General features: G+C 38.5%; 6 protein-coding genes across 6 annotated transcripts; 2 read left to right on the top strand and 4 right to left on the bottom strand.

Moving 5' to 3' along the window:
- The first annotated feature begins 324 nt into the window (after positions 1–324).
- LOC141609459 (putative F-box/LRR-repeat protein At4g15060) lies at positions 325–3,459 on the top strand. The gene is made up of 3 exons (XM_074428509.1): positions 325–1,816; positions 2,553–2,762; positions 3,048–3,459. The coding sequence occupies exons 1-3, from the start codon at positions 587–589 to the stop codon at positions 3,180–3,182; spliced, it is 1,575 nt and encodes a 524-aa protein (XP_074284610.1). The 5' UTR covers positions 325–586; the 3' UTR covers positions 3,183–3,459.
- A 347-nt stretch (positions 3,460–3,806) lies between these two features.
- On the top strand, positions 3,807–6,445 carry LOC141609458 (FBD-associated F-box protein At4g10400-like). The gene is made up of 3 exons (XM_074428508.1): positions 3,807–5,502; positions 5,601–5,798; positions 6,141–6,445. The coding sequence occupies exons 1-3, from the start codon at positions 4,324–4,326 to the stop codon at positions 6,285–6,287; spliced, it is 1,524 nt and encodes a 507-aa protein (XP_074284609.1). The 5' UTR covers positions 3,807–4,323; the 3' UTR covers positions 6,288–6,445.
- Positions 6,446–12,076: 5,631 nt separating this feature from the next.
- Positions 12,077–15,042, bottom strand: LOC141609457 (F-box protein At4g09920-like). Its single transcript, XM_074428507.1, has 3 exons — positions 13,427–15,042; positions 13,116–13,328; positions 12,077–12,506 (listed from the first exon to the last, which is right to left on the bottom strand). Exons 1-3 carry the CDS (start codon positions 14,609–14,611, stop codon positions 12,372–12,374), a joined length of 1,533 nt encoding a protein of 510 aa, XP_074284608.1. The 5' UTR covers positions 14,612–15,042; the 3' UTR covers positions 12,077–12,371.
- Positions 15,043–16,444: 1,402 nt separating this feature from the next.
- On the bottom strand, positions 16,445–20,502 carry LOC141608755 (F-box/FBD/LRR-repeat protein At5g22700-like). Its single transcript, XM_074428100.1, has 4 exons — positions 19,718–20,502; positions 18,276–18,418; positions 17,297–17,661; positions 16,445–16,567 (listed from the first exon to the last, which is right to left on the bottom strand). The coding sequence occupies exons 1-4, from the start codon at positions 20,500–20,502 to the stop codon at positions 16,445–16,447; spliced, it is 1,416 nt and encodes a 471-aa protein (XP_074284201.1).
- Positions 20,503–20,956: 454 nt separating this feature from the next.
- LOC141609456 (F-box/LRR-repeat protein At3g58900-like) lies at positions 20,957–23,029 on the bottom strand. Its single transcript, XM_074428506.1, has 2 exons — positions 21,315–23,029; positions 20,957–21,181 (listed from the first exon to the last, which is right to left on the bottom strand). The coding sequence occupies exon 1, from the start codon at positions 22,875–22,877 to the stop codon at positions 21,588–21,590; it is 1,290 nt and encodes a 429-aa protein (XP_074284607.1). The 5' UTR covers positions 22,878–23,029; the 3' UTR covers positions 20,957–21,181; positions 21,315–21,587.
- Positions 23,030–27,019: 3,990 nt separating this feature from the next.
- On the bottom strand, positions 27,020–31,248 carry LOC141609455 (FBD-associated F-box protein At5g60610-like). The gene is made up of 3 exons (XM_074428504.1): positions 29,731–31,248; positions 28,814–29,026; positions 27,020–27,428 (listed from the first exon to the last, which is right to left on the bottom strand). The coding sequence occupies exons 1-3, from the start codon at positions 30,940–30,942 to the stop codon at positions 27,282–27,284; spliced, it is 1,572 nt and encodes a 523-aa protein (XP_074284605.1). The 5' UTR covers positions 30,943–31,248; the 3' UTR covers positions 27,020–27,281.
- Between the last annotated feature and the right edge of the window lie 29,700 nt (positions 31,249–60,948).

Raw genomic sequence — 60,948 nt, 5'->3', positions numbered from 1 at the left:
TTTAAAAAGAAAAACGAAAAGAAGGGAATTCACATAATTTGATTTTCAATTTTTGATGGAAGTAAATCAATAATAAACGTACCCATAGTAATAACCTAACCAAAGTGTACAAATTACCTTTTGTTGTTGATTGTCACATAGTAATTTCGTACATATTTACTTAATAAACGTACCTATTTTTTCTTTAATCATGTTATGTACCTATTTTATTATCTTTAATACCATTTTTTCTTAAAATTGTAAAATAGTCTCTCAATAAATTTATTAAGAGACCGTCTCTCAAGAGAGCTACTTATATGTTATGAGACTTGTGACGGATATTCTGGTCGTAAAAAAATCATGTTTAGTGAGTTAGTGACACTGTGACCCAAATCCCACCTCTCTCTCAAAAAAATTCTCTCAATAATTGGCGGGTAATTTTCTCTGAAATTCTTCCAATATTTGGCGGGAACATCTCATAAGTCTTCTATAGGCAACATTTCAATCCACGTTTTTTCTTTTCAAAACCCCCATTTTCTTACTAGAGATATTACAATTAGGTTTTGGGGGTTGCACACCAACTGTTCGACGAAATTCCTCACTGAAAATGGTGGTCTATGAACAGAAAGCAACTGATGGGCAGTTAAATCCCTTGGATAGATTATCAGATTTGCCTGATTCTATCCTCCATCATATCATTTCGTTTCTGGGTACAGCAGAAGCGTGTCGAACGAGCATTTTAGCGAAAACATGGGCTCATATTTGGTCCACTGGCTTAATTCTTGATTTCAAGCCTCAATATTTAGTTCCTAAGATTGATGGAGATTTCGTTGAAAGTAGTACCGGTCCTTACAGTGACGAAACTATTGACAGACTTATGAGTTTCATTGAATCCACAATGCTGCAATATTCTGAAAAGAATCTTTCTATAAAGATTTTTAGACTTGAATATCCAATTATTGATCCAGATATGGCTGAGAGGATTGATAGATGGGTTGGAATCGCTTTGCGAAACCAAGTTGAGGAATTGTCGCTCTCTGTTATTCCGGATGATCCTCCCTCGTATAAATTGCCAGCAATTTTGTTTTTCTCAAAATCATTGATGAGTATGAAATTGTGTAGAGTTAGATTGCCATATCTTAAAAATGCAAAGCTTATTTCGCTTCAATCTTTGGATTTGACAAAGGTTGATGTTGACGAACAAATGCTGCAAGATATTATCATGTCATGTCCCTTGAAAAATTTGAAGCTTGACAGGTGCTCCGGCCTTCAAAATATTTCAATTCCTTGTTGCAGCAGACTGGAGTCCCTACATGTAGCTCGAAGTGTACCTATAGGTGGGACAATCTCGGTGGATACAATAAGCTTACAATGCCTTACCTACAATGGTTACGATGATTCTTGGCCGGTTATTCTTACGCCTGCCTCAAAGAAAAATTTGAAAGAATTATGCATTATTGATGTCGATATAGGCGATGATAGTTTTGGCAAATTAGTGTCTGAACTCCCGTCAATAGAGAACATAACACTTTTCGACTGTATAATGGAGAGTTGTACTAGAATTGCAAGTCAAACGCTTAAAGAATTACGCATACATGATTGTTATGAAGTTAATGTTATGCTTGATGCTCCAGAGCTGCACACTTTTTGCTATAATGGTGAGTGGCAGTACCTTTCGTCTGTGATCAACAGCCATAACAATTACAATGCCTATTTTCATCTAACCGTCATTAATATTGACGACGGAGGATTTTACTTCATCAAACAGCTCCTCAGCAAATCAAGTTGCTGCAAGGTTTTATCCATAACTGTCAGTGATGAACAAGAGACGCCTCAGGTATTGCTGCTTTTTTTGTAACTATTTTTTTTTTAGGAATGATCAAAGTCATACTGTTTTATTTGTCATGTATTGACATAATGTAACAATTCTAGCAAATCAATTAGAGGGAAATGCCAATAATTTTGACATACCGTTGAATTCCATGTAGGCATTCCTTGGCTGAATTTGAATTAAATTTGAACAAGAGGGAAATGGGGTACATTGATCGCAAACGTTTAGCTTCAGAAAACAGTAATAAAAGAAGGCAGGTTCTTCTGCAATAATAATATTTGCTTGGCTCATCTTGAGTACAGGGTAGCTACTTTCTTTGCTCGATTTAGGGTTATTAGGGTTAAGTAGTTTCTGGGGTGAGTCATTTGGGTTGGGGTTAAGTTTTTGGTTTCAAATAAATTATTTAGGTGCTTTCTGGTTAGGTCAATTTAGATAATTTCAGTTCGGATTGAGTTCGTCTGTTCTCTGTTGTACATTTTGGGTCTGAGATCGGTTTTGGTCGGGTTGAATCGGAAGAAAGTCAAATTAGCCACCTTGGGTTAAGAGCAAGTAGGAGACCAAAATATTAATTTTTTCACGAGTAATGGAAATGGGGTTTGAGGTTCGTAACTGTAAACATGAAGTTTGAGGCTTTAGTGTGGTGTTGTAGTGTAAACTCAATACTTTTGGCACTGTTCTACTTGCTATGCTGGACTATATGTAAACATGTTTTCGCTGATTGATCCTTCTGTTGAATGTAAAGATTGAATTAGACACAGACGAACTTCAGCTTTTGAATCGTTATTCACCTTCTGATCCAACTGATATCCCCGAGCTGAAGCTGTCTGTATCATGTCAATATTGCACCCTGGAAGAGTCTACATGTAGAGCTCTCATAGATGGCCTCCTATGGTGTTGCCGCCCTGATATTTTATCTGTATCGTTTACTTCATCTGATAACTCTATGATCAAGGTATGCTAATTTTCATTGGAACCTAATTGTTTTTTTTATTATTTTGTTGATTTTCTCCGGTTTCTGTATTCACTGATTTATGATTTTGTGATGAACATAGCTATTTGATATAGTTTTCGGGAAATATTTGTCTACTGTACTATGTTGGGATTAGGTGGCGATTTAAAAAGCTCTTACAATGGTATATCACCAGAAAAAAGCTTGAGCGGAAAAATAAATAAGGCATTTAGCTCGAGGCAGCACTATGCAATTTCCATATTTATTTGAATGGTGCTGGTTTTGCAGACTTTCCTGGAAATACTGCAGAAGAAGGTGAAATATTGGAATCATCCCTTGAAACGCATGGAACTTGAAGGCGCTAATTGCTCCTCCTTATTATTGTCATGGGACCTTGAAGTTCGACTCAGACTGTATTGGTAAACTATGCCTTCGATGGACCACAAAAGGGTCACGGATAGCTATATTGTGGATAACTATCTAAAACTTAATTTTGTTACCATACCTCTGAGTGCGCTGCACTGCTGTTTGGTCATTTTATTCCAATTATCTTTTGCCCTGTTTAATGCCGAGCACACTCGAGTCTCTGTTTGTAACGTGTAACATGATTTGATCTTCTTAACCTCCGACTGTGTATTGATTTGTAATAGCTTGACATTAAGCTTGCAATTATGGTGCGAGTAGCAGTTGTGCATCAAAATCGTGTAACTGTGTAAGATTGCAAAATGGTAAAGCACTGTTTCTGGCATTTGTTTTTTATCAATTAAGGTGTTCATATTGGGTCGAGTAAATTTGGGTTACGAGTCAAACTCGGGTTCTCAATTAGAATGGGGCCGGATTGTTCAGTTTTCGAAACATTCGATTCAGTCAATTTTGCCCGATCCAAAATACTCCGTACAATTTATCACTCAACATCCATTTTTCTTTGAACTCGAAGTTAAAATACCAATGACGCTAGTAAAAGGTCGTCTATGTTTAACAATATGGTAATTCATTAGGTATGTCCGTATGTATACTCAGTTAAACCTGGCAGACGGGTCCATCGAGTCTAGTGCGGGTCGGGTCTGATCAAGTTACTCCATAAGACCATAACGGATAGGCAAAAATTCAGGTCAAGTCGGGTTGGCCAGGTCAGTTCAAATTATTTTAAATATATTATTATCAAATTATTTAGAAATAATGGCTAATGTGCAACAATAATCATTTGGATCGTTCATTTTGCGTCCGGTGAATTATGTTACGAGTCAAGTTCGGGTTCTCATTATGAATTCAGTTTTTCGGGTCGGACAATTGATTACTCAATATCTACTTCAACTTTCACTACAATAAAACCCTATTTAATTTCTGGGAACTCCATTAAACAGTTTGCTCTCTCCTAATTACGAATGCAGTTATTCGGGTCGGTCAATCAACTGAAGTTTCAGTTTAATATCTCAATTGAGAATGTTGCATAGCAGTAGTGTACTTTAAATTTCTAGTAAAGATATGAACAACAATTGTGAAAATTAGGGTTTTAGATAGTGCATACCAACTGTTTGACGAAATTCCTGTGAAAAAAATCATAATGTTTGGGGAAAATGCAGCAAAGATGCAAAGAGGTACAGTTGATAGAATTTCGGAACTTCCGGAGTTTATCCTGCATACTATTCTCTCAATGCTTGACACTAGAGAGGCGTGTCGTGCTAGCGTATTGTCTAAGAGGTGGTATGGAGCTTGGTGTTCTGTTCCGGTTTTGGATTTTCGTCCTCGATACTTTGTGAAATATGGGAATTGTCCTTACAAGTATGATGACAATACGGTTGAATGTTTTGTGGAGTTCGTAAATAAGACCATGCGAAGATACTTTACGCGGAAGTATAGAATAACAAAAATGTACCTTGAGCTTCCTAAGGTTGATGAAAAGCTCGAACCTTTAGTTGACAAATGGATAATGATCGCCGTGCAAAACCAAATCCAGGAATTGGGAATTGATATTGTTAATGGAATCGACTACAAGCTGCCTGAGATTTTATTTAGTGCAAAATCGCTGAAAGTTTTGATATGTGGGAATGTTGGGCTGTCGTATTATGAGACTATGGACCTCATTTCTCTCGAATATTTGGCTGTAGCATTCGGAGATAATGTAGATGAGGATATGCTTCAAAGAATGATCTCTTCGTGCCCTTTGGTTGTATTTGATATCAAATATGAAACGTGCATTAAAAACATTTCAATTCCTTGGGTGAAAACCCGTGGTAATGGAACAATGCAATCCAACCTCCAGGAACTTTCGCTTAGAAAGTTGGTTTATTTTGATGTTGGTGACCAGTCGCCGTGGCCATGGAACATGAATGTGGTAGCATTGAAAAACTTGAGAGAGCTGGTGTTTGATTGCGTTTCTATTACAGATGATATTGTTTCAGAGCTGTCAAATGGGCTTGTGGCTTTAGAAAGTTTAGTACTGTCGCAATGCATTATGCTAGAACGCGTTAACATCTCTAGCAATTCACTTAAGCAACTTCAAATAACAAATTGCATGTGGTTAAAAAAGGCTAGAATTGACACCCCTAATTTGCTTGAGCTTTCTTGCTGCTGTGGAGTCGTGACCTCTCTGTCGTTGATTCGAGTGTTTGATCACTGTAATGCTAAATTCTTTATATTGGATTTGTATTCTGTGACGACTGCTTTGCTTAGTAAGTTAAAGAAAATTCTCGTACAAACCAACTTCAAATCTTTAGTGATTGAGTTTGATACTACTCCTGAGGTATGAAATTCTACCCATTTCATGATTAGTTTATGTTTCATGTTTAATATTTTCGACTATTAATGAAAATAATGAAGATTATGTTCACATTTATATAGATTGAGTTCGAGGAGGAACAACTGAAGAATGTTGGTACTGCTGCTGCACCTTACAAACTCAGGGAGTTAAAGCTGCGTGGAACAAATACCAGGACTCTCCCAAAATCTACATTTGTGACGTTTCTGAACGGACTGTTTTGGTGTTGCCGCCCTGATGTGCTCTCAGTGACAACCAATTTAGAGGATTCTCCGGCTAAGGTATGCTGTATTGCATAGGTAGTATGGTACTAGGGTATGGAGACCAAACTAAAGGTAAAATGTTACCTTAATGCATTATATAGGTAAAATGTGACCCGAGCTGAAATGGTTTTATTTCTTGCTTTGCCTATTTTCCGAGTAGTAAAAACCAGGAGATTGTTTGGGTGCATTTTTATTTTTTTGGACGTGCGTAAAATCTGAATCCTGAAAGTTGAATAGTGCATTATTTTGGTGAATGAATCATCTGCCTGAACTTTTATCCCTCTTTAGTTTGCCGATTGTATGAAACTTGAATCCGCTTAAAACCTTAATTTGCTTAACATAGTTTTTTTCTGGGTGCAGTTGATCTTGAGCATCCTCAAGGAAAAAGCACAGTACTGGAAGGATCCCTTGAAAAGCTTTGAAGTTGAAAGCATTGAATACCCTCGATTACTCTCAGATTCGTCTGAGCTCGAGATCAGGCTCAGGTTGTCTTGGCAGTCATATTAGTAACTTCAAGAGTGTCTCGGGAGCTCACAGCTGTAGACCGGTAATTTGTTTACCTTTGCTTTTATCTCCTGCTTGTTCTGATCACAGACTCAGTGTGACGTTTGAGTTTTACCGATCGCACATTTGAGTTTCGGAATAAGCTAAAACGTTTTCAGGGATATTATTGTGCGTCGTTAATGATCATGCTCATATCTTTAAAGGTTAACACTTCCAACATTTAATTTATGTGAACAATTTGTGTAACTCTATCAGAGCATAACTAACAAAAACGTTAACAATATTCAGTAATTTATACTCCGTAACAAAAACTTATAACATGAAAAAGTAATTATAAGGAAAATATCTATGTTACTTCCTCATTCTAGCAAATTATATACTACCTCCGTCTCAACAACTCCTAATCCGTACACATTAGCTCATCATTTGAAATAAAGAAGTAAAAAAAATGCCTTGAGAAGGAATGGAACACGGACAACTTGGAAGTTGGACAAAAACCCTTACCACTTGCACACCTACATATTTGTAGTAAATATTGTGATGTTAGTTTACTTTATTCATTTCTTAAAGTCAGTAGAATTGGGGTAGCAGGAAGTCGTCTTCTTCCTCACTATTTCTGGGTTTGGGGTAGCAGCGTGTGACGATCCGCACACTCGAACCCTTAGATTTATTTATGCTTATGTAATTTCATTTCCCTTGTACAATTGTAGTAAGTATTTTCTTAGTCTAACATAGTTTTTAGAATAGGTTTCCATAAATAGGTATATCGCTATTCTACACTAAACTTGTAAATTCAATGTTTCCTGCTACCAGGATGTAACTATCAAATTTCCCTCTTTAGGGAGTACTAGTGAATGAAAATCTGCTTCCTACCTTGTGCCTTCGTATTGCTTGTTGTTGCTTTGTTGTGAACGACTCTTAGCCTTCACTTTACTAACAAGCCGTGTTTGTGGGATCGACACTAGGATCCCGACTCACACCCCCGAGACCGATTACGAGTGCCTAGTGCTTGACAAACACTAGTGCCTAACGCTCTCGTTGCAATCTTGTCAAGTGTTGCCGAGACCCGAGTATTGTGCTAGTGAGCGATCCTTCACTAGTACGAAGATCCTTGTCGCTTGCATCTTGCCTTGAGACGGGCAAGGGTGCGCGCCACGATCCGGCAAAAGTATCGGACCGTGACACAGCGGCTACCCCTTGCTACCATCTAGCTTCGCCCCTGGACTCTACATCCAAAAGTTAGATGCAGTTTAGATGTTAAATTTTGTAAACATCAAAACTTAACAAATTTGAAGTGTAAATTGGGAATCTAAGGGAAAAATAGAGCAATTTTACCTTTTATCAATTTGGGGCAAAACAATTATTAAGAACCGAGTTTAACAAATTATTACAAATAATCCCTTTTTTTTTTTTTTGATATCAAAAGGCAATATGAGATTGATAGGAAATGATAAATGGTGCATTATGATATAGGCTTATTGGTGAATGTGAAAGACGGAAATGGATGACCGATTTGTGAAGGTTTCAAAGATAAACGGCACTGCATTTTGATGTTGTATAGGCAAAACTAGGGTAGAAACGCCGGTTTGCAGGACGACATGGGTCCTTAAAGCACCAACTAAAGCAGTCCGTAGCAAATCTAGTTGAAAGAAAGATGAAGTCTTTCATCATGATTCACTCAATCTTAGGCTCTGTTTGTCAAAACTACCTGAAAAGGTAGCTGAAACCTGAAAAGGTAGCTGAAAACTGAAAAGCTAACTGAAACCTGAAAAGGTAACTGATAAGGTAGATGAAAATTAGGAGCTGATAAGGTAACTGATTATATAAAAATGTGTTTGGGAAACTAGCTGAAAAGGTAGATGATTTTGGTAAAATGACGTAAAAGGATATGAAAATTATTTAATATTATAGAGTAAAGGGGTAAAAAATGGAAAATAAGTCATTTCAGGTACCTGATTTCTCAAATGCTACCTGAGGTAGCATTTCATTTCAGGTACCTTATTTGACCAAATAAGCTACTTACCAAACACTCGCAAAAAAATCAGGTAGCTGAAATTCTGGTCAAATAAGCTACTTTGGTCAAATAAGCTACCTGAAGTGTCGTGCCAAACGGAGCCTAACAATCCGACTGAATATGTCGCATTGAAATATACAATAATGGAGGTACCAATTTCTGGAAGTTAAACTAGACATATATATTCCACCAAAAAGGGTAACACATTCACCAACCAACAACCGCGGCAATCATAATTGAACTTATCGGAATTAAAGTTTATCAAACTAAATTATAAATATCAAACTAACGTAGACCCATTGACGACAATTAGTTTCAGACGAATGACAAAACGATAAATAATTTGACAAATAACCTTTAAAACAAAAAAAAGCTTTCCAAACTGTCTTGAATGGCAATATCCTGATCGAAACAACGTTTCGTCAGCATGTCAATGTCGTGCTACATGAAACTTGCTGCGCCATCAACTGGAGACTGTAATTCTTCACCAACACAGTCTCAATTGTACGTCGAGGTACCGAGAGTCAGTATTAGTCTCTTCAACTTCAATCCGTTTCAAAGGATGTCTCAAACATTTGACCATCTCCACCATGTTATTAAGCAAAGGCTGCAAAACAACAACAATGAGTTCAATAAAAGAGATAGATCGGAAAACACTACTCATCATAAAACCCGCTACCAAGTTAATCCATCTTTAATAAACTCAAGTTATAACTAAGTTAGTTTGTGACCCCATTTAGCCCCAAATTCGACTGAAAGAAACACAAAGAAGAAATATGACCATACCTCAACTGCCAATTTACGATAGCCAGACTCAACTCGGAAAGAAAATAATACAAAACAGAAACATGACCATACCTCAATTGCCAATTTACGATAGCCAGACTCAACTCGCAAAGAGATTATAGGAGGGTGGCAAGTCCAGAATAAACCATTTAAAAAAGCTGAAAGCGAGGAGCTTGAGAGTTTCCAATATGAGTACATGTTTATCTTCAGCTCTCCGATATCACAAGGGGATCCAAGTTCAGCATTTCCGCTTTCTTCTTCATCAAATATGATATCTTCTTCATCTTCATCTTCATCTTCATCACCATCACCATCACCATCACCATCACCATCACCATCACCATCACCATCACCATCACCATCACCATCACCATCATCATCAACACCACCATCACCATCATCACCGTCACCGTCACCACCACCGTCACCGTCACCGCCACCGTCACCGTCACCGCCACCGTCACCGTCACCGTCACCGTCACCACCATCACCACCATCATCATCATCATCATCATCATCATCATCATCATCATCATCATCATCATCATCATCATCATCATCATCATCATCATCATCATCATCAGACTTCAAGAACACAATCATAAGAGTTGTTAGCAAAGCTAAAAAAAAAACATAAACTCATAGTCTAAACAACTATATGCAACTATTTACGATACCTTAGATGATCCGTCGATCAACAAGATTTTCAAAACATCGCAACTGTTTAGTCCTTTCAAGAGCTTCTTCAATTTGATAAATCCGTCAGTTTTAAAATACCAAGCGTATGTGTAGATATGGATGTTACAATTGGCTTGACTACGAATGGTGATAGATGCGGACGGGTCTGTGTAGGCATAAAATTTAAACTTCTTCAAATTTGGAGCATCAATCACAACATTTAACAAATAGTAGCATTGATAAAAGCCAATTTGTTTTAGTTGGGTATGCGATATTCTGATATTAGTCAGCATCTGACAACCAGTAAACACCAATTTCTCTAGCGAGGTGAGTTCCGGTATTAGTTTAGCAAGATCCTCTCCTGTAATAGAAAGACTAGTTACGCTTAGATGTCTCATATTTCTCAATAAACCAGGATTTGAGATAATTGGCCAAGGGGCGTTCTTGCCATTGATATTGTACTGAAAAGACCTAAGACTAGAAGTCTCGAGAATGACTTTCCCGCCGTCTTCAGGTACATGTCCATCAATATAGAGATACTCCAATTTACTATGACGTGGAATCACCAAATTTTTGAAGCCAGGCCAAAATGAGAGAAGCAATTCTTTCAGGTTCAGACATGAACTAATAATATGAGATAACATACGCTCTTCTAAAACGACACGACAGCCTAAATTCAAAATCTCGAGAGACACCAGGTCCACAGCTTCATAGTAGGGTATCTCGACATTATCAAAATCAAGATGTCTTAACGACTTAGCACAAAGCAGAAACCGGGGTAATTTGTAGTTATCAGGACCTTGAAGTTCAATTTCCGCAACTTGGTTACGCACGGCTATTTCAAGCCACTCATCAACTTTGCAAGCCAACAGTAAATCAGTACCTCGAAGTGCAAGTTGGAACGCCGTTATACGCAGGTTTTCTTTTGAAAATTTTTGCATTCTAGTATCTATATATTCCAAGTATCTTGGAATCATGTCCGTTGGAAAATTATAAAGACAAAAATCCAGAATTGGGTTTGTAGCGAAGATTTGATTCCATCTTTTCGACAAGACGCTAGTTCTATACGCCTCTTTCGTATACAAATAAGAAATTATATGATGTATGATAAAATCCGGTAAATCTGAGAGCCTATCTATAGAATTAAACTGCCCATGTTTTGAGTTATTGCAATCGGTCATCATATTCTCCGAGGAATTCCGTCGAAACAGGTAGAGTGCACTCCGTATCTATTAGGCTTAGTGTAATGAATGAAGAGGGTACATATAAAGTAGAATCAATTAGGGTTGTAAAAATATACGATACGGTTTTGTTAATAGGAAAGTCAATAGAATAACCTATAGATACAAGAACTCTATAACAAGGAAAGTGAATTTGGTAATAATATTTACAAACAAGATATGGAAGCTAAGTAGGATTCTCTGTTTTATGGTCAACGATTATCTGATTCATCGCTCGTCTCCTTCAACACTGCATTCACAATCTTTTGTTCTTGATCTTCTAGCTGAAAACTAAGTGTGCAAGAAACTCGGCGTCTTACGAGAATAAGGAGTCTTTTAAAGCATCTTTACTGCCAACTAAATTCATAACAAATCTGAAACATAACTCGGCTCAAAGGCCCCATAACTCAATACCAGTAACCAATTTTCATCTCAATTTCAATATCGATATTGTCAAAGGTTCAAAGAACCATGCTCAACACTTAGAGTACAAGGCTCTAAGCTACTCACCCACGAGTCAAAGACAAAGGATACAACAATAAGAGAATAAGAATAGCTTACTAAACCGAGATTCAATACAATTCTAATAGTCAAAATCCACTTTGCATTCATACTGCCCAGCGCATGCAACCATTCATCCGTATTATACTTTGTTAACGAATTACTTATCTTCATGAAACCTTCACAGCCTTTAACTACTTTCCAAATCGGATGACCCATATTCCGTATATTCACAATTAACCACTTCGATAATCATCTTAACCCATCTCACACAGACTAAACTTGATAAAAAGATACTCCCTCTGTCCCGGTCATTTGTTGTCCTTTTCCATTTTTGGGTGTCTCATTCATTTGTTATCCTTTCTATTTTAAGAATGAACTTGATAAGTAATTTGATCATTCTCATTCAATTTGTTCCACTTGTCATTTAGTTATTGGCCTTTTCCTCATTTCTTGATCTTTGTGCCAAAACAAAAGGACAACAATTGACCGGGACGGAGGGAGTACATATTTATACTATTCATATTATACACAATAACAACATAGAATAATAATTTTCAGCATATAAACCCTTACGAAACAATTAGCAATTTTAACATACAACCCCGAACAATAATTATAATAATAGGATCGGTAGAATCGTGTTACCTTTGATTTAAAATACTTGTAAATTGGAAGTGAACGAAAAGGAGAGTGGCAATACAAAGCCATGACTGGACAACTCGACAATCGGGAATTAAAATAAGAATCATGGTAGATCACAAGGAAAGAGAGGCAAGGAGTGATCGTAGTAGATTCTGGAGGCATTCAAGGGTTTTCTATTTCTACTTTGAACGCTTTGCTGGCCTGTCAATGTCGACTGTCGAGGCTGAGAGACTCAAACCCTATTCACCAATACAATCTCAACTGTACATCGAGCTTTTTTAACACGAGTAAATTTGAGCAATTAGCACCTTCAACTTCAACGCGTTTCAATGGATGCCTCCAACATTTAGCCATATCCTCCAGTTTACTGATCAAATCCTGCAAAACAACCGATATGAGTTCAATGAGACGACTCCTCTTATACCAACATAACAAAACGAGAACATGACTCGTTGTAAAAATTTGAATCTAGAGCCAAACAGCTGAATATATGTATACTTCGACATTCCATACGACAATATTTTACTCTTTCGAGAGTAGCCTAGCTTCTAGCAGTAATTAAGAGACGACAGTTTTTTTTTTTTTGTGTGTAAACCATCTGGTTTAATCCGGATGCGAGCCGGGTAGGGCGGTAAAACTCTCTCTCATGAGTTTTAACACTTCTGTGTTCCCAGAGCTCAAACACGAGACCTCTGGTTAAGCTAGAACAACCCCTTGACAATAAGTGTAAAAGATATTAACGTGTAACTGAATGAGAAACTCTGTTCTCATAAATCTAACAACTCTAACAGCAGAACATGACTGCCAACTGCCAAGGCAACCACAGTTTTTTTTTTTTGTGTGTAAACCATCTGGTTGTATACTTTATTGATATTAATCATATAAGTCCGTCCTACGCAAATTAGCGAGTTTTGGTACTACTAGAAATAAACAATGATCAACCCCCAGGTCGACCGAAAATGAGAGAAATTGAAAACATGGCCATACCGGGATTGTCAAGCTATAAGATCTTAAATGAACTCGTAAAAAAATTATATCGGGATGGCAGGTCCAGAATAAACCATCTAGTAAAGCTGAAAGCGAGGATTCTGAGAGTATATAAGATGAGAGGGTTAACTTCAACTTTCTGATTACACATGGGGGTCCAAGATCAGCATTTCTGACTGCTTCTTCATCAAATTCGACGTCATCACAATTGTTCTTCATAGTACATAGCCATAAAGTTTTATTAGAACAAATAAAAAATATTTGCTTATAGTCTAAACAATTATAAGCAGTTCATTTGCAGAATGCAATACCTTAATTGACTCTTTGAGCAGTAGGAGTTTCAAAACATTGCAGTCGTTTATTCCTGCCAAAACCTTCTTCAGTTTGAAAAACCCGTCAGTATCAAGATAAACGGGTAGTGTGTGGAAAGAGACGTTGCAACTGGCTTCACTACGAATGGTGATATATAAGGACGAGTCTAGTTCGCCATTAAATTTGAACTTTGTCAAACATGGAGCATCAATCAAAACATCGCACAAACTGCAGCAATCATTCAAGCGAATATCCTTTATCTGAGTACTTGATATTATGATACTCGTCAGCCTGTGACAGCCCCAAAACACCAAATTCTCTAGCGAGGTGAGTTCAGGTAGTAGTTCAGCAAAAATCTCGTCTGTGATATCAACAGTAGCGATGTTTATAAACCTCAAATTTCTCAATGAACCACCCTTTGGTGTAATCGGCCAAGGGTTAGCGCGATTAGAATGCTTGGGTATGTAACAAAACACCTTAAGACTAGAAGTTTCGAGAATGACTCTCCCATCTGTAGGTAAAGTTTCAGATATATCGAGCAACTCCAGCTTACTACACTGAGGAATCACAATACTTTTGAAGCCAGAGCAATCTGACAGCCGCAAATCTTTCAGTAACAGGCAAGACTTAACAATATGACACAACATACGCTCCTCGATAACCACATCACTTAATTCCAAAGACTCTAGAGACGCAAGATCAATGGATTCATAGTAAGGTATCTCAACCTTTGTACATTCAAGAATCCTTAACGACCTCGCAGAAAACAAAATTTGGGGTAATTTGTAATCAGCAACACTAGTCAGAACAAATTTCTCAACATGGTTTCTTGCAGCTATTCCAAGCCATTCATCGACTTTGCAAGCAAATTCTATGCAACTATTCGGGAATGCAAGTGTGAGCGTCTTTATACGCAGGTTTTCTTTCGAATATTTTTGCATTCTGATATCGATATATTCCAATAATGCTGCAGTAGTTCCGCGAGAAAACCTGTAATGATGAAACTCTAGAACTGGGTTTGTAGCCGAAATTTGAGTCCATCTTTTCGACAAGACGCTAGTTCTATACGCCTCTTTCGTACCCAGATAAGAAATGATGTGATGTATGATAAAATCCGGTAAATCTGAGAACCTATCCTTAGAATTGAACTGCCCAGTTTTTGATTTCTTGGAAACAGGTATCATTTTCAGTCAGGAATTTCGTCGAACAGGTGATGTGCACACACTAAATCTGAAATTAACGGTTAGAAATTAGAATACTACTTGACTGATTGAAACAAGAAAACCAATGAACGAAGGTGCCAAACTTTTGTAAGGAAGATATTAAGTGCAATTTTTTGAAAAAAAAAATTATTTGGAAAAATTATTTTTATAAGAATTAACTGTTTCTGACTTTCTGTGTGTATATGGTTTTTTTTGGGGTGTGTCAACTGTCAAATGACGGAATATGTCGCATCGAAAAAATCTTTATTACCACGCACATCCCCTAGAAGTCAGTCCGTCTTGCTTCAAACCGCCTTATTTCAGACCGCAATAAGACCTCTTACAAGTGAGAAGCACATGGATGGTGGGACACCCCATGTGCTTTCCCACTCACACCCTATATGAGTTTTTTGTGAGAGTAAATTGTACCCGTCTGACCATTTCAGACGGATATGGCGGTCTGAAATAAGAATTTGTGCCTAGAAGTAACTAATCCCTCTTTCCCAATATTTTACCCAAGACTAAAACTACCGTCAATTTTTCCAGTTAATGTATTATACAACTGGTTCTATATACAACTTATTCGATGTAGTTGAGCTTTGTTATAAAGTTATTGAACTCTACTAACAAAATTACCGTGCTACGATACAAAGTTATTGAGCTTAACAGAATAACTTTTAAGCTCAATAACTTTGTAAAATAGCTCAACAACTTTGTGTGAGAGCTCAACAACTTTGAGGCGGTTGTACAATACTACTGATTCAAGTGAAGCTGATTGGCCGATGTTCTTCGCCATAACTTGTTGGTGGTTATGGAAATGGCGGAACAACGTGGTGTTTGGGCGTGGGGACGAGAATCCTACGCAGCCAAAGGAATTCTTATACCGTCAGTTTGAGTCGAGCAAGAAAGCATTTGATCGTTTCGATATTTTCATACCACATTCCCGCCCTTCGAATGTGGAGGTCTTCATTCGATGGCTCCCACCTCCTCACGATGGGTCTCACTGAACACTGACGGAGCTTCTAAGGGAAATCCGGGCTTGGCTGGTGGAGGAGGGATTTTCCGAGATGAAACAGGCAACTTCATTAATGCTTTTTATCTCTCCTGTGGCATATGCACTTCTATGAAAGCTGAACTTTTAGCTCTGCTTGCGGGCCTCGAAAGGGCAAAGTCGCTTGGGATACGGAGACTTATTATCCACATGGATAATTCCCCTTGCGTAAAAATGGTTAATGAGGATCAGCTGATGAGCAATAGTCTAAAATTCATCGTCAAAAGGTGTAAAGATTTGATCAAGGAAGAGCACTGGATAGTCAAGTTGGAGCATACCTATAGAGAAGCAAATAGAGCGGCGGATTTATTAGCAAATCGGGGAGTAGATGCTAGTACAATACCCACGTATCTAGATATACCGTTTTCTGAGTTGCGCTCGATCCTTCGAGAGGATATTTTTGGGGTTGCTATTCCCCGTGTAATAGCGAATATTTAGTTTGTCTTTTGTTTTCGGGGCTTAGCCCCTCATTCGTACCAAAAAAAAAAAAAAAAAAAAAAAAAACTATACAACTAGTTGTAGCATAGCATTTGTGAAGTTTTTCCTCAAATCTCAAAAATGATAAACGTGGATTTATTGATGATAATTAGTTTCAAACAAGTGCTAAAATGATAAATAGTTTGATTAATAACCTTGATAACCAAAAAATTGTAACAAACCAAACAGCATGTTATGCCCAAACAATTAGAAAGACTGATATAGTCCATATCGTACTACACGAAACTTGCAGCGCCATCAACTCGAGATCGAGAGACTGTAATTCTTCACCAACACAATCTCAACTTTACGTCGAGGGAATCAGAGCCACTATTAGTTTCTTCAACTTCAATCCGTTTCAAAGGATGTGTCAAACATTTGACCATATCCACCAGCTCATTCAGCAAAGGCTGCAAAACAACAAATGTGAGTTCAATAACAGAGATAGAGTCGAATACACAACTCGTTGTAAAACATATATATTGACCCAAATTTGTTTCGCTGATCAATGTCTAGCAAACTCAAATTAGAAGTTAGATTGTGACGATTCTGAAGGTGGGATTTACAATGGTACGGTATGAACTTACAAATTTTCGACATTCATTTATTAACGATACACATTAAGAAGGTAAGGGACTAACGGAGGTACTCCTATGACCATCCCTTGTCCACCAAATCTCTTCATCCAAACAAAGAATATGTGTTTGGTGAGTCCTCGAGACTCACTCGTTAGCCTTTAACCATCACTAGAGCAATTTGAATAAAGAAAACATGAACATACCTCAACTGTCAATTTACGACAGCCAGACTCAACTCGCAAAGAAATTACAGTAGGGTGACATGTCCAGAATAAATCATTTAAAAATGCTGAAAGCGAGGAGCTTGAGAGTTTGCAATTTGACAGCTCCAGCTCTCCGATATCACAAGGGGGTCCAAGTTCAGCATTTCCTTCTTCTTCTTCTTCTTCTTCTTCTTCTTCGCCATCTCCATCTCCATCTCCATCTCCATCTCCATCTCCACCTCCACCATCATCATCGTCAAACTTCAAGAAGACAATCAAAAGAGCTCGTTAGCAAAGCTAATGAAAACATCAATTCATAGTCTAATCTAAACAATTATATGCAGCTCATTTGCGATACCTCAGATGAATCGTCATACAAGAAGATTTTCAGAACATTGCAGCTGTTTAGTCCTTTCAAGAGCTTCTTCAGTATGAAAAATCCGTCAGTATCAAAATAGCAAGGGCTTGTAACGACATGGATGTTACAATTGGCTTGACTATGAATGGTGATAGATAAGGGCGGTTCTATATAGCCATCAAATTTGAACTTCTTCAAATTTGGAGCATCAATCACAACATTTAACAAATTGTCGCATTCATATAAGCCAATTTGTTTTAGTTGGGTATGCGATATTCTGATATTAGTCAGCATCTGACAGCCAATAAACTCCAATTTCTCTAGCGAGGTGAGTTCCTCTTGTAGTAGTTTAGCAAGATCTTCGCCTGTGATAAGACGAGTTTAGTACGGTATATGAGTGTCGTTTTGGGTGATAATTGGTAGTTTAAATGAGGAGTTTAGAGTTGTAATCGCATAGTTTACCATTTTATTGTATATTAACACTATATTGGAATAATTTGGTAAAGTTATGGATTAATGAGTTAGAGAAGTGTTTTTGAGATATGGTTAAGGTGAGCTAACATTTTGGACTGAAATTCTATGTTTAATGGGTTAATTGCACCAGTGATTTAATTGGGCTGTTCTACGCATAGTCCAACATAAATGGCAAGGAGGCAATGTCACATGGGTTGTCCCCATATTGACCCAACATCATGAAACATCAAGCAAGTCAACAAAGAGGAATACGGAGAAGCTTTCAGCGTTTTTGACCAGGAAGTGGTGCGGGTCGCGGATTCAGGCGCGGGTCGCCCGTGTTGCAGCAGTTCGAGAATTGTTTCGTGCCTTATTTCCTAATTTCAGCTATTTCTTTTTTTTTTTTTTTTTTTTTTTTTTTTTTTTTTTTTTTTTTGGTGCAAATGAGGGGCAAGCCCCGAAACCTAATTGATAGCTATTACACGGGGAAAAGCAGCCCCAAAAATATCCTCCCGAAGGATAGTACGTAAATCATAAAAAGGAGTATCTAAAATCATAGGGATAGTACTAGATGAAATTCCTCTATTAGCTAGTAAATCAGCAGCTCTGTTTGCCTCTCTATATGTGTGCTCGAGTTTGACCATCCATTGAGTATCTCTGATTAAGTCCCTGCATCTTTTAACTATAAACTTCAGACCATTACTCACCAGCTGCTCTTCGTTAATTATACTAACACAAGGGGAATTATCCATATGGATAATTAGTTTATTTATTTGCATTGATCTCGCCTGTTCCAGCCCGGCTAGCAAGGCTAATAATTCCGCTTTCATAGACGTGCACTCTCCACAAGAGAAAAAATAAGCTTTAACAAAATTACCCGTCTCATTTCGGAAAACGCCACCTCCTCCTGCTGGACCGGGATTGCCTTTAGACGCGCCATCAGTGTTTAATTTATACCATCCATGAGGTGGAGGTGACCAACGAACAAAAATCTCTTGTCTACGATTTATGGGCTGGGGTGTAAGAATATCAAATCGATCGAAAGCTATTTCTAGTATTATTATTATTAGTTATTATTATTAGGTTAAGTATAAAGTTCATATCATTCATATTATTCATTCAGGAAGTGTAATTTTGGGAAAAACTCTCTTAGAACCCTAATTGCTTTTGCTTAGAAATTATGAGGAACTAATCCTCCCTTTCTTGGATCGACAGATTGAAGCTATTGACTAATTAGTTGTGAGATTGTTCTTTCTCTCTTTTATTTCTCAAGTATTGTTTATGTCTCTTGCTCATATTTTATGATTATTGTTTCTTTTTACTAATCTGATCAATTGGTAATTGTTTACTTTAATCTATTGCATGTTTAGAAATTGAATCCGTAATTGTTCAATTAATCTAGACTAAAGTAGCAAACTTTACCCTAATAATTTGTATGCGTTTCATCGTTATTAGGGCGAAGTAGAGACTAAACATATAATTCGAATCGTTAACCGCGTGTGTTAAAGATCGTTATCTTTATTGCTTCCTTGAATTGTTAATGCTGTTGTTGGATTAAATCTAGACGCTTGGCTTAGATTATTCAATAATTAGGGTCTTCTAATATCGCGTTTCGAGTTAGTTGACTAAACTCAAGAGGAAGGGGAAACTTGTATTTCCACAATAGAGTACTTGAGAGTAATTGAATTAATTAAAGACAATCGAAGACCAATTAGTTTGTTGATAGTGGATGTTTGTTGACCCAAGACCTTTAATCATCTGAATTAATCATCTTTAATATTTTGTCTTATTAGTCATTAGCTTATTCAATCAACAAAACCCCCCTATTATTGTTACTTGTACTCTTTACTTTCTACACATTAATTACATCGTCTTCCCTGTGGATTCGACACCCGACTTACCTCTACTATATAGTTAAGGTAATAGGACTTTATTACTTATTTTTGGGAGCATACGACTTCGGCTCACCAGCCTGTAATAGAAAGACCAGTTACAAGCAGATTCCTCAAATTTCTCAATAAACCACTATTTGAGATAATCGGCCAAGAGACGTTCTGGCCGTTGATATTGTAATGGAAAGTCATAAGACTAGAAGTCTCGAGAATGACTCTCCCGTCTACAGGTACATCTCCCACAATATAGAGATACTCCAATTTCCTATGACGTGGAATCACTATATTTTTGAAGCCAGGGCAAAATGAGAGAGACAATTTTTTCAGTAACAGACAGGAACTAACAATATGAAACAGTAAATCAGAAAGCGGGGTAATTTGTACAGCTTCATAGTAGGGTATCTCGACATTATCACAATGAAGGTGTCTTAATGACTTAGCACAAAACAGAAAGCGGGGTAATTTGTACTTAGCAGGACCTTCAAGTACAATTTCCGCAACTTGGTTACGCAAGGCTATTTCAAGCCACTCGTCAACTTTGCAACCCAACAGTAAATCAGTATTTCGAAGATCAAGTCTGAACTTGGTTATACGCAGGTTTTCTTTTGAAATTTTTTGCATTCTAGCATCTATATATTCCAAGTATCTTGGAATCATGTCCGTTGGAAAATTATAAAGACAAAAATCCAGAATTGGGTTTGTAGCGAAGATTTGATTCCATCTTTTCGACAAGACGCTAGTTCTATACGCCTCTTCCGTATACAAATAAGAAATTATATGATGTATGATAAAATCCGGTAAATCTGAGAGCCTATCCATAAAATTAAACTGCCCATGTTTTGAGTTAGTGCAATCGGCCATCATATTCTCCGAGGAATTTCGTCGAAACAGGTAGAGTGCACTCCGTATCTATTAGGGTTAGTGTAATGAATGAAGAGGGTACATATAAAGTAAATCAATTAGAGTTGCCTAAAAATATACGATACGGTTTTGTTAATAGTAGAGTCAATAGAATAACCTATAGATACAAGAACTCTATAACAAGGAAAGTGAATAGAATTTGGTAATAATATTTAAAAACAGAATATGGAAGCTAGGTAGGATTCTCATCATCTCCGCACAAGATATATTTATAAATACGTATTTTAAGAGTCGAGAAATACAATTCAACAAGATTGAGTTAATCCAAAGAGAAGGACTTTATACTATCAGTTTTTTTTTTCAGATAAGGACCTCAACTTTGAAAATTTACAGTTAAGGACCTATACTTTTTCTTTTACTGAATGAAAGACGAACTCTATCATCGTTATTTCACGAATTCGACTGAAAATGAGAGAAATTAAAAGCTGAAAGTGAGGATTTCGAGAGTGATCCTGCTTTGAAATCGGCACTCTGGCTATTCACACCAATGCAATCTCAACTGCACATAGACCTTGTTCGACTTGAATAAATTCGAGCAATTAACAACACCTTGAACTTCAACTCGTTTTAAAGGATGCCTCAAACATTTTGCCATATCTTCTAGTTCACTCTTAAAAAGCTGCAAACACACACGACCAATATTGCTACAGATTACGCAAACCAAAAAGAATGCGGGATAAAACAACAATACATGTTCAGCTATTGTATTGAAAATGATAGTAGAACATTAGAACAAGAAGACATGAACATACCTGGATGGTCAAATTCGGGTCATTTAAGTGAACTCGAAAAGAAATAAAATCAGGGTGGCACGTCCAGAATAAACCATTCAGAAAAGCTGAAACAGTTGATCTTAAGAGTTCCCAATCACGGAGGGTTAGCTTCAGCTTTGTGATATCGCGTGGAGGTCCAAGATTATTATCTCGGAGTTTTTCTTCATCAAATTTGATAGCATCACATGTATCCTTCATAGTATACAGCCATAAAAAACTGTTAGTTCAATTAGTATAGACATTTATTCCAACTCAAAAAAATTTACAAGTATAAAATACCGGATCAGCATCATCGTTTAGCGCAATTTTCAGAATATTGCAGCTGCCAAGTCCTGTCATTAGCTTTTTCGATTTGAAAAATCCGACAGTATCAAGGGAATCCGGTGTAATGTCAACAGAGATATCGCAACTGGGTTGACTACTAATGGCGATAACAAGATTAGTTTCTAAGATGCCTTTAAATTTGAACTTCGTCAAACTTTGAGCATCAATCGTAACATCTAACAAACTAGAACAATCAATCAAGTAAATCTTCTTCAGCTGAATACTTGAAATCTTGAAAATTTTCAGCTCATCACAGTGGGATAACCGCAAAATCTCTAATGAAGCAAATTCAGGTAGTCGTTTGCCCAAATTCTCGTCTGTAATACCCGGACAAACGATATCTAATACCCTTAAATTTCTCAGTAGACTAGGCAGTTTTGACAGAATCGGCCAATGATCATAAAACCTCGAGTCACAGAACTTAAAACACGTAAGATTTGAGGTCCCAAGAATAATTGTCCCATTTTTGGGTAAAGATTCAATTAATTCAAGCCCCTTCAGTCGACTACAACCAGGAATGACGATAGTTTTTAATCCAGAGCAATTATTAACCGACAAATATTTCAAGAGCACGCACGAACTAATGATATGATTCAGCATACGTTCCTCTACAACACATTCGAATAATGCCAAAGCTTGAAGAGGTGCAATACTTATGGCTTTGTTGTAGTACGGTATTTTGACATTACGAGCAGCAAATCCTCTTAAAGATTTTGCAGAGAGCAAGATTTCGGGTAATTGGTAGTTAATAGGACAATAAAGATCAAGTCTTGCAACCTGATTACGCACAGCTATCAGAATCCACTCATCGACTTTGCAAGATAACTCTTCAAATTTACGAGATAACTCGAATTCTTCAACATTGCAACCAAACACTTCATTACAGTTTGGAAATATAAGTCTGAGCGTTGTTACGCGCAGTTTTTCTTTATTGTATCTTTGCATTCTTGTATCTATATAGTCTAGTAATCTTGCAGATGCTTCCTTAGAGGGCCAATACCTCGGGTTTAAATTCTTCGCTTTACAGTAATAATGAAACTCAAGAAATGGAGTCGTAGCTGAAAGACGAGCCCATCTTTTCGACAAGATGCTAGTTCTGTACCTCTGTCTCGAATCCAGTAAAGAAAAGATACGATATATGATAAAATCCGGTAAATTTGAGAGCCTGTCAACATTGTTCAACTGCCCATATTTCGGTTTCTTGCAATTGGGATTCATTTTCACTGAGTAATTTCGTCGAACAGATGGTGTGCACTAGTGGTACAGTAACGTACGGAAGGAGAAGGAGATTGTATTTGTTTTAATGAAGTTCTGGAATGTGGAAACACACAATTATATTAGCATATTAGAATCTTTAATATTCTCTCGATAATCTATAAGAGAAAATATGTTCGTCTTAAGTATATTAAGAATATCAAAAATTTTATCAATGCAAACCGAAAGATATTGATAGCGTAAAATGTGTCTCGATAAATGTGAAAAAAAAAAGTAAACGGAAAGAATCTGTTGGACGGAAAGAGTATTTTTTATTATTATACTGTGCATATTACATGCATTCCGTAGTTTGTAAATAATGCAAACTAAATGGATGGGGAAGAAAAGAGGGAGGGAGATTTGAACCCGAAGATTAGAGACGTGACTAGGACGAGTAGAGTGGATACGATCTAGTATAAATAATAGCAGAAATAGATTGGTCAAGCAGATTATAAGCGACAGATTGGATTAACAGGTTTGACTAGTATATTTTAATAAGCAGATTTAATAAAAGTGTTTGGTAATGAGTGGATTTAGGTTAATAGATTGTTGTATTTATATGAAAATGGTTGACAGATTCAATTTTTCCAATTTACCAATGTGAATATGCTGGGTGGAGCAACATATTGGAAAACCGTAAATTGAAGCTTTCAATATGTCATTTACCAAACACGTAAATTAGTAGATTGGGTGAGTCAAACATGTTAAAAGGCTTGAATATGCTGAAAATTTAACAATCTACCAAACACCCCCTAAATAGGAAAGAAAAGAGGGAGGGAGATACGAGATTTGAACCCGAAGATTAGAGACGTGACTAAGACGAGTAAAGTGGATACGATCTAGTATAAAAAATCAATATCGATCGACGAGTAAAGTATAGAATTTCTCTAAATTTTTCTTAATATATAACGATTGATAATAACGATATTCCATATGGAGTTATGTTGAAACAAATTATCACAAACAGGTCTTCATAACGTTTTTCTTAATTTAGCCTCGGTACAAAATTGTTGAATATTTACGAGTAATAGTATCTTCTTTTCCTCAAATGCACCACTCTGGCTTAATCATTTGAACTCGATATCTTCACAACTTAACTACTAGTTCAAATAAACACGGGATATTGATACGCATGCGGCATGTGTAACAATGTGATGGGTTGGAGGCAGTGGTGGAGCTAGAGGACTAGCAGAGGCGGTCGCCCCCTGGCGGATGAAATTTTTGAAGTTCTTAGTTAAATTTCCGAATTTTTTCGAATGTACCTTATTAAATTAGTCGTTCGTCCCTCCTAAAATTTTTCGCCCCCTGAGTTCAAATCCTGGCTCCGCCACTAATTGGAGGAGTTCAAAAATCATCTTTGTAAGCATTAACAATCTTTTATTCTTATCCTGGCTCCGCCACTGGTTGGAGGAGTTCAAAAATCATCTTTGTAAGCATTAACAATCTTTTATTCTTATAACCTTCAAAAAGTAGCATTATATATCTTGCTTGAACGCTCGGCCCATCAATGTCGACTGTCAAGGCCATGAGACTGACTCGGTGACTCCCAACAATCCCAAGTATTCACCAATATAATCTAAACTGTACATCGAGCTTGTTTGACTCGAGTAAATTCGGGCAATTTGAACCTTCAACAGTTCAACTTCAACCCGTTTTAAAGGATGACTCCAACAACTTCAACCCGTTTTAAAGGAAGACTTGCTAAGATAGAGCTGCCAAGTCGATAATTTCTCATCGCTTGTAAATAACAACTAAATGGGATTCATGATAGGAGGAGTGTTACAGACATCCACCATAATTTTTCACAACCGTGAGTTTTATTTACGTACATGAACCAAGTCTGATATTAATTGCAAAAGGTCTCCCTTGTGACGGGTCACCATTTGTGGCGGATATTTTGTGAGTTAAAATGGTAACAAAATGGGTTAGTGGAGAAAGGGGACCACATGAATAGTGTTGCAGAGAGAGAAAAAGTGGGTACTTTGTGAGGTAAAATGGTATCCGTCACTAGGGCTGAGAATCGGTCCAAGACCGGACCGAACCGGACCAAACCGGACCGGACCGAAGACCGAAAATAAAAATTTAGTGGACCGAAGACCGGACCTAAAACTTTCGGTCTTGGACCGGACCAAACCCGAAATATTTGGTCCGGTCCGGTCTTGGACCGAAATGGACCTAAATTAGTTTTTTCACTATTTCGTATAGGATAATTACATTTTAATTCCGCTAAATAAAATGCATTAAAATAATTAGACGACTCTTTTTATGAAAATCATTGACAATAGTAATTTATAATGTCTTTTGAAGATAAAATATTAATTTGATTCAGAATATTTTAATGTTGGATCATTAAAAACATGAAATTTGGTCCATTCGGTCCGGACCTAAATTAACCGGTCTTGGACCGGACCGGACCGAAGACCAAACCTTGAAAAAATGAGGACCGAGGACCGGACCAAAATAATTCGGTCCGGGTTTGGTCCAGACCAAATGGTCCGGTCCGGTCCATTTTTTCGGTCCGGACCTAAATTTGCTCACCCCTATCCGTCACAAGCTTGTGACGGATATATGCCGTCACAAATGAGATTTTGTGTATTAATTGACATCTCTCTATTTCTTCTTCTCTCCATTTCCTTTTAACGGTACGGATTACATTTTAGAACGATCTAACGATGCAAGTGTTTGAAGAAATAAATGACTAATAATAATAATAACAATAATAACAACAATAACAATAACAATAACAATAACAAATTAACAATAACAATAGGGTGTTGCTCTTTCACATACGACTTTTACTCTTTCACATACATTTTTTCATAATGTTTCCAAACAATACCCTTTCCTCCACTAAAACCCCTTGATTTTATCCTTTCTCTTCCTGCCAAAACCTAATTAAATTTCCGTCAAATTCTTCAATATAAATTTAATTCTCATATCAAACAAGTAATTACTCCAATTTATCAAAAACAATTACATTAATTTGCTTTATATTACACAAAATTACATTGTCCAACTTGATTTGTTTGTGTGTTCATTTATAAAATTTATAAAGTTAAAAACGAAATACCCAGCACCTTATTTCTACAAATAATTGGTCATAAATCTTACAGTACACAACTTTTTCATCTTGGGATCCCATTGATTAGGAAATGACATTGTTACCACTTTGGTATCTCAATCAAATTATCATTATTTAAATATCTGATTGTCTCTATTTTTTTTTTCAATTAATGAAAGAACATACATGGAAGAGTCAGAAGTGTGGAGCGATCGTGGAAATGGCCGGTGTGTCTCGTGGGTAGGCGCCAGTTGTTGGTTGGGGAGAGCGACTATGGTTGCCGATGGGTGGTTAGTGGTGGTCAGGTAGGGAAATGGAGGTGGTGGCAGTGGGGTGGTTGGCTTTATTAATTATTATTTTTATTAATATGTAGTATGAAGGATTAGGGATTAGGGATAAGAGAAAGTTGAAAAAATGAGAGGGGTAATAAGGTAATTTGTGTATGTAAAAGAGTAAAATGCGTATATGAAAGAGCAATACCGTAACAATAATAATAATAATAATAATAATAATAATAATAATAATAATAATAATAATTTGAACTCGATATCTAACGATGATGGGCCGAGCGTTCAAGCAAGATATATAATTCTAAGGGTCTAACGATGCAAGTGTTTGAAGAAATAAATGTCTAAGGGTGTGGGAGCCCAGCTTGTTTCTCGGCTCCCCACCAATTTCATGTAAACTTTTGTTTTTCTTTTAATGAAAGTTGCGCGCATCCTTCTATAAAAAAAAAATAATAATAATAATAATAATAATAAAATTGTTATTGTTATTATTATCATTGTTCTTGTTCTTCTTGTTATTTTTATTATTATTTTTTTTTAAATTTTTTTTTTTATAAAACAACTTTTATTATTATTATTATAAAAATAAACGCAAACTTTTATTGAGATTAAACAAAAATTTTACAAGAAATTAGTGGGCAGCCAAGAGAGAAGACTGATAAGAAATGGCATCATCCCATGGTCTAATGACCCGTTTCTCGAATCGGATGGTTAATCTGACCATCAAGGAAAAAACAGACAATTTTAACAGGGGAAAGATAGTTAACCCTTTAATCAGACAATTTCTCAAGCTATCGCAAATCAATTCACAATCGGAGTTTAAGATGATCAAATCATATTACAATTTATAAAGAAAAATTCAAGTGTGCTGAACGATGCAGAAGATAACTGGAATAAAATGACCAAACAGCAGTGCAGGCGTGCAGCACACAGAGGTATTGTAACAAAAATAAGTGTTGGTCATCCAAATTATAGCTATATACCAGCGACCCTTTTGCAGTCCATCGAAGGCAAGATGCATCAAGTTACCGTTTCCCAATACAGCTTCAGTCGAACTTCAAGGTTCCAAGAAACTAAAAAGGAGGAGCAATTAGTGCCTTCAATTTCCATGCGTTTCAAGGGATGCTTCCAGTTTTCCACCTTTTTCTGCAGTATTTGCAGGAAAGTCTGCAAAACCAGCGCCATTCAAACAAATAAATATTCCGACCAACAACTTAGTAATCTCATTCGGAGTGACTACACCCCCCTTAGCCAGTGGCCCAGTAGGAGTTTTACGCCTCATTTTTGGCTAGTCTTATTCGGACATTGCAAGATGGATCTTACATTTACGACATGGTTTTGATCTTAATAGAATGTTTGGAAGGGGTAACCATAAATTGCTTAAACCTACAAAGTAGTCCCTTCATTTCTTTATACTCCATCCGTCTCAGTCATTTGTTTACTATTTTTTATTTTTGTGAGGAGTGTTTTAATCAAAGGTAAACAAATGATTAGGATGAAAGGAGTATTATCTAAATCGACTATGATGCATAGTTTTGTGAAATGCTAGCCGCACCAAAGCGATGAGACGTGAGGTGAACGAGCACGTCTCATAGCTTGATACAACATTATTTTGAGAAAACTAGCCCTTTTTGGATTTTTAAGAGGGATAGTATACCGATAAATAAAAGCTAGCTATAACGGACAAACGAAAGGACATAAGAAATTTACTGGAAGAAAAAAAATATGGAAATTGCATTGTAACATTTGTAAGGCATTTCCTGTGCCTTGTGCAAAATTTTCACCTGGAGGGCCTCGAGCTAAATGCCTGTTATTTTCGCTCAAGTTTATTTTTTCTCATGATATACAACTTATGTTACTCCGACTCTTCTGATTCCCTCATGTACCCGTGTCTGACACGACTCTCGACACTCGGACAAGGGTTCAACACCTCAGTTTAGGCATAAAAATGCATATTTTTCATAAAAATAGCCGAGTCGGACACTTGGACACACACCCGTATTGGATACTTCTAAATGAGTAGCAATATAGTATACAATACAACAACAACAACAACATTACACCAGCACCTCAATGGCTCCCGCAAATTGCGGGGTAAGAGGGGTCGGATGTACGCAGCCTTACCCTTGTGTTAGCAATACAAAGAGGCTGTTTCCGAATGACCCAAGATGAAAATTGCGTCGAGAACTGCATCGAAGGACTGCCACTTCAGAAAATAGTTGTACTGATAAAATAAATTTGACCAAAGTTGACATGAATTGACCATCAAATTCAAAGGGAGAAAATATAGTGGGATGTAGGGCTACAAAAGTATTGACAGTAGAGAAAGAAGCTACTAGCAAAGCATGATGTACATATATACTGAAAACTACAGTACCAATATCATAAAACCAGTGAGAAAATATAGTGGGATGTATATTTCTTATTACATGATAGGTTCAGCACCAATATCATAAAATCAGTGAAACATCAACACAAAAACAGGACAAAATCAACAAAAATAACTTCGTACAAATGTAAAATTAGGTTTTCTAATGAATATCGGCATATACCTTCATGACAGAGTTATCAGAATGCAAAGTAACTGATACAGATAAAATATCAGGGCGGCAACACCATAGCAGGCCATCTATGAGAGCTGTACGTGAAGAGACTTCAGGGACGCTGCAGAGACGACATAAGGACAGCTTCAGCTCTTGGACATCAATCGCATCAGAAAGGGGACCGTGACTAAAATTCCTAAGCTTGCCTTCATCAAATTCAATCTGTACATACAACAATTAGGATCGATCAGCGAAAATTCATTACTCTCAGCTCTCAACCTTTCTCGTAGTCCAAGGTGGCAAATTTGACTTAACCCCGACTCAACCTGACCAAAACCATTCTCAGGCTCCAAAAGTACAACTTAATTGAATCCGATCTGAAATTATCTAAAATGATCCAACCAGGAAACACCTAAATAACTTACTTGAAACAAAAAACTTCATCACAGTCGAAACGACCCACCAAAAAACTACCCGACTCCTAATAACCCTAATCCGAGCAAACTAGCTAGCCCGTCCTCAAAATGAGCCGAGCTAATTGCCAGTTCTACTCCCAAAAAGACACACTACCTTAAAGGCTTAAACACGACATAAAAGTTCGAAACAATGCTAATAACCACATCAGACTCTGAAGCATAAACGGGCAATAATGGCAAATATAACCTTTTGTTTATCACTTTTTTTCTGAAGCTAACCGTTTGCAATCAACGTAACCCATTTTTTCTCTTACTAAAATTAAATTTGAATTCTGACAGTAATGTCAGTTTTAAAGGCATTCATGGTTCATGGTTGTGTACAAATCATTGGCATTTCCCTCTAATTAGTTTGTCAGAAATCAGAATCATTGCATCGTGTTAGTACATGACAAACAAAAAAATGGCATTTGCTCATTTGAAAAAAAAAAATTACAAACAAAACAACAATACCTCAGGATCTTCATCGTAATCACCGACAATGATGGATAAAACCTTGCAGCAATTTGATTTGAGGAGGAGGTGTTTGATTACCAAAAATGCTCGAGTATCAAGCTTATAGACAGCTAGATGAAAGTACCCATTGTAATTGTTATGGCTGTTGATCACCGATGACAGTCTGCAGTCACCTTCATAGCAAAAAGTGTAAAGCTCTGGAGCTTCCATCGTAATACTAAACAAGTTATAACAACCCCCTATGCTCAATTCCTTAAGCTTTTGACTTGCAATTCTAATACTCTTCTGCATTGTACATTTGAAAAGCCTTATGTTCTCTATTGATGGGAGTTCAGACACTAATTTGCCAAAAGTATCACTCTCGATATAGACATCAGAAATGCGTAATTCTTTCAAATTTTTCTTTGAAGCAGGCCTAAGACAAACCGGCCAACAAACACCGTAACCACGGTAAGTAAAACGCTGTAAGCTTGATGTATCCACCAAGATTCCCCCACTTATAGGTTCAAAAATTTCAATTTCATTTTCAGTTACGCTGAGGGACTCCAGTCTACTGCAACAGGGAATTGAAATATTTTTAAGGCCAGAGCAATCGTTAAGCTCCAAAGTTTTCAAGGGACATGACATGATAATATCGTGTAGCATATGATCATCTATATTAAGATTTGTTAACTTCAAAATTCGTAGCGAGAAAAGCTTCATATTTTCAAAATATGGCACTCTAACTCTAGAGCATGTGAGACTTATCAGTGATTTTGCCAAGAACAAAATTGCCGGCAATGCATACGGGGGAGGATCCACCGAAAGAAAAGAGAGCGACAATGACTCAACTTGGTTTTGCAAAGCGATTCCAACCCATCCATCAATCCTCCCGGTCATCTCTCGATCAATATATGGATATTCAAGTCTCAACATCCTTATAGAAAGATTCTTCTCGGAATATCGTTGCATCGTGGATTCAATGAAATTATTGAAATTCACAAATTCCTCACCAAATTCACGGTAACAAACAAAGAAGTGAGGATCAAAATCAAGAATTAAGCCAGTGGACCAGATATTAGCCCATCTTTTCGACAAAATTGTCGTTCGACACGCTTCTTGGGTACCCAGAAAAGAAATGATAAGATGGATTATACAATCCGGCAAATCTGATAATCTATCCATTTTATTTAACTGCCCATATGCTACTTTCTTTCCATCGACCACCATTTTCTTTGAGGAATTTCGTCGAACACGTGGTGTGCAACTCACAAACCCTAATTGCTCTGTAATTTTATTGCGTTTCTACTAAAGAAATTGGGGGTTTGCGTTATTTGTACTAACTTCCGTCAATACTCAATAGTTATCTTTGTTTCAAAATCCGCTCACAAAAAAAAGTCGAATAGATAACTACGTCTCGGGACGGAGTTAATATAATTGAATTGATATTGAGATTGTGATAATCATATGACAGAAGAAACCGACTTCGCTTTGTAGGAGAGGATTTATGTTTTTTTTTTTTAACAAGTTCCCGCCAAAACTGTGATACGGGAACTAGAAAATTATACCGTTGTAAAATGTGTGAAAACAAGTAAGTATAGCGATAGGCGTCACCCGATGGTATCGAATCTCGACGCCACCATAATAAAATAAAAATAAATAAAAGAAAATAAATTAAAAATTTCATTTTTGCGCTTAAGGTTAAGGGTAGTTGTAGATATGTAATTTTATATCTATTCAATATCTAAATTAACAAAACTCTAAATAAATTAAATTGTATCTATAATATTTTACATCAAAATAATTTATTTGATAGTAGCCTAATTTATTTTATACTCCGTATTAATTTTATAGGTAATTATTTTTCATTTATAAGCCACCACAAGAGAAATACAATACGATTCGTCGGTATGGATTCGGAATTGTGATAAGTAGCAAATGGGTTCTCTTAATTTAACCTCCCTTGCCCATGAATCAAATACGAACTCTAGTACCCAATGAAGCAGTAGACAAAGATGATGCATTCAAGGAGACTCGGAATTTCATGTCTAGTTTTGATCTAAGGAGGGGTGGCCATCAAAGAACACCCGTTATTATCCCCTATTTACTAAATGAATAGGCGAAACTCCAACTTTTCCCGCCTAAAAATATTTCCTAAAATAGTGTTTTGTATTTTAGCATATATTATACGTGTTGACATTATAAATTATAAATGGATATAATCTTTTGTATTTAAATATTTATAACATTTAATATTTCACATTCTACACAAATTTATCTCTGATCTTTTTAGGATAAGGAAATTCTTTTTTTTTTTAAAGAACTTATTAATAATTTTTTTTTTGACTTTTTATGATAAGAATTTGCGGCTAGACGATATGGTATTAGTAAATATTTGTTAAAATTCATTGACTTTTTATCATAAAAATTTGCAGCTAAAAAATATGTTATACTCCCTCTATTTTTTTATATATGACTTTCTCACATTTCGAGACACTCTCTTCTCTCTTCAATATCTCTTAAAATATAAGACTAAATATTATGATATGTATACTCATATGAAAGAGTTTTTCGTAAGGAATTTAATGGTACCATTTTTATATTTTTTGAACAAATATATTTTTGTAAATATTAAAGTCAAAGGCTTACCTCGTAAATGTAAAACGTCATATATAAAAACATGGAGGGAGTATTAGTAAATATTTGTAAATTAACATCATTAATTTCTTGGTAAAAAACAAAAAAAAATACTCATTTTATTACTTATTACGATTTAAATTTTTATTTATTTCTCTAATCAAAATACATTAAGGAGAAACGTGAAAAATAACTGAATTATCAATTTAAATTCTATAAATAATACACTAAAAAGTAAAATTCTATAAATATCTTGTGTATATTGCACGAGGTCTATATTAGTAACTCTATAAATACTGCGCATTCATTGCGCGTAATCTAAACTAGTTAACTTATACTTCGTATTCAAAGTAGGTATGCCGGTAGAATTCTGATTTTCTGATTTGAAAAGTTTTAATATTTTTTTTGGTGCATAAGAGGGGCAAAGCCCAAGAACAATAAGAGAAATTAAACTCGAACTAAACGTGGAAAAGCTACGCCTAGAGTGTCCTCACGGAGGATAGTGCGAAGACCATCGGGAGGTTCTTCTAAATAGGTGACGGTTGTGGTTGCGTTGATCCCTTCATTAGCGAGCCAATCAGCTGCTCTATTCGTTCGCTTCGCGGAAAACATGATGGACTTTAACTAACCACCCGTCAAGCTTGATTAGGTCGAGACATCGTTGAACAAGAGGACGAAGGCTGCTACTTAGGAGCTGTTCTTGTTGGACAAAATCCACACAGGATGAATTATCCATGTGGACAAAGAGCTTCCTTATACCCAACGTTCGGGCTCGTTCAAGTCCAACCACAAGGGCTCGCATCTCAGCACGCATTGAATTGCATACACCACAGGAGAGAAGAAAAGCATGTATAAAATTACCCGTCTCGTCGCGAATAATTCTACCACAACCAGCAGGACCGGGGTTTCCTTTCGAGGCACCGTCCGTATTTAGAAGACACCAACCGTGAGGTGGTGTTTCCCAACGGATAAAATGCTCCTCGGGAATCGTGCCAGGTATAGGTATGAAAGTGTCGAATGGATCAAAAGCCTTACGCGAAATTTCAAATTGATGACGGAGAAAAGGGATAGGGTCAGTCTGCTCTTCCAAACGTGATATTATTTCGCCACCGCCAAATCCACCAGCAGGTTATAGAAAAGTTTTAATATTGAGTATGTAGCAATCATGCCGTCAAGGAACTTTATTATGTATAAAAACGCAGCACTATCTTTGGTTGTTGTAATTCCTCCACAAAAAGTGGCACAACTTAGGAAAATTCTACTGATTTTTTTATCTATTTACAATCTTATCTATATTAATATAAAAGACAATACTCAATCCTCAGCGCGCCACATCATTAATGCAGGTTTTTTTTTTGGAAAATTATGTTATGGTGGGACCCGTGAGTGTGCAATGTATTTATTTTTCAGATTTCCGTCTTTTCAAACATACGATAAATTCCGTCTTACAACAAATTCTATGAAATAGTATTATGAAAAAATTCTATGAATTAATATTATGAAATAATTTTATACATTCCGTGTAAATAAAATTAATAGCATATACGCATAATGAATTACAAATGCGAGTAAATGAAATTGAATTACATAATTTTTAAAACAAAATTACATAATAATAAAATTACATAATTTCAAGAAGGAATAACATTTATATACAAGATCGAACATAAAACGCAAATGAATTACATACATATGTTAAAGTTGATTATATTAGATTATATTTCTTTTATCCGGTTGTAAAAATTTTTATGTATGCAATTTTTATTTACAAGAGTAGATTACGTTATTTCCTTATAAACCAGTGTATTTGAACACGTGTTTTTAACAAATTTAAACATAAATTATGTAGATCGTAGATTTAGACCAACTAGATAAGTACAATAGAAATGCAAAAACAAATATACATCCAAAAACATTAATAATGGCCCAAATACATACCCGTGCAATTTTGCACGGGTTTAAAACTAGTTAATTACAATTAGTTATACAAATTTAAGTTCCTAAACTAGCCCTTTTTACTAATTAATTTAGAATTCAAAAGTTAGAAGTGGGAAATGAAAATACCTATTTAATTTACTATAATACCCTCGGTGGCGCCCAATTTGAGTACCACACGGTGGCGCCATTTCATTTTTCTTCATTATTTAATGAAAACTTGAGATTTCTCAAAATAACAAATATATTACATGAATATTAGAGATCAAAGTAAATATTAATGCAATGCAACCATGCAAGTTAAGTATCACTAGCTAGTAAAAAAAACCCTATAATGGCGTCCTAAATGACCTTTTATGGCGATTTAGACCAACTAGATAACGAGTATTAATACATTATTCACGATTATCCGAGGTTCGACGAATGCCGGTTTATAGCATACCGGCACCCCCAAATATCTTCCGTTGCTACTCAAATTTTGCGTGGCCGCTTTATCTGACCCGAGGAACTTTGTGTGTGATTTCCGGAGAATTTGTTCCGGGACACTGGAATCCCGAAAAACCGTGTATTATACACTTCAATTTCAGCCGTTCAGGAGGTCGTACCAGAACCTGTTTCTATTTCTCCCGGTTTTTCTATCACGCGTCCGAGGTCATTTCAGTAGTTAACCTATTTGATTTCAGCCTCGGATAACGAGTATTAATACATTTTTCACGATTATTCGAGTTTCGACGAATGCTGGTTTATGGCATACCGGCACCCTCAAATATCTTCCGTTGCTACTCTAATTTTTGCGTGGCCGCTTTATCTGACTCGAGGAACTTTCTGTGTTGTTTCCGAAGAATTTTATTCCGGGACCCTGGAATCCCGAGAAACCGTGTATTATACACTTCAATTTCAGCCGTTCGGGAGGTCGTACCGGAACCAGTTTCTTTTTCTCCCGGTTTTTCTTTCACGCGTCTGAGGTCATTTCAGGAGATAACATATTCGATTTTAGCCTCGGATAACGAGTATTAATACATTTTTCACGATTATCCGAGGTTCGACGAATGCCGGTTGATGGCATACCTGGCAGTCCGGCACCCCCAAATGTCTTCCGTTACTAATCAAATTTTGCGTGGCCGCTTTATCTAACCCGAAAAACTGTGTATTATACACTTCAATTTCAGCCGTTCGGGAGGTCGTACCGAAACCTGTTTTGTTTTCTCTTAGTTTTTCTATCACGCGTCTGAGGTCATTTTAGGAGTTAACCTACTCGATTTCAGCCTCGGATAACGAGTATTAATACACTTTTCACGATTATCCGAGGTTCGACGAATGCTGGTTTATGGCATACCGGCATCTCCAAATGTCTGCCGTTGGTACTCAAATTTTGCGTGGCCGCTTTATCTGACCCGAGGAACTTTCTATGTGATTTCCAGATAATTTTGTTCTGGTACCCCGGAATTCCGAAAAACCGTGTATTATACACTTCAATTTGAGCCGTTCGGAAGGTCGTACCGGACCCTGTTTCTTTTTCTCCCTGTTTTTCAATAACGCGTCCGAGCTTATTTCAGGAATTAACCTGTTCGATTTCAGCCTCAAATAACGAGCATTAATACATTTTTCATGATAATCCGAGGTTCGGCGAATGCTGGTTTGTGGCACAACGGCACCCCTTAATGTCTTCCGTTGGTACTCAAATTTTGCGTGGCAGCTTTATCTGACCCGAGGAACTTTCTATGTGAATTCCGGAGAATTTTGTTCCGGGACCCCGGAATCCCGAAAAATCGTATAATATATACTTCAATTTGAGCCGTTCGGAAGCTCGTACCGGACCCAGTTTCTTTTTCTCCCTGTTTTTCAATCACGCGTCCGAGCTCATTTGAGTAATTAACCTGTTCGATTTCAGCATCAAATAACGAGCATTAATACATTTTTCACGATAATCCGAGGTTCGGCGAATGCTGGTTTGTGTCACACCGGCACCCCTAAATGTCTGCCGTTGGTACTCAAATTTTGCGTGGTCGCTTTATCTGACCCGAGGAACTTTATATGTGATTTCCGGATAATTTTGTTCTGGTACCCTGTAATCCCGAAAAACCGTGTATTATACACTTTAATTTGAGCCGTTCGGAAGGTCGCACCGGACCCTGTTTCTTTTTCTCCCTGTTTGTCAGTCATGCGTCCGAGCTCATTTCAGGAATCAACCTGTTCGATTTCAGCCTCAAATAACGAGTATTAATACATTTTTCACGATAATCCGAGGTTCGGCGAATGCTGGTTTGTGTCACACCGGCACCCCCAAATGTCTGCCGTTGGTACTCAAATTTTGCGTGGCCGCTTTAGCTGACCCGAGGAACTTTCTAAGTGATTTCCGGATAATTTTATTCTGGTACCCCGGAATCCCGAAAAACCGTGTATTATACACTTCAATTTGAGCCGTTCGGAAGGTCGTACCGGACCTCTTTTTCTCCCTGTTTTTCAATCACTCGTCCGAGCTCATTTCAGGAATTAACCTGTTCGATTTCAGCCTCAAATAACGAGCATTAATACATTTTTCACGATAATCCGAGGTTTGGCGAATGCTGGTTTGTGGCACACCGGCACCCCCAAATGTCTGCCGTTGGTACTAAAATTTTGCGTGGCCGCTTTATCTGACCCGAGGAACTTTTTATGTGATTTCCGGATAATTTTGTTCTGGTACCCTGTAATCCCGAAAAACCGTGTATTATACACTTTAATTTGAGCCGTTCGGAAGGTCGCACCGGACCCTGTTTCTTTTTCTCCCTGTTTTTCAATCATGCGTCCGAGCTCATTTCAGGAATCAACCTGTTCGATTTCAGCCTCAAATAACGAGTATTAATACATTTTTCACGATAATCCGAGGTTCGGCGAATCTTTGGTTTGTGTCACACCCGGCACCCCCAAATGTCCGCCGTTGGTACTCAAATTTTGCGTGGCCGCTTTAGCTGACCCGAGGAACTTTCTAAGTGATTTCCGGATAATTTTATTCTGGTACCCCGGAATCCCGAAAAACCGTGTATTATACATTTCAATTTGAGCCGTTCGGAAGGTCGTACCGGACCCTGTTTCTTTTTTCTCCCTGTTTTTCAATCACGCGTCCGAGCTCATTTCAGGAATTAACCTGTTCGATTTCAGCCTTAAATAACGAGCATTAATACATTTTTCACGAGAATCCGAGGTTCGACGAATGCTGGTTTGTGGCACACCGGCACCCCCAAATGTCTTCCGTTGGTACTCAAATTTTGCGTGGCCGCTTTATCTGATCCGAGGAACTTTCTATGTGATTTCCGGAGAATTTTGTTCCGGGAACCCGAAATCTCGAAAAACCGTGTATTATACACTTCAATTTGAGCCGTTCGAAAGGTCGCACCGGATCATGTTTCTTTTTCTACCTGTTTTTCAATCACGCGTCCTAGCTCATTTCAGGAATTAACCTGTTCGATTTCAGCCTCAAATAACGAGCATTAATACATATTTCACGATCATCTGAGCTTCGACGAATGCCGGTTTGTGGCATACCGGCACCCCCAAATATCTTCCGTTGCTACTCAAATTTTGCGTGGCTGCTTTATATGACCCGAGGAACTTTCTGTGTGATTTCCTGAGAATTTTGTTCCGGGACCCCGGACTCCCGATAAACCGTCTATTATACACTTCAATTTCAGCCGTTCGGGAGGTCGTACCGGAACCTGTTTCTTTTTCTTCCGGTTTTTCTATCATGCGTCTGAGGTCATTTCAGGAATTAACCTATTCGATTTCAGCCTCGAATAACGAGTATTAATACATTTTTTCACGATTATCCGAGGTTCTACGAATGCTGGTTTATGGCATACCGGCACCCCAAATGTCTTCCGTTGCTAGTCAATTTTTTTCGTGGCCGCTTTATCTGATCCGAGGAACTTTCAGTGTGATTTTCGGAGAATTTTTTTCCGGGACCCAGGAATCCCAAAAAACCGTGTATTATACAATTTTATTTCTACCGTTCGGGAGGTCGTACCTAGACCTGGCAAAACGGGTCAACGGGTCGGGTTCGGGTCGGGCCAATTCGGGTCGGGTCAATTCGGGTTTCTCGTTGAGTTCGGGTTAATTCGGGTCGGGACGGGTCTTTTCGGGTTTCGGGTCTATTTCGGGTTTGTTGTCGGGTCTGTTTCGGGTCAAGCGGGTCGGGTCATTTTGGGTCGGGTCATTTTCGGGTCAATGAATAATAGAGAAATAGTCATTTCAAGTCTTTTTGGTTCAATTAGAGTTATATTTTGTCGGGTCATTTTCGGGTTTAGTGGTTCTGGATCGGGTCATTTTCGGGTCGGGCCAGTACGGGTCAAGAAAGCTCGGGTCATGTTCGGGTCGGGTCGGGTCAATTCGGGTTTTCGGGTCACATTCGGGTGATGTAGTTCGGGTCACTTCGGGTCTCGGGTCAGCTTTTTCGGGTCGGGTCAATCGGGTCGGGTTGCTTTTGCCAGTCTAGTCGTACCGGACCCTGTTTCTTTTTCTCCCTGTTTCTCAATCACGCGTCCGAGCTCATTTCAGAAATTAACCTGATCGATTTCTGACTCAAATAACGAGCTTTGACACATTTTTCACGATAATCCGAGGTTCGGCGAATGATGCTTTGTGGCACACCGGCACCCCCAAATGGCTTCCGTTGGTACTCAAATTTTGCGTGGCCGCTTTATCTGACTCGAGGAACTTTCTATGTGATAAAGCGGCCAAGCAAAATTTGAGTACCAACGGAAGACATTTGGGGGTGCCGCTGTGCCACAAACCAGCATTCACCGAACCTCGGATTATCGTGAAAAATGTATTAATGCTCGATATTTGAGGCTGAAATCGAACAGGTTAGTTCCTGAAATATCGTCGGACGCGTGATTGAAAAACAGAGAGAAAAAGAAACAGGGTCCGGTGCGACCTTCCGAACGGCTCAAATTGAAGTGTATAATACACGGTTTTTCGGGATTCCGGGGTCTCGGAACAAAATTCTCCGGGAATCACAAAGAAAGTTCCTCGGGTCAGATAAAGCGGCCACGCAAAATTTGAGTACCAACGGAAGACATTTGGGGTTGCCGGTGTGCCACAAACCAGCATTCGCCGAACCTCGGATTATCGTGAAAAATGTGTTAATGCTCGTTATTTGAGGCTGAAATCGAACAGGTTAAATCCTCAAATGAGCTCGGACGCGTGATTGAAAAACAGGGAGAAAAAGAAACAGGGTCCGGTACGATCTTCCGAACGGCTCAAATTGAAGTATATATTATACGATTTTTCGGGATTCCGGGGTCCCGGAACAAAATTCTCCGGAATTCACATAGAAAGTTCATCGGGTCAGATAAAGCTACCACGCAAAATTTGAGTACCAACGGAAGACATTTGGGGGTGCCGGTGTGCCATAAACCAGCATTCGCCGAACCTCGGATTATCGTGAAATATGTATTAATGCTCGTTATTTGAGGCTGAAATCGAACAGGTTAATTCCTGAAATGAGCTCGGACGCGTGATTGAAAAACAGGGAAAAAAAGAAACAGGGTCCGCTGCGACCTTTCGAACGGCTCAAATTGAAGTGTATAATACACGGTTTTTCGGGATTCCGGGGTCACGGAACAAAATTCTCCGGAAATCACATAGAAAGTTCCTCGGATCGGATAAAGCGGCCACGCAAAATTTGAGTACCAACGGAAGACATTTGTGGGTGCCGGTGTGCCACAAACCAGCATTCGCCAAACCTCGGATTATCGTGAAAAATGTATTAATGCTCGTTATTTGAGGCTGAAATCGAACAGGTTAATTCCTGAAATGAGCTTCGACGAGTGATTGAAAACTAGGGAGAAAAAGAAACAGGGTCCGGTACGACCTTCCGAACGGCTCAAATTGAAGTGTATAATACACGGTTTTTCGGGATTCCGGGGTATCAGAACAAAATTCTCCTGTAACCACATAGAAAGTTCCTCGGGTCAGATAAAGCGGCCACGCAAAATTTGAGTACCTACAGAAGACATTTGGGGGTGTCTGTGTGCCACAAACCAGCATTCACCGAACCTCGGATTATCGTGAAAAATATATTAAAGCTCGTTATTTGAGGCTGAAATCGAACAGGTTAATTCCTGAAATGAGCTCGGACGCGTGATTGAAAAACAGGGAGAAAAAGAAACAGGGTCCGGTACGACCTTCCGAACGGCTCATTTTGAAGTGTATATTATACGATTTTTCGGGATTCCAGGGTCCCGGAACAAAATTCTCCGTAATTCACATAGAAAGTTCCTCGGGTCAGATAAAGCGGCCAAGTAAAATTTGAGTACCAACGGAAGACATTTGGGGTGCCGGTGTGCCACAAACCGGCATTCGCCGAACCTCGGATTATCGTGAAATATGTATTAATGCTCGTTATTTGAGGCTGAAACCGAACAGGTTTATTCCTGAAATGAGCTCGGACGCGTGATTGAAAAACAGGGAGAAAAAGAAACATGATCCGGTGCGACCTTTCGAACGGCTCAAATTGAAGTGTATAATACACGGTTTTTCGAGATTTCGGGGTCCCGGAACAAAATTCTCCGGAAATCACATAGAAAGTTCCTCGGATCAGATAAAGCGGCCACGCAAAATTTGAGTACCAACGGAAGACATTTGGGGGGTGCCGGTGTGCCACAAACCAGCATTCGCCGAACCTCGGATTATCGTGAAAAATGTATTAATGCTCGTTATTTAAGGCTGAAATCGAACAGGTTAATTCCTGAAATGAGCTCGGACGCGTGATTGAAAAACAGGGAGAAAAAGAAACAGGGACCGGTACGACCTTCCGAACGGCTCAAATTGAAGTATATATTATACGATTTTTCGGGATTCCGGGGTCCCGGAACAAAATTCTCCGGAATTCACATAGAAAGTTCATCGGGTCAGATAAAGCTACCACGCAAAATTTGAGTACCAACGGAAGACATTTGGGGGTGCCGGTGTGCCATAAACCAGCATTCGCCGAACCTCGGATTATCGTGAAATATGTATTAATGCTCGTTATTTGAGGCTGAAATCGAACAAGTTAATTCCTGAAATGAGCTCGGACGCGTGATTGAAAAACAGGGAAAAAAAGAAACAGGGTCCGCTGCGACCTTTCGAACGGCTCAAATTGAAGTGTATAATACACGGTTTTTCTGGATTCCGGGGTCCCGGAACAAAATTCTCCGGAAATCACATAGAAAGTTCCTCGGATCGGATAAAGCGGCCACGCAAAATTTGAGTACCAACGGAAGACATTTGGGGGTGCCGGTGTGCCACAAACCAGCATTCGCCAAACCTCGGATTATCGTGAAAAATGTATTAATGCTCGTTATTTGAGGCTGAAATCGAACAGGTTAATTCCTGAAATGAGCTTCGACGAGTGATTGAAAAACAGGGAGAAAAAGAAACAGGGTCCGGTACGACCTTCCGAACGGCTCAAATTGAAGTGTATAATACACGGTTTTTCGGGATTCCGGGGTACCAGAACAAAATTCTCCTGTAATCACATAGAAAGTTCCTCGGGTCAGATAAAGCGGCCACGCAAAATTTGAGTACCTACAGAAGACATTTGGGGGTGTCTGTGTGCCACAAACCAGCATTCACCGAACCTCGGATTATCGTGAAAAATATATTAAAGCTCGTTATTCGAGGCTGAAATCGAACAGGTTAATTCCTGAAATGAGCTCGGACGCGTGATTGAAAAACAGGGAGAAAAAGAAACAGGGTCCGGTACGACCTTCCGAACGGCTCATTTTGAAGTGTATATTATACGATTTTTCGGGATTCCAGGGTCCCGGAACAAAATTCTCCGGAATTCACATAGAAAGTTCCTCGGGTCAGATAAAGCGGCCAAGTAAAATTTGAGTACCAACGGAAGACATTTGGGGTGCCGGTGTGCCACAAACCGGCATTCGCCGAACCTCGGATTATCGTGAAATATGTATTAATGCTCGTTATTTGAGGCTGAAACCGAACAGGTTAATTCCTGAAATGAGCTCGGACGCGTGATTGAAAAACAGGGAGAAAAAGAAACATGATCCGGTGCGACCTTTCGAACGGCTCAAATTGAAGTGTATAATACACGGTTTTTCGAGATTTCGGGGTCCCCGAACAAAATTCTCCGGAAATCACATAGAAAGTTCCTCGGATCAGATAAAGCGGCCACGCAAAATTTGAGTACCAACGGAAGACATTTGGGGGTGCCGGTGTGCCACAAACCAGCACTCGCCGAACCTCGGATTATCGTGAAAAATGTATTAATGCTCGTTATTTGAGACTGAAATCGAACAGGTTAATTCCTGAAATGAGCTCGGACGCGTGATTGAAAAACAGGGAGAAAAATAAACAGGGTCCGGTGCGACCTTCCGAACGGCTCAAATTGAAGTGTATAATACACGGTTTTTCGGGATTCCGGGGTCTCGGAAAAAATTCTCCGGAAATCACATAGAAAGTTCCTCGGGTCAGATAAAGCGGCCAAGCAAAATTTGAGTACCAATGGAAGACATTAAGGGGTGCCGTTGTGCCACAAACCAACATTCGCCGAACCTCGGATTATCGTGAAAAATGTATTAATGCTCATTATTTGAGGCTGAAATCGAACAGGTTAATTCCTGAAATAAGCTCGGACGCGTTATTGAAAAACAGGGAGAAAAAGAAACGGGGTCCGGTACAACATTCCGAACGGCTCAAATTGAAGTGTATATTACACGGTTTTTCGGGATTCCGGGATACCGGAACAAAATTCTCCGGAAATCACAGAGAAAGTTCCTTGGGTCAGATAAAGCGGCCACGCAAAATTTGAGTACCAACGGAAGACATTAGGGGGTGCCGGTGTGCCACAAACCAGAATTCGTCGAACCTCGGATTATCGTGAAAAATGTATTAATGCTCGTTATTTGAGGCTGAAATCGAACAGGTTAATTCCTGAAATGAGTTCGGACGCGTGATTGAAAAACAGGGAGAAAAAGAAACAGGGTCCGGTGCGACCTTTCGAACGGCTCAAATTGAAGTGTATAATACACGGTTTATCGGGATTCCGGGGTCCCGGAACAAAATTATCCGGAAATCACATGGAAAGTTCCTCGGGTCAGATAAAGCGGCCACGCAAAATTTGAATACCTACGGAAGACATTTGGGGGTGCCGGTGTGCCACAAACCAGCATTCGCCGAACCTGGGATTATCGTGAAAAATGTATTAAAGCTCGTTATTTGAGGCTGAAATCGAATCGGTTAATTTCTGAAATGAGCTCGGACGCGTGATTGAAAAATAGAGAGAAAAAGAAACTAGGTCCGGTACGACCTTCCAAACGGCTAAAATTGAAGTTTATAATACACGGTTTTTCGGGATTCCGGGGTCCCGGAACAAAGTTCTCCGGAAATCACGTAGAAAGTTCCTCTTTTCAGATAAAGCGGCCACGCAAAATTTGAGTACCAACGGAAGACATTTGGGGGTGCCAGTGTGCCTGAAACGAGCATTCGCCGAACCTCGGATTATCGTGAAAAATGTATTAATGCTCGTTATTTAAGGCTGAAATCGAACAGGTTAATTCCTGAAATGAGCTCGGACGCGTGATTGAAAAACAGGGAGAAAAAAGAAATAGGGTCCGGTAAGACTTTCCGAACGGCTCAAATTGAAGTGTATAATACACGGTTTTTCGGATTCCGGGGTACCAGAACAACCTTATCCGGAAATCACATAGAAAGTTCCTCGGGTCAGATAAAGCGGCCACGCAAAATTTGAGTACCAACGGCAGACATTTGGGGGTGCCGGTGTGCCACAAACCAGCATTCGCCGAACCTCGGATTATCGTGAAAAATGTATTGATTCTGGTTATTTGAGGCTGAAATCGAACAGGTTAATTCCTGAAATGAGCTCGGATGCGTGATTGAAAAACAGGGTCCAATGCGACCTTCCGAAAGGCTCAAATTGAAGTGTATAAAACACGGTTTTTCGGGATTCCGGGGTCCCGGAACAAATTTCTCCGGAAATCACATAGAAAGTTCCACGGGTCAGATAAAGCGGCCAAGCAAAATTTGAGTACCAACGGAATACATTAAGGGGTGCCGGTGTGCCACAAACCAGCATTCGTCAAACCTCGGATTATCGTGAAAAATGTATTATAGCTCGTTATTTGAGGTTGAAATCGAATATGTTAATTCCTGAAATGAGCTCGGACGCGTGATTGAAAAACAGGGAGAAAAAGAAACAGGGTCTGGTACGACCTTCCAAACGGCTCAAATTGAAGTTTATAATACACGGTTTTTCGGGATTCCGGGGTCCTGGAACAAAATTCTCCGGAAATCACGTAGAAAGTTCCTCTTTTCAGATAAAGCGGCCACGCAAAATTTGAGTACCAACGGAAGACATTAGGGGTGCCGGTGTGCCACAAACCAGCATTCGCCGAACCTCGGATTATCGTGAAAAATGTATTAATGCTCGTTATTTGAAGCTGAAATCGAACAGGTTAATTCCTGAAATGTGTTTGGACGCGTGATTGAAAAACAGGGAGAAAAAGAAACAGGGTCCGGTACGACCTTCCAAACGGCTCAAATTGAAGTTTATAATACACGGTTTTTCGGGATTCCGCGGTCCCGCAACAAAATTCTCCGGAAATCACGTAGAAAGTTCCTCTTTTCAGATAAAGTGGTCACGCAAAATTTGAGTACCAACGGAATACATTTGGGGGTGCCGGTGTGCCACAAACCAGCATTCGCCGAACCTCGGATTATCGTGAAAAATGTATTAATGCTCGTTATTTGTGGCTGAAATCGAACAGGTTAATTCCTGAAATGAGTTCGGACGCGTGATTGAAAAACAGGGAGAAAAAGAAACATGGTCCGGTACGACCTTCCAAACGGCTCAAATTGAAGTTTATAATACACGGTTTTTCGGGATTCCGCGGTCCCGTAACAAAATTCTCCGGAAATCACGTAGAAAGTTCCTCTTTTCAGATAAAGTGGCCACGCAAAATTTGAGTACCAACGGAATACATTTGGGGGTGCCGGTGTGCCTGAAACGATCATTCGTCGAATCTCGGATTACCGTGAAAAATGTATTAAAGCTCGTTATTTGAGGCTGAAATCGAACAGGTTAATTCGTGAAATGAGCTCGGACGCGTGATTGAAAAACAGGGAGAAAAAGAAACAGGGTCCGGTACGACCTTCCGAACGGCTCAAACTGAAGTGTATAATACACGGTTTTTCGGGATTCCGGGGTCCCGGAACAAAATTCTCCGGAAATCACATAGAAAGTTCCTCTGTTCAGATAAAGCGGCGACGCAAAATTTGAGTACCATTGGAAGACATTTGGGGGTGCCGGTGTGCCGCAAACCAGCATTCGCCGAACCTCGGATTATCGTGATAAATATATTGAAACTCGTTATTTGAGGCTGAAATCGAACAGGTTAGTTCGTGAAATGAGCTCGGACGCGTGATTGAAAAACAGGGAGAAAAAGAAACAGGGTCTGGTACGACCTTCCGAACGGCTCAAATTGAAGTGTATAATACACGGTTTTTCGGGATTCCGGGGTTCCGGAACAAAATTCTCCAGAAATCACATAGAAAGGTCCTCGTGTCAGATAAAGGGGCCAAGCAAAATTTGAGTACCAACGGAAGACATTTGGGGGTACCGGTGTGTCATAAACCAGCAATCCAGCATTCGCCAAACCTCGGATTATCGTGAAAAATGTATTAATGCTCGTTATTTGAGGCTGAAATGGAACAAGTTAATTCCTGAAATTAGCTCGGACGCGTGATTGAAAAACAGGGAGAAAAAGAAACAGGGTCCGATACGACCTTCCGAACGGTAGGGGTATTCATTCGCGGTTCGGTTCACCGAACCTCTAATTTAATTCGGTTCGCACACGGTTCGGTTCGCCAAAACTCCGAACCTAAACCGCACCGCTAGAAACGGTTATAAATGGTTCGGTTAACCATTTTAAACGATTATTAGCGGTTCTGTTACTGGTTAACCGATAGTCGTTCTATATTACTTTTTTCTCATTTTTCGTTAATTTTTGGGAATTTTTTCTAATAGTTTAATTAAATTTTCATTATATATTATACCCAACAATAAAGTTAATAAGCTAAATTTTAGCATTAATCAATTTAAGAAATTTTAAATTTGGATAATCGTGAAAAATGTATTAATACTCGTTATCCGATACTGGAATCGAATAGGTTAACTCCTGAAATGACCTTGGACGCATGATAGATAAACCGGGAGAAAGACAAACAGGGTCCGGTACGACCTCCCGAACGGCTGAAATTGAAGTGTATAAATAAATTTTTCTTCGGTATTCCAGGGTCCCAGAACAACATTCTCCGGAAATCACACAGAAAGTTCTTCGGGCCAGATAAAGCGGCCACGCAAAATTTGAGTAGCAACGGAAGACATTTGGGGGTGCCGGTATACCATAAACCAGCATTCGTCGAATCGGTGATAATCGTATAAAATGTATTAATACTCGTTATCCGAGGCTGAAATCGAATAGGTTAACTTTTGAAATGACCTCTGACGCGTGATAGAAAAACCGGGAGAAAAAGAAACGGGGTCTGGTACGACCTCCCGAACGGCTGAATTTGAACTGTATAATGCACGGTTTTTCGGGATTCTAGAGTCCCGGAACAAAATTTTCCGGAAATCACACAGGAAATTCTTCGGGTCAGATAAAGCGGCCACGCAAAATTTGAGTAGCTACGGAAGATATTTGGGGGTGCCGGTATGCGATAAACCGGCATTCGTCGAACCTCGGATAATCGTGAAAAATGTATTAATACTCATTATCCGAGTCTGAGTCGAATAGGTTAACTCCTGAAATGACCTCTGACGCGTGATATAAAAAACGGGAGAAAAAGAAACAGGGTCCGGTACGACCTCCCGAACGGCTGAATTTGAAGTGTCTATACGTAAAATCATAATTATTGATACGGGCCTTTTCCATATAAAAAGTGAATCTTTTGTTACAATAGAAGCAGAAGTGATGTGGATTATTCAAGAATCGAAGTCGATTTGATTTATAAAAAGAAGATATCAATGAACTTCTATGAAATGGTTTTACGGGATTCAGCCAATTATTTTGATCATGGGATATCATTGAGAAATAGTAATCCGTGTTACCATTCCTGTGATTATTTCTAGTATCGAATGAGTCAATCATCCACTTTGGTAATACACGGTTTTTCAAGATTGTAGTGTCCCGGAACAAAATTCTCCGGAAATCACACAGAAAGTTCCTCGGGTCAGATAAAGCGGCCACGCAATATTTGAGTAACAACGGAAGACATTTGGGGGTGCCGGTATGCCATAAACCGGCATTCGTCGAAACTCGGATAATCATGAAAAATGTATTAATACTCATTATCCGAGACTAAAATCGAATAAGTTAACTCCTGAAATGACCTCGGACGCGTGATAGAAAAACCGAGAGAAAGAGAAACAGGGTCCAGTACGACCTACCGAACGACTGAAATTGAAGTGTATAACACACGGTTTTTCGGGATTCCAGGGTTCCGGAATAAAATTCTCCGGAAATCACACAGAAAGTTCCTGGGGTCAGATAAAGCGGCCACGCAAAATTTGAGTAGCAATGGAAGACATTTGGGGGTGCAGGTATGCCATAAACCCGCATTCGTCGAACCTCGGATAATCGTGAAAAATGTATTAATACTCGTTATCCGAGGCTGAAATCGAATAGCTTAACTCCTGAAATGACCTTTGACGCGTGATAGAAAAATCGGGACAAAAAGAAACAGGGTTCGGTACGACCTCCCGAACGGCTGAATTTGAAGTGTATAATACACGGTTTTCGCGATTACAAAGTCCCGGAACAAAAATACCCGTAAATCACACGAACGGTTTCTGGGGTTAGATAAACCGTCCGCACAAAGTTTTTGGAGTAACAGAGGACATATCAGGTTGCCGGTAAGCAATAACCCAATCTCGGGTGACAATCTAATACTCGTTAAAAATGGATTAATACTTGTTATTGGTGCTGAAATCGAATATGGCAAACCGCGTAGGGACCTTGAACACGTGCAAGAAAAATTGTAAGAGAAAGAAACAAGACCCGAGAAAACCTCTCGAACGGCTGAAATTGAAGTGTATAATACACAGTTTTCGGGATTACAGGGTCCCGGAACAAAAATGCCCGTAAATCACACGGACGGTTCATCGGGTTAGATAAAGCGTTCACACAAATTTTGTGGAAAGTAACAGAGGACATTTGAGAGTGACGATAAATAATAAACCAATTTTTGGTGACACTCTAATAATCGTTAAAAATGGATTAATACTTGTTATTGGTGCTAAAATTGAATACGGCCACCCCTGAAGCGACCTAGAACACGCGCAAGAAAAATTGGAAGAGAAAGAAACAAGACCAAAGACAACCTCCCAAACGGCTGAAATTGAAGTTTATAGTACACGGTTTTCGGGATTATAGGTCCCAAAACAAATATGCCCGTAAATCACATGAACGGTTTCTTGGGTTAGATAAAACGTCCACTAAAATTTTGAGGAGGAAGAGAGGACATTTGAGGGTGCCGGTAAACAATAAACCAATCTCTAGTGAAAATCTAATACTCGTTAAAAATGGATTAATTCTTTTTATTGGTGCTGAAATCGAATATGGCAACCCCCAAAGCGACCTCAGACACGTGTAAGAAAAATTGGGAGACAAAGAAACAAGACACGGCTCAACCTCCCGAACGGCTACAATTAAAGTGTATAATACACGATTTTCGGGATTACAAGGTCTCGGGACAAAAATGCCCGTAATTTACACGGACGGTTCATCGGTTAGATAAATCGTCCACACAAATTTTGTGGAGTAACAGGAACATTTGAGGATGTCGGTAAGCAATTAACCAATCTCGAGTGCGAATCTAATACACGTTAAAAAAGAATTAGTACTTGTTATTGGTGTTTAAATCAAATATGGCAACCCCTTAAGCGACTTTGGACACGTGCAATAAAAATCAGGAGAGAAAGAAACAAGAGCCGACACGATCTCCCGAACGGCTTAAATTGAAATGTATACACTTAAAATTGAACCATTTGGGATGTCGTACCGGGTCATCTTTCTTATCCTCCTACGTTTTCTACCATGTGTCGTGGGTCACTTCATGAGTTACCGTATTCGATTTTCAGCCCTAAATAAGAAGTATTCATCTATTTTTAAGGATTACCTTATTTTCGTCTAAAACTCAGTTATCGCGTACAAGCACCCTCAAAGATCTTCTGTTGCTTCTAAAAATTTGTGTGGATGCTTATCTAACACGAAGAACCGTCCGAATGATTTACAAAATTTTTGTTCTGCGACCCTGAAATCCTGAAAATCGTATATTATACACTTATATTTGAGTCGTTTGATAGGTCGTACCGGGTCATGTTTCTTATCCTTCCAGTTTTCTACCACGTTGCCGAGGGTCACTTCATGAGTTACGATATTCGATTTCCAGCCCTAAATAAGAAGTATTCATCTATTTTGAAGGAATATCCGATTTTCGTCTGAAACCAACTTATCGCATACCGGCACACTCAAGTATCCTTTGTTGCTTCTCAAATTTTGGATAGCTGCTTTATCTGACCCGAGCAACCGTCCGTAAGATTTACGAACATTTTTATTCTGGGACCTGAAACCCTGAAAACCATGTATTACACTTAAATTTGAGTCGTTTTGGAGGTCGAACCGGGTCATGTTTCTCGAACACCCAATTTTTCTACCACGTGTCTCGGGTCAATTCATAAGTTACCGTATTCGATTTTAAGACCTAAATAAGAAATATTCATCTATTTTTAAGGAGTACCTTAGTTTCGTCTAAAACTCGTTTATCGCGTTCTGACACCCTCAAATATCCTCTGTTGCTACTCAAAGTTTATGTGGCTGCTTTAGCCGACCTAGGGAACCATCCGTATGAATTACAAACATTTTTGTTCCGGGACCCTGAAATCCTGAAACCCGTATATTATACACTTAATTTGAGTCATTTGGGAGGTCGTACCGGGTCATGTTTCTTCTCCTCCCAGTTTTTCTACCACGTGTCTCGGGTTACTTCTTAAGTTACCGTATTCGATTTTCCGCCCTAAATAAGAAGTATTCATGCATCTATTTATAAGGATTGCATGATTTTCGTCTAAAACTCGTTTATCGCGTACAAACACCCTCAAATATCCTCTATTGCTTATAAAATTTTATTTGGCTGCTTTATCTGACCCAAAGAACCGTCCTAATGATTTAAAAACATTTTTTTTTCTTGGACCCTGAAATCTCGAAAATCATGTATTTTACACTTAAATTTGAACCGTTTGGGAATACGTACCAGGTCTTGTTTATTTTCCTCTCGGGTTTTCAATCTCTTGACTAAGATCGCTGCATGAATCAATATATATAACTAAAGGAGGCTTTTTTTTCCTAATTATACTATTAGCATTAGAATTAGGAGAAATTAATTATTTAAAATTTTTCTATTACAATTAGGAATAGAATTTTCCTATTAGAAATAGGAAATAAATTAATTATTTTAATATTTTCCTATTAGAAATAGGAAATAAATTAACAATTTATTAAGACTTTTTTCCTAATATACTATTAGAATTAGGAGATAATAATTATTTAAAATTTTTCTATTATAATTAGGAATATGATTTTCCATTAGAAATGAGAATTAATTAATTATTTTACAATTTTATTATTAGAAACAGGAAATAAATTAATTATCTACAATTTATTAATACTAAAAAATTATTCATTAGTATTTGTTCACTTTTTATTAAATTAGAAGGAAAAAAACCTTTAATATATTTATAATATCCAATTTTATGACAACTTCCGATTAAAAAAATGAGGTATTATGAGGCTAAAAGGCCCTAGGCCGAGCTGTGTTGTGACAAATGTGCATGCATAATACGTACTACATGTAATTTACTCGTGTAAAGAGTAACATGAATGCTGAAATATGCCCCTACGTCTTTTGTTATTGCTAATGTCATATTTAATTATACATAATACGAAGTTTATTTTTCAAATGTCATATGTATTTCTCCTACTAATTTTAAAGTTATTTCCCTCACAATACACTTCTACTTCTATTGATATAATTTATTATTATATTATTTACATTCATTTGTCATTATATAAAAGTATATTAATCAAAAATTAAATAAAATATTCACATATTATTGATAAGTACAAAGTTTGATATCTATTTTTAAAGGAGTATTAAAAGATAAAGAAAGTTGCTGCTAATATGCGAATCAAAATATCATATTATGACAAATGAGTAAATGTTTTGAAAAACTTTATTGTGCGATTGTTTTACAATTTAAAGTAAAAATTGTACCACGAGTAATAAAATAGATTTGAATGAGGCTTGAAGGTAAATTAGATACACTTATTATAGAAATATGTATAAGGTTAAGATTCAATTCAAGCAATGATCAACATTAAAAAAAAACGTCATGATAAACACATAAAAGGGTAAGAGTATTCTTTCCCTAACATAGTACTGAAGACCGTCTCTCTCACGCTTTTCTTCTGACAAATTTACATGCATAAAAAACGGTACTATTCAATTATATGGAACAAACTAATTATTGTTGATGCTATAATTTTTTTTGGGTGTAAATTGAGAACATCATCACTATAATTTAGGGAGAGATACGAATTGGGGAAGGGTGAGACATATTCGTCATGCATAATACGATGTTTTAACCACCTTTAGGCAAAAATATAAAAATAAATGAAAAAATTTAAACCTAAAAGGAGGTCACGTACTTGCCAACTCTTCTATAGTTCTCTACCGCATTAATATTCTCATGAAGTTTATGGCATTTATTTCATATTAATGAAAAAAATGATTTTACTGCTTCGTACAATTTGTGATTTATAACTTTTAGCTAACTTATTTGAACTTGCTTAAATTTATATATTTTAAGTGAAGAATATTAACTATAAATATGATAAAGATAAAGTTTGATCTTTAATTTCGTCGTAGATAAAAAAACTCAATTTTTTATTTTCTTATAATATACTAATTAAAGGTCATAATGTAAAACAGGAAATTACACCACAATCTACTATTTCAATATGTCGATGATCAACACTCAAAATAGCACATTTGTTATTTAAATAGTGTAAAAACTCTCAAAATGCTAAAAAAAAATGTTCAATTTGTCGTTATCAAAGAAAACCTGAGTTTCTGCATTTTTTTTTCTCATGTTCAACTTGATCTTTACGGGATGTAAATGTGATGAAGTTCAGAAAGTAGCGGATAGTTTTCTGTTAGTTAGATGGACTTTTCAAGAGAAAGATGAAAGCTTTGCATTTTAGACCGTTTTATGTGTGAACCGAGGGGATTAAGTAGTGGGCTAAAGGTTGTTTCGAGTGGGAATGAGGTTGATTGTGAGTTGATTGACTAAAGTTTTTCCTTAGTAGATCTAGAAAGGAGATAATAATTATGAGATAATAAAATTTGAAGAAAAAAAGGACAATAAAAATGAGATGGAGGTAGTAAGATTTATTTATACAAAATGAAATAAATAGCAAAGTTCGTGTATATATAAAATATTCAAACTTATTTAGTTTACAAACATAGTACCCAAACACTTTGTTGAGTATCTGGAATGGAGGTCGGGGAGGGGACGAGAAAAAGATTAGGAAGGGAAAGGGAGAGGGATAAGAGAGAATATTGCTTCTTAAACTTTTTTTTGTTGAAGGAGAAATAAATTGTCTTCGATAAGGGAGACGAGGATCCATATTATCTAGAGTAAAGATTGGTGTTTCATGAAGCTGAATGTGATTTATGACTTCTTAGATGTAAAACGTGGCAGAAAGGTAGTGATAGTGGTAGTGGATTGCAGGTTGTTTCAAGTAGTAAGAACTAATCACAGTGGCTGATGTTTTATTTTGCGAGTAAATTAGTGGGGTGGAGGGAGGGTGCATTTGTGGAGGGTGATGAGTTTAACGAGGATAGTGATAATAAATAAGGTTATTTATCAGCAAAATATCGCTTGCATTAAAACATATAGGTAACATGAATAATAACAAGAAACCTAAAAAGATCATACTGATAAACTTAATCTTGACCCCCATCAATCCAAATTAAAGTAAAATCTTAATTCTAACAACATTGTCGAGAGCAAGGGTTAGTTTATTGTTGCATCATTGAGTTGATTATGCAGAGTAGATATTATTGATTTCCTTGACCAATTGAAAAACAAACAGGTATTAATGAACAAATTCTAAAAACTATCAGTCCAAGTATCATATATATAAACTTGATTTTTGTTTTATTTTCCAAAAAAAAAGTATTTTATTAATCAAACACTCTTTTATTCTTATGTCAATATTATGTTAACGGGAATTATTTATTGGTCATGCGGCATACATAAAATCTTAGACATGAACGATGTACTATATGTCTATATTCCATTTATTGTGAAATTTATCACACATTATTTTAATATACGTGCAACGCACGGGCAAGAAAACTAGTATGGAATTATTTTCAGCCCTAATTGACAAGTATTCATCTATTTTTAAGGAGTACCCGATTTCCGTCCGAGACTTGTTTATCATGTACCGGCACCCTCAAATATCCTTTGTTGCTTCTCAAAATTTGTGTATCTGCTTTGTCTGACCCAAGGAACCGTATGTATGATTTACAGACATGCATTTTTTGTTCCGGGCCCTCAAATCTCGAAAACCGTATATTAGACACTTAAATGTGAGCTGTTTAGAAGGTCGTACCAGGTCATGTTTCTTTTCCTCTCAGTTTTTGTAATATCCTAAGATATTGAGAGAAAGTTGTCCAATATCGGGAAAATAAGGAGCTCATGATATGTTTATAAAGGATTCCACCAACCACTTAGTAACAAGGCCTTGTACTTTTGGGCTTAAGTGAGAACAAATATGGGCCCAGAAGTATACATCTCATCTTATTAGGGTTGTGTTACGACGGTGGTTGGTCGGGTTGTTATAAATGGTATCAGAGCAACCTTGCGACCGTGTGGTGAGCCTGTGGCCGGGAGTACCCGGGTCATACACCTAGCGGGGGAGGATTCCGGGCCTAACTGCTGTCAGCCTCCGGGCACAACGAGGACGTTGTGTTATTTAAGTGGGAGATTTTGTAACACCCAAAGATATTGAGAGGAAATTTGTCCCATATCGTGAAAATAAGGAGCTCATGAGATGTTTATAAAGGATTCCACCCACCACTTAGTAACAAGGCTTTGTGCTTTTGGGCTTAAATAGGACAAATATGGGTTCAAAGTACACATCCCATCTTATTAGAGTTGTGTTACGATGGTGGTGGGTCGGGTTGTTATACTTTTTTTACCACGTGTATTGGTTCACTTCATAAGTTACCGTATTCGATTTTCAGCTCTGAATAAGAATTATTCATCTACTTTTAAGGATTAACCGATTTTGATTTTCGTCTAAAACTCGTTTAACGCGTACCAGCTCACTCAAATATCATCTACTGCTTCTCAAAATTTTTGTGGCTGCTTTATCCAACCCGGGGAACCGTCCTTTTGATTTACTGTTATTTTTGTTCTGGGGCCTTGAAATCCTGAAAACCGTGTATTATACACTTAAAATTGAACCGTTTGGGATGTCGTATCGTGTCATATTTCTTCTCCTCCTAGGTTTCCTACCACGTGTCTGGGGTCACTTCATGAGTTAGTGTATTCGATTTTCAGCTCTGGATAAGAAGTATTCATCTATTTTTAAGGATTACCCGATTTTCGTCTAAAACTCGTTTATCGCGTACCGGCTCTCTCAAATATCATCTGTTCCTTCTCAAAAAAATTGTGGCTGCTTTATCCGACCAGGGGAAGCGTCCTTATGATTTACAGACATTTTTATTCCGGGACCGTTAAATCCCGGAAACCGTGTATTATACACTTATAATTGAACCGTTTGGGATGTTGTACCGGGTCATCTTTCTTCTCCTCCTAGGTTTTCTACCAAGTGTTAGGGGTCACTTCATGAACTACCGTATTCGATTTTTAGCCCTAAATAAGAAGTATTCATCTATTATTAGGAATTACCTTATTTTCGTCTAAAACTCGTTTATCACGTAAAGGCACCCTCAAAGATCTTCTGTTGCTTCTAAAAATTTGTATGGTTGCTTATCTGGCACTAAAAACCGTCCGAATGATTTACAAACATTTTTGTTCAAGGGCCCTGAAATCCCAAAAACCGTATATTATACACTTAAATTTAAGTCGTTTGAGAGGTCGTACCGGGTCATGTTTCTTCTCCTCCCAGTTTTTCTACCACGTTTGCAGGGTCACTTCATGAGTTACGATATTCGATTTTCAGCCCTAATAAGAAGTATTCATCTATTTTTAAGGAATATCCGATTTTCGTCTTAAACTAATTTATCGCATACCGGCACACTCAAATATCCTTTGTTGCTTCTCAAATTTTGGGTAGCTGTTTTATCTGACTAGAGGAACCATCTGTATGATTTACGGACATTTTTATTTCGAGACCCTGAAATCCCGAAAACCGTGTATTATACACTTAAATTTGAGTCGTTTGGGATGTCGAACCGGGTCATGTTTCTTCTCCTCTCAGCATTTCTACCACCTGTCTTGGGTCAATTCATAAGTTACAGACTTACCGTATTCGATTTTCAGCTCTAAATAAGAAATATTCATCTATTTTTAAGGAATACCTCATTTTTGTCTAAAACTCATTTATCGCGTACCGACACCCTTAAATTTCCTCTATTGCTACTCAAAATTTGTGTGGCTGCTTTATCTGACCTAGGGAACCGTTCGTATTATTTACAGACATTTTTTTTCTGGGACCCTGAAATTTCTGAAAACCGTGTATTATACACTTAAATTTGAGTCGTTTGGGAGGTCGTTCTTCTCCTCCCAGTTTTTTTACCACGTGTCTCGGGTCACTTCATAAGTTACCGTATTCGATTTTCAGCCCTAAATAAGAAATATTCGTCTATTTTTAAGGAGTACCTGATTTTCGTCTAAAACTCGTTTATCGTGTACCGACACCCTCAAATATCCTTTGTTGCTTATAAAAATTTGTGTGGCTGCTTTATCTGACCCGTAGAATCGTCCGAATGATTTACAAACATTTTTATTTCGGGACGCTGAAATCCCGAAAATCATGTATTTTACACTTAAATTTGAACCGTTTAGGAGGTCGTACCGGGTCTTGTTTATTTTGCTCTCACGTTTTATATCCCTTGACTAAGATCGCTTCGTGATTATGGTATTTGATTTTCAGCACTAATTAACAAGTATTCATCTATTTTTAAGGAGTACCCGATTTTCGTCCGAGACTTGTTTATCACGTACCGGCACCCTTAAATGTCCTTTGTTGCTTCTCAAAATTTGTGTCTCTGCTTTGTCTGACTCGAGGAACTTTATGTATGATTTACAGACATTTTTGTTCTGGACCCTCAAATCTCGAAAACCGTGTATTATACACTTAAATGTGAGCTGTTTGGGAGGTCGTACCGGGTCATGTTTCTTTTCCTCTCAGGTTTTCTACCATTTGTATTAGGTCACTTCATGAGTTACCGTATTCGATTTTCAACTCCGAATAAGAAGTATTCATCTATTTTTAAGGATTACCCGATTTTCGTTTAAAACTCGTTTATCGCGTACCAGCTTCCTAAAATAGCATTTGTTGCGTCTCAAAATTTTTGTGGCTGCTTTATCCGACCCGAGGAACTTTCCTTTTTATTTACAGATATTTTTGTTACGGGACCCTTAAATCATGAAAACTGTGTATTATACACTTAAATTTGAACCGTTTGGGATGTACCGGGCCATGTTTCTTCTCCTCCTATGTTTTCTACCACGTGTCTGGGGTTACTTCATGAGTTACCCTATTCGATTTTCATCTCTAAGTAAGAAGTATTTATCTATTTTTAAGGATTGCCTGATTTTCGTCTAAAACTCGTTTATCGCGTACCGGCACCCTCAAATATCCTTTGTTGCTTCTCAAAATTTGCATGGCTTCTTTATGTGACCCGGGGAACCGTCCGTATGATTTACAGTTATTTTTGTTCCGGGACACTGAAATCCTGAAAACCGTGTATTATATACTTAAATTTGAACCGTTTGGAAGGTCGTACCGGCTTATGTTTGTTTTACTCCCAGATTTTCTACCACGTGTCTCGGGCCACTTCATGAGTTACCGTATTCAATTTTCAGCCCTGAATAAGAAGTATTCATCTATTTTTAAGGAGTAATTTATTTTCGCTTGAAACTCGTTTATCGTGTATAGGCACCCTCAAATATCCTATTTTGCTACTCAAAGTTTGTGTGGCTGTTTTATCTGACCCGGGAAACCGTTCATATGATTTACAGACATTTTTCCTGCAGGACCCTGAAATACCGAAAATCATGTATTATACACTTAAATTTGAATCATTTGAGAGGTCATAACGGGTTATGTTTCTTCTCCTCCCAGTTTTTCTACCACATGTCTAAGACCTGGCAAAATAAACCCGACCCAAGACCCGAAATCGACCCAAATTGTTGCACCCGAATGACACCCGAAACCCGAATTGACCTGACCCAACCCGAAAATAACCCGAGCTTTCATGGATCTGTAGCAGACCCGTCCCGAACATACCGACCTACTTGACCCGAAAATTGTAATCCGAAATGGCCCAACCAGACCTTACCCGAAAATTTGAGAAACCTGAAATTACCTGACCAAAACTGGCCCGAGTCGAACCCTACCCGATTGACCTGTTTGCTAGGTTTAGGCGGGTGGGGGCTTTGGTGACCCTGAACCGACTCGTTTGGACAAAAAAGGTAGTGCGTCATGCGGGTTTGGCATTGTGGGCTGGGTATGAAGGAGCCGAGCCCGGCCCGGTTGGGGAGCTGGTTGAATGGGCTACGATAGCCGGCCAGCAATCTGAGGGGGAAGTGGGCCCGATTAGTAGGTCGAGTTTGTGTGGGCTGGGCTGACTCATATGTCCCGCTCTAGACGTGACTAGGACAAGTGAAAGTAGCCATATGTCCAGTGAACTATAGAATTTCTAAATTTTTTTGTAAATAATCATTAAAAATAATATTTTTTGTGATAAAGAAATTCCATATGAACTATGTTGAAACAAGTTATCACAAATGGTTTCTCGTAAGCTTTGTCTTCTTAATCCCTCCAAAACCAACTCAACCAAAAGCTTTAACGAAGTTTCAGGAATGATTATATACTCTAAACCGTTTCTTCACCATACGAGTAGTTCAAATAAACAAGGATCTTGTAAGCATTCACATCCTTTGTTCTTATAACCTTCGAGCTGAAAACTAATTGGCGAAAAAAACTTCTTGCACAATGTTTGGCCTGTCAATGTCACCTGTCCAGGCCGAGAGACTCCAATTATTCACCAATACAATCTCAGCTGTACATCAAGCTTACTTGACTCGAGTAAATTCGAGCAATTAGCACCTTCAACTTCAACCCGTTTTAAAGGATGACTCTTAACACTTTGCCATTTTCTCTAGTTCACTCATCAATGGCTGCAAACACCAGAATTACTAAGATATCAATAAGAGCAGAAGCGTTCCGTTTTAAATGACAATTTGTGTAAAAAATATTCCTAGACTTTCTAAACAGTAACCGGAAAGAACAGTTGCTAGACTTGACAGTATGAACATGTTCAACCAGATTAAATAGAGTATATTATTAACCCGTAATTCTACTGAAGACGAGAAAATGCAAAAGGGCATACCTCGATTATCGTATTAGGGTGTCTTAAATAAACTCGAAAAGAAATTATATCAGGGTGGCAAATCCAGAATAAACCATCAAGAAAAGCTGAAAGAGATGGGGCATATTCTGCACCCGCTGACCGAGTCAACATATTGAGCAAGGTCAAAGATATCCACAAGCAAGTCAACGACTTAGACAGCCTAACCGACGCAGCCCGTCGGTCGGTCTGTCACTGGGCCTCTACTGGGACAACTAGCCGGTAGGGGCACATATCCGCGAACTCATATCCAAGACCCCTCGGCGGCGAGTCAACAGGGCCCGCCGGCCTGCCATGGGTCCCTCGGCCGAGGGTAGATCAGTCTTTCCACCTGCTAGCCACTTGGCCACTACGTGACAAAAGGTGAAAGTCTATAAATACTCCTCAACCCTCATTGAGGAAAGGATACGAAAAATAACCTAAACACCTCATAATCTGGTAATATCTTCCTTATCTCTCTACAATATATACCTCGCCAAGTAACATACGACTTAATCCTTTTAAGTTTACTGACTTGAGCGTCGGAGTGAGTTCGCTCGGTCCAAAGCCGAGCCCTCAGTTTGTTCATTGTTTCAGGAGACCGAAAGGAGGATTCAATCAAAGACGTCATTCTACAAGCACGGGTGGTAACAAATAATCGCTTCTCGGAATTACACAGGAACAATTGGCGCCGTCTGTGGGGAAAAGATACTAGAAGCTAGTCACATTCATTCCCAAACAAAAAAAAAAAACAAAAAAAAAACCCACCCAAAAAGCTAAGAAGATGTCGAAACAACAAGAAGTATTTGTGACTGACGAAACCGAATTCTGCCAAGATGACACCGTCCACAATTCTGGGGTTGTGCAACCCCCCACCGGCCGAGTGACTCAACCGGAGTACGAGATGCCAATAATACCAGATACGCCGCTGCCCGCCGACCAAGTCACCATCATGGGACATGTGGTTGACGCAGCTAAACTGAAACTACTCCTGGACCTAATAGGTAGCACGCCGGCTCACACTGTCACTCCGACAAGAGCGGCGGCACCCGTCCAGGAGACCAGGGCCCAGAACGTGACTCCGAGAGACTTGAACGGAGCACCGGAGGAAGCCGGCCTGTCAAGACGCCGGGGAGCCCGAGTGCTAGTGGTAGACTTGAGTCCTTCCCGCACTCGCGGGAGGACGGCGTCACCGCAAAGACCGACGAGGCATGCCCTGCAGGAGTGAAAGAAGTCCGACTCACCAGAGTCGGAGAAGAAGCCCGACTCACCAGAGTCGGAGAAGAAGCCATTCCCGCCACGGGGAGAGGAGCCGGACTAGGGATGCGAGGAGCCGATTGCCGCGTGTCATTCGACACGTGGTCAGACAGCCCTTCAACCCCTACGTCCTAGAGGTCCCGGTGCCGACTAAGCTAAAGTTGCCACCCATATCATACAAAGGAGAAAGCGACCCAACCGACCATGCCGAGGCTTTCGAGTCTTACATGTCGGTATGGGAGCAACCTGATGAGGTTTGGTGCCGTGTCTTCCCAACGACCCTGCACGGGATGGCACAAAGCTGGTACAAGGGGCTACCCAATGGGTCGATATACTGTTACGGCGACCTAAGGGACATATTTTTGGCCCAGTATTCTTGCAATAAGAGGAGGGCCGTCGAGACATCGGATCTCCTGACCATCAAACATGAGGGAGGCGAGTCTCTCCGAAGTTATGTGAAGAGGTTCGACGCCAAGGTTCAGCAGATTCGTGAGTGAGCAATGAGTGGCGGCCTTCGCGCCGATGAAAGGCCTCCCAAGAGGGGACTTAAAAAACGAGCTCATCAAGTGCGGAGGCCTCAACTTAGACTCCGCCGGGAAGATGGCCGACCAAGCCATAAAGGTGGAGGACTACCACAAAACCTGGGTAGGCCCCAGCGAGGCCGGGCACTCAGAGAGTAAGAGCTGTCGGGAG

This window comes from Silene latifolia, chromosome 10 (genome assembly GCF_048544455.1).
Source record: "Silene latifolia isolate original U9 population chromosome 10, ASM4854445v1, whole genome shotgun sequence".
Lineage (NCBI taxonomy): Eukaryota > Viridiplantae > Streptophyta > Magnoliopsida > Caryophyllales > Caryophyllaceae > Silene > Silene latifolia.
Note: the sequence above shows the minus strand (reverse complement) of the source record. Positions and strands in the feature narration are given on the sequence as shown.

Excerpts from the sequence above, each read along its gene's own strand:
- LOC141609459 (XM_074428509.1), top strand. The coding sequence starts at position 587 with ATGGTGGTCTATGAACAGAAAGCAACTGATGGGCAGTTAAATCCCTTG. Across the intron at positions 1,817-2,552 it reads ATGAACAAGAGACGCCTCAG|ATTGAATTAGACACAGACGA; the intron begins GTATTGCTGCTT and ends TTGAATGTAAAG. Across the intron at positions 2,763-3,047 it reads CTGATAACTCTATGATCAAG|ACTTTCCTGGAAATACTGCA; the intron begins GTATGCTAATTT and ends CTGGTTTTGCAG.
- LOC141609458 (XM_074428508.1), top strand. The coding sequence starts at position 4,324 with ATGTTTGGGGAAAATGCAGCAAAGATGCAAAGAGGTACAGTTGATAGA. Across the intron at positions 5,503-5,600 it reads AGTTTGATACTACTCCTGAG|ATTGAGTTCGAGGAGGAACA; the intron begins GTATGAAATTCT and ends ACATTTATATAG. Across the intron at positions 5,799-6,140 it reads TAGAGGATTCTCCGGCTAAG|TTGATCTTGAGCATCCTCAA; the intron begins GTATGCTGTATT and ends TTCTGGGTGCAG.
- LOC141609457 (XM_074428507.1), bottom strand. The coding sequence starts at position 14,611 with ATGATACCTGTTTCCAAGAAATCAAAAACTGGGCAGTTCAATTCTAAG. Across the intron at positions 13,329-13,426 it reads TGCTCAAAGAGTCAATTAAG|AACAATTGTGATGACGTCGA; the intron begins GTATTGCATTCT and ends TGTACTATGAAG. Across the intron at positions 12,507-13,115 it reads CTTATAGCTTGACAATCCCG|GATTTGATCAGTAAACTGGA; the intron begins GTATGGCCATGT and ends GTTGTTTTGCAG.
- LOC141608755 (XM_074428100.1), bottom strand. The coding sequence starts at position 20,502 with ATGGCCGATTGCACTAACTCAAAACATGGGCAGTTTAATTTTATGGAT. Across the intron at positions 18,419-19,717 it reads GGTCTTTCTATTACAGGCTG|GGACTTAATCAGAGATACTC; the intron begins GTGAGCCGAAGT and ends TAAAAGATGCAG. Across the intron at positions 16,568-17,296 it reads TGTATGACGATTCATCTGAG|CCTTTGCTGAATGAGCTGGT; the intron begins GTATCGCAAATG and ends GTTGTTTTGCAG.
- LOC141609456 (XM_074428506.1), bottom strand. The coding sequence starts at position 22,877 with ATGAATCCCAATTGCAAGAAACCGAAATATGGGCAGTTGAACAATGTT.
- LOC141609455 (XM_074428504.1), bottom strand. The coding sequence starts at position 30,942 with ATGGTGGTCGATGGAAAGAAAGTAGCATATGGGCAGTTAAATAAAATG. Across the intron at positions 29,027-29,730 it reads ATTACGATGAAGATCCTGAG|ATTGAATTTGATGAAGGCAA; the intron begins GTATTGTTGTTT and ends TTGTATGTACAG. Across the intron at positions 27,429-28,813 it reads CTGATAACTCTGTCATGAAG|ACTTTCCTGCAAATACTGCA; the intron begins GTATATGCCGAT and ends CTGGTTTTGCAG.